At 34.2% G+C, this 72089-nt stretch overlaps 1 protein-coding gene and 1 pseudogene across 1 annotated transcript; both read right to left on the bottom strand.

Moving 5' to 3' along the window:
- Positions 1-9424: 9424 nt before the first annotated feature.
- Positions 9425-22937, bottom strand: LOC125935093 (microtubule-associated protein RP/EB family member 1-like; annotated as a pseudogene).
- Positions 22938-57485: 34548 nt separating this feature from the next.
- LOC125934785 (olfactory receptor 5A2-like) lies at positions 57486-58439 on the bottom strand. Its single transcript, XM_049648382.1, has one exon. It carries the CDS (start codon positions 58437-58439, stop codon positions 57486-57488), a length of 954 nt encoding a protein of 317 aa, XP_049504339.1.
- Positions 58440-72089: the final 13650 nt, after the last annotated feature.

Below are 72089 nucleotides of genomic sequence, written 5' to 3' on the forward strand. Positions count from 1 at the left end.
CTCCACAAACTGGTGTCCCAAATCACTCCTTTGGAGCCATCCTCACTGTGCCATTGCCGCAGATGAGACTCCTGTGTCCCGGCGCTTTGCTGGGATTTAAACTCCCATTCCGTATGCACCAGTACTGGGAAAATGTCTCTGGATGCTGCCTGATATGTGGTCCCAGCTGGTTTTGGCCTATGCTGCAGCACTTCAGGGGAGGGAACCAGTTTCTCTTGCTGCAGACTGCACACCTAAACTACCACCAAACCTGGAGGTGGCTCCTCTCCTCCCTGGGTGTGAGAACAGGGCAGCTTGCCCTAGTCCCAAGAAAACTCTGCAGTTAGAGATGGGATCCCTTTCCAGCCCAGTCCGAGGTTTTTACTCTTGTCCAGATAGTGTCCTACACTTCCCCAGCCACTCTTCCACTTCCCTTTGTCTCTCTGCAGAAGGGGATTCCTCCCCTCAGTGCCTGAGAGGCCTGTTTTGTCTCCCTCAGTTCACAATCACCAACTTATGGCCCTTTAAGTAGTCCCGGTTTGTCGCTGGTAAACTCAGTCTCTTTTCCTTCCATACTCTTGAGCTTCAATGTCCTTTGGCTTCAGCCCTTCTTTGTTTGAGAGATGCAGGAAGTATGGATCCCCCTACTTCTCTGCCATATTGGCTGCTCTATTCAAGAATAATACTTTAAAGTGTCATCAAATCACAAGGTAAGAAAGCAAAAGAGAAAGAAAGATACAGAAGAACTACAGAAAATTAACAAAATAACTATGAATTCATAAATATCTATAATTACTTTAAATGTACATAGATTAAATGCTCCAATAAAAGATATAAGGTAACTAAATGCAAAAAACAAGGCCCAACTATATGATACCTTCAAGAGACTCATTTCAGACTTGAAGACAGATTACAGACTGAAAGTGATGTGATGGGAAAAGTCATTCCATGTAAATAAAAGTGAAATAAAAGCTTTGTAGTTGTACTCATATCAAACAAAATAGACTTCCTTCCTTCCTTCCTTCCTTCCTTCCTATTCTTTTTCTTTTTTGTAAGAACTTTAATTATGATATAATGTCCTTCTTTATCTTTTGTTATAGTCTTTGATTTAAAATCTAGTTTGTCTGATATAAATATGGCTTCTCCAGTTTTCTTTTGACATCAATTAGCATAATAGACTGTTCTCCATCCTCTCACTCTCAATCTTCCCATGTCTTTAGGTCTAAAAGGAGTCTTCTTTAGAAATAAATAGGTGTGTTTTGTTTCTATGTTTAATCCATTCTGATTAATCCATTCTGATACCTTATGTCTTTTCATTGGAGCATTTAGCCCATTTACATTTGGAGTGATTATTGAAAGGTAAGAGTTTAGCGCTATTTTGTTACCTGTAAAATTGAGGTGTTTCTGGTGATATTCTCTGTTCCTTTCTAGTTTTTGTTGTCTTTTGCCTTTTGCCTTCACTTAAAGAGTGCCCCTTAATATTTCTTGCAAAGCTCAGTTAGTGGTCATTAACTACTTTAGTTTTTGTTTGGTCAAGCCTTTATCTCTTCTATTATTAGTGACAGTTTTACTGGATAGACTATATTTGCCTGCATATTTTTTTTCAATTCAGCACATTGAATATATCTTACCACTCTCTTCTGGCCTGCCAAGTTTCTATGGACAGATGTGCTGTGAACCTGATCTGTCTTCCTTTGTAGATTGATACATTTACTCCTCACTTCTGACTTTCAGGATTCTTTCTTTGTATGTGTATTTTGTGAATTTTACTATGACATGTCTGAGCAATGCTCTTCTTTTTTTTGCTTTTTTTTTTTTATTTAACTGACTGGGAATTCTCTGTTCTTCTTGAATTTTGATATCTATTCTTCCCCAAGTTGGAGATTATATATATACACACAAACACATATACACACATATATGTATACACACATATATATGTGTGTATGTGTGTATGTATATATATTATATACACATATATATTATACATACACATATATAGTATATATATAAATATATATAGATATAAATATATATAAGTATATATATAAATATATAGTATATATATAAATATTGTATATTATATATTATATACTTAATATATAATATATATGCATATTATATATACATTATATATATTGTATATAAAATACCTAAAATACATATATTATATATTATATATATACATATTATATATACATTATATATATTATATATTATATATTCAATTATATATACAAATATTATATATTGTAAATATATAATATATAATATATACATGAAGTTTCTGCCCCTTATTCTATCTCATCTTCTGAGACTCCTATGATAGAAATGTTAATTTAGTTTTTAAAAATTTTTAAGTATTTATTTTTGAGAGAGAGAGAGAGAGACAGAGAAAGTGAGAGACAGAAAGAGACAGTGCAAGCAGTGCAGGGGCAGAGAGAGAGGGAGACACAGAATCTGAAGCAGGCTCCAGGCTCTGAGCTGACAGCGTAGAGCCCTACGTGGGGTTTGAACTCACACCCATGACTTCATGACCTGAGGCAAAATCAGATGCTTAACTTACTAAGCCACCCATGTTCCCAAAAATGTTAATTTGTTTTAATAAGTTGCTGAGTTCCCTAAGTCTACCTTTGTGATCCATTACCTTTGTTTCCTTTCTCTTATTTTCAACTTCATTCTTTTCCATAATTTTATCTTCTTTATCACTAATTCATTCCTCTGCTTCAACCATCCTTCCTGTCATGGTATCCACTTTAGTGTGCATCTTGGTTATAGTATTTTTAATTTTGGCCTGACTAGATTTTAGCTGTTGTATCTCTACAGTAAGGGATTCTCTAGTGTCTTCTATAATTATTTAAAGCCCAGCTAGAATCCTTATAACTGTTTTATTTTTTTCTTAAATTTTTTTTCAAAGTTTTTTATTTATTTTTGGGACAGAGAGAGACAGAGCATGAACGGGGGAGGGGCAGAGAGAGAGGAGACACAGAATCGGAAACAGGCTCCAGGCTCCGAGCCATCAGCCCAGAGCCTGACGCGGGGCTCGAACTCACGGACCGCGAGATCGTGACCTGGCTGAAGTCGGACGCTTAACCAACTACGCCACCCAGGCGCCCCAATAACTGTTTTAAATTCTATTTCAGACATCTTATTAATATCTGTGTTGATTATATCCTTGGCTGTCATTTCTTAATTTTCTTTCCACTGGCAAGAATTCCTCTGCTTTTTCATTTCAGAAAATAAAAACTAATAATGATAAAGATATTAAATTAAAATAAAAAAATAAAATCATACAAAGGGAGCTAGGCCCTAGGCTTGCTTTAATCTGCTTGTTAAGAGAAGTTTTATTGAAAAAGGAGAAAAGACTAAAACAAAATAAACATTAAAAGAAACTAAAAAATTAAAGTAAAATAAAAAGTACAAGAAAAAAAACAGCAAAAACAGAAGCAAAAATCAAACAGGAAAACAAGCAAAAAGCCCAAAGCATTTATATCCAGTTTCCCCTACAGCTGAAGGTTTGCAGCACTTTATGATCAGTAGACTGAGCAAGAGGAAGATATTTGTGCTGTTCTTCTAGGGGAAGGATCTGCTGCTCTGATTCTCAGGTCATATTTCCTTAATGGAGATTTGCCTGTAGGGTACAGCAGGTGGGGCTTGGTTTAAGGCTCTGTTCTCCACTTGGTGGCCCTCTTTAGTTCACTGGGGTAGATCAGTGCTGGTGGGCTAATGGTGAAAATTGCTTCTCCCAGCTCTCTTGTATACAGAGCAGGACATTCACACCTTCACAAATGGGTGATCAATCACCCCCTACTGTGTCTCCCGATTCCATTAGCTCCCTGCCTTCCCACTTATCTATGTCTGAGCTGTCAGCTTGCCAGGTGGTGCCTCCCTCCAGAGTTTTAACTCATGCACAGCTGTGTTTCATAACTCCCCACCTCTAAGAAACCCAAGGCTTGGACCCTCACTAATCCTCTGGGGGAGGGTCTTGCCACACTGTCTGCTGTTGGCTTCTTCAAGAAAATGTGTAGCAGCAGAGGCTCAGAGTATATGGTAAGTTGGGAGACAACAGGTAGCACCAGGGTTTGCTGCATTCACATACTAGTGAAAGGGGCAGTTGTGTGGCATCTACTGGGTTCTTTGCCCATGGAGAGGTTGTATCACATCTACCAAATGTACTCCAAGCAGGGGAACCAATTCTCCCCGGGTGACCCAGAATCCTTAGACGTTGCTGCCCACTCCCAGGGCTCCTCCTTGCTTCTTAGCCTAAACATCACCAGTCGCAGAGCTCTGAAGCTTTGGACTTTGTGCTACAGTGTTTATAAGTACAGTTGGTATTGAAACCCTCTCTTTTTTCGCTTTCAGTCATTTTGGGGAAGAATTTTCTTACACAGTACCTTGTGTTTGTTTTCACTCTTTTACTCTAGCTACTTTTAAGGGAGAGTGCTTTTCTATTGTGAACTTGATGCATTGCTCCATCTCCCCTTCTCTCTTCTCTCCATGAAAGGTCTTCCACCTTTTTGAAACACTGTAGCTCTTATATCCCATAAAATCACCTCTCCACACCTGCAACATTTTCTCCCTCAAATTATGGAGATTGTTCTATTAATCCTCAGATCAATTTTCTAGGGGTTCAAAATGGTTTGATGTTGATCTAGCTGTGTTTAAAAGACAAGCCCATGGTCCCCTTACTACTCAGCCATCTTGACTTCTAATGTTTCCTAGCATTTTATTGAGGACTTTTGAATCTATGTTTCTCAGGGATATTGACCTGTAGTTCCTTTTGTTAGTAATGTCTTCATTAAGTTTTGCCATAACAATATTTCTGGCCTCAAAGGATAAATTTGGTCTTTTCTTTCCATTTCTATTTTTTGGAGTAGTTTGAGAAGAATAGGTATTAACTTTTCTTCAAGTATTTGGTTAAAATTACCTGTGATGACATTTGGCTCCAGACTTGTGTTTTGGGGCGGATTTTGATTATTGATTTAATTTCTTTGCTGCTTATTGGTCAGTTTTTCATTTCTATTTGCTACAGTTTTGGCAGTTTATATGTTTCTCTAAATTTTTCTATTTCTTCTAGTTTGGCATATAGTTTTTCACAATAAACTCATAATGGTTTATATTTCTGTGTGTTGGTTGTTATTTCTCCTCCTGCACTTGAGATTTTATTTATTTGGGTACTTTCTCTTTTCTTTTTGATAGGTCTGACTAGAGGTTTATCAATTTATTTATTGTTTTCAAAGAAATACCTCCTATCTTCATTGATCTGTTCTTTTTGTTTGTTTTTGTTTTTGTTTGTTTGTTTCTCTATCATTTATTTCTGGTCTGAGATTTATTATTTCCTTCCTTCTGAAAGCTTTAGGCTTCATATGTTTTTCTTTTGGTAGCTCCTTAGGTTTCAAGTTAGATTGTTTATTTGAGATTTTTCTAGTTTCTTAAGTTAGGGATGTATTACTATCTAATTTCCTCTTGGGACCACTTTTATTGCCTCCAAAAGGTTATGGACTGTTGTGTTTTCATTTCAATTTTTCCATGTTTGTTTATTTCTTCTTGGATTTTCTTGACTCATTTCTTGTCTCCTAGCATGATGTTTAATCTCCATGTATTTGTGTTCTTTCCAAATTTTCCTTGTGATTGACTTCTATAGTCATAGTGTTGTGGTTAGAAAGGATGAAAGGCATGTTTTCAATCTTTTTGTACTTTTTGAGTCCTGATTTGTGACTTAATATGTGACCTATTCTGGAGAATCTCCCATTTACACTTGAAAAGAACATGTATTCTGCTGTTTTAGCATGGAATGTTCTGCATATAGGTGTTAAGTCCATCTAGTCCAGTGAGTCATTCAAAGGCATTGTTTCCTTGGTGATTTCCTTTTTAGATGGCCTGTACTTTCTGGTAAGTATGGTGTTAAAGTCCCCTACTAATATTGTATTATCAATAATTTCCTTAACGGTCATTATTAATTAGTTTATACATTGGGGTGCTTCCATGTAGAGTTTATAAACAATTTTTATATCTTCTCTTTGGGTTGTCCCTTTTATGATTATATTGTGTCCTTCTTTGTCTCTTGTTACAATCTTTGTCCAATGTAAGCATTGTGACTATTTATTTCTGTGGGGAATAAGCTTAAGAATCCCCCAGGCTTATACCAATGGATTAACAAGGCATAAAGAAGTACAAAGGCATAGGATGCTCACACCCGAGTTTGGGTAAACAAAATTAGAACCCAAGAATAGGGAGGTGCAAAGGCACCTCAGAATAGAGAGGCGGTGCAGTCCCCTGAGTAGAGAGGGAGGAGCAAAGGCCCCAGAATAGAGAAAGGTGCAAAGACACCCAATTCAAAGGTATATGAGGTAAGCAATATTAGGCATTCAGGGCAAAGACACCCCCCCCCCGACCACCACCAATTTAGTACTATAGCAGAAAGCTGATTTCACAGGAAGGACCAAGTTAGGTAAACAGGTAAACTGGAGTATAAAGTGCTGCACTGAGCTGCAGGTGAAGTTGCCCAGAGCAGAGCTGATTAACAAAAGAAAAGGTGCCTTGTTAACCCCAGGTTATTTGTTCCATTTGCTTTATCCTTTAGGCTAGCTAAGATAAACAGACATGGTGTCTCCAGTCTGCCATTAACAACCATCTGTCCTTCTGCCCGGCGCCAGGATTTTGTTTTATATTGACCCAAACCACAAACACTGTATATCTTCAAAACCCCCTTTTCCATTATGCCCATGAATTAATATTCACTGATTCATTGTCTCATTGTGCATGTCCATCACATTTGTAAGCCTTCTGATCTTAATAAATACAGGGCAAGACCCTTATTCAGGGCTTGTATCTTTTCCCAGACATTAGCCATCTCTTGCTTTTTGTCCTGCACCCCACTCTTTCGCTGGCCAAAAGAGAATTTTCAACTTAGAGTCTAGGACAGTGGTTTGACAGCCATTTGCATGATAAATATTTCTTCACCCCCTCACTTTCAATGTTTCAGTGTCTTTAGGTCTGAAATGAATCTCTTTTAGGCAGCATGCAGAAGTATCATATTTTATTTGTGCTGACATCCTATATCTTTTATTCCATTTAGTCCATTAGTACATTTACATTCAAAGTAATTATCAATACATGTGTATTTATTGCTATTCTAGTGCTTGTTTTGTCATTGTTTCTTGAAATTTTCTGTGATCCTCTCTTGGCTTTGCCACTATTGGTCTCTACTTTGCACTCAAAGAGTCCCCTTTGATATTTCTTTCATAGCTGTGCTAGTGGTCACAACTCCTTTAGTTTTTGTTTGTTTGGGAAACTATCTCTCCTTCTGCATGTAATGATAGCCTTTCTAGATCAAATATTCTTAACTGCATATTTTTCCCATTCAGCACACTCCCTTATGGTTTTCCAAGTTTCTGTTGAGATATCTCAAGCTAGCCTTATTGATTGCCCCTTGTAAGTTAAGAACTTCTTTCGCCATGCTGCTTTTCTTTTCTTTTCTTTTTTGAAATACGGAATTTGATTTAGAAACTATTTAACATAGGAAAAAAAACCTTACCAATAAAGACCAGGTGGAAAATGGGTTCCCAATAAAATGGGATTTTAGGGCAACAGAAGTCTAAAAGGCCACAAAAGAGAAATAGCACCACTGTTATTTGAACATTGGCTAGTTACTTTCACTTTTTGGCATTGTTAATCACTGTATCTGGGTTTTTCTCTTAATCCCACATAGAACATTCACTACACAATAATTTTTATCATAAAATATCTGCTTTATACACACATTTTAGGACAAGCTACCACGAGAAATAAATCAAAAGAAATACATCAGGGTCTCAACAGTCTCAGTAGTGGGTGACAAAATTATTTGGCATAATTCTTCCAAACTAAGGAACTGAATAGGCTGGGAATAGAACAAATGAGTAAGAGTTAAGGAATGAAGTATTTTAAATATTAATTATTAATTCAGACATGGTCCTGGATTTTCTGCAAAAGAAAATTAACATTTGCCAACATGCTAACGAATTTTATCTCCAAGGAGATTAGTGCACTGGCAAAGTATTTCAATAACAGTGGAAGGCTGTGGATAGCAGGTGTTGGGAACACCCAGTCTTGTAGGTCCCAGGGTAGCAATGGCATTCACTGGTCACTCCCTCTGACAGAGGTTCAGAGAAACTTTCAGTGTGACCACCTACCTGCTGAACTTACACTCTAAGCAGCGAACTTTAAGGAGTGAAAGAGGTGTCCCCAGTGGGAAAAGGGAGCAGAGAAGGAAGCGTGTTCAATGTAAATTTAAATACAGTAAAATGGGACATGACCCCCATTCAAATCCCAGAGATGTAGGCAAGTCCCCAAAAGTAGTTGTTAGATTTATAAACTGAACACAATTCATCCCCTCCGCCAAAACAAACAAACAAACAAACAAACAAAAACCAATACATTGAAATTTCAGGGATAATTGGGAAAAATGTCAGAGAAATGTTCACTGAAATTCAGTCTCTCCAACTCAAACATGTCAGGGCTGGAACACAACCTGTCTTAGTCCAGGCAACAATGCCTTTTGCTTATTATAGCAAGGATACAATTGGCCAAAGACAACAAATGGCTTTACAGAGTGACTTTTTAAACTTCTCTTCTGGGCCAATGCCTAGACCTTTTTAGATTCAAGCAGCCCTGCAAGACCTGTGAACAGCAGATTCCAAAGGTCCAGAGATCTGGCCGTTCCTTCCCAGACACAACATCAGACACATAAAACATGTCAGGTTTTTTTTTTTTTTTGTATATTTTGAAATATGGAAGCATATTTTAAATATTCTTAAGGCATTTATTTATTAAAATGTACACTGCCAAGATTTCACATTAGCTTAAAATTCAAATCAGTCTTTACATTTTTTCTACTGAGGTATCTGCCTCAGCATATTACATAAAAACACTACCTCCTGGAGCACGTGGGTGGCTCAGTTCTTTGAGCATCCATCTTCAGCTCAGGTCATTATCTCCCGGTTCACAGGTTTGAGTCCACAGTGGGCTCTGTGTAGACAACTCAGAGCCTGAAGCCTGCTTCTGATTCTCTGTCTACCTCTCTCTCTGACCTCTCCTGCTCATGCTCTCTCTCTCTCTCTCTCAAAAATAAATGAACATTAAAAAAAGTTTGAAAACAATGTCTTCCTTAATCAGTGTTACCAGCATCCACATGGGGAGCCCCATGGTCAGCCTCTGTGAGCTGCAGCCTAGGTGAAACAGCTGGATGTTAATACTGCCTTGCTATAAAATGAAAGCCCCTAACTCAAACTCATTGGGAAAAGAGTGAAACTTCTGCAGTGTTCTTTACAAGAGGTACTTTTTGCTCATGAAAAGAAATCAGTGCGTCCCCTAAGAATAATAAAAGGAAATATTTTACAGTTAAGCATATGATTTGGAGTGAAGAATTTGGATATTGCTCTGCTGGTCCAGACTGTTAACACTGTTAACACTCTTCTTCTTCCTCCTGTGGGCCCCCTTCATCAGCTATCACAAAAGTTTTGTCTGTGGCATAGAGATTGCCCATGGTACGCTGCAGTACAGGGTTGTTTTCCCCCTTGTTATTTTGGCAAATCAATTCAATGTTCCTTAGATTCCCAAAATAGAAATCTCTTTCTCCAAGTCTTCAACATTAAGTTTCAACACGTTGACCTGCTGCATCAATTAGCTGTTTCATCATCCCAGTTGCCCACACCAGATTCTTTAGCACCAAACCCAGGTCAACCTTAGGGGTTGCAGTAGTTCTGTGGGTCACAGAGGGCCTCTGTGGAGCTGCACTCCTAGAGCTGAGAAGTTTCTTCAGTTTGTTTAGAGCTGGAGCAACAAGGGAGGGAACCACTAAAGTTTTCTCATCTTGTCTGGCAGCTATAGGGTCATAGTCTTTTTCATCATAGTTTGCATCAAAAAAGTTCTTGAACCACTGAACAAATTCAAAATTGCCTTGAAAATTTCCTTTTCTAATTTGTCCACAGGAATTATTTTGTCAATACCAATTGTCTTAAAACCTGCTTGTAGTATTTTGAAGTTCTGGATGTATTCGTGTTCTAGTTTAGTGTGGAATTTCACTTTCTTCAAGGCAATGGAGCCAAGGAACAGCATGCCCATAAACTGATGATAAGCAGTTACTGAGTGCAACTGTTTGATCTTTGTCAGATTCAGCTGCAGAGACTCATTGACCCAGGCCCAGCATGTCGTGTTGTCTTAGATTATTGCTGGTGACGGACATTGAGTATACATTCAGTGCCTTCTTCGGTTCTTGGTGGGACCATATCCCCTGCCTGTGCCTGGCTTTGGTTCTGTCTTGGTCTTGCTCAAACTGTCCCACCTTACTATATTAAGATTTTTATTTGTCACATTTTCCAAATTTTATAACAATATATCTTAGTGTTGGCTTACCTTTTTTTTAATGGAATTTCTCTGTGCCTTCTGCATCTGAATGTGTGTTTCCTTCCCTAGATTGTGGATGTTTTCACCTATTATTTCCTTAACCACATTTTCTGCCCCTTTTCCTCTCTCTTTTTCTTCTTCTTAGACTCCTATAGTTAAATGTTATTATGTTTAATAGAGTCACTTTTTGCCCTAAGTCTATTCTTGTGTTGCATTATTGTTTTATTTATTTTTTTCAGTTTTTTTCCATTCCTTTGTCTTTTTTGGTCACTAATTCATTCCTCTCCTCCCCCCAGCCCACTATGCATTGCATGAAGCCTTTTTCCAATTTGTTTATTGAATTTTCAAATGATTTATTTTTTTTAACTCTTTTAACTCTGTGGTGTGTCACTGATGTCTTCTATTCTTTGCTCAAGCCCAGTGAGTATCATTATGATCAATGCTTTAAATCATCCATAATAGAATATTTATCTTATTATCTTTCTATTGTTATTTATACCTGTTTGGCCTAGCTCTCTGACTGTTACCTTATCTTGTTCTTTCATTTAAGATAAATTTCTCCTTCTTTGCATTTTGTTTATCTGTACCATTTTCTGTGTGTCAGAAATGCCAGTTTGTCTTCTGCTCCCGAAAGTAATGGCTTTATGAAGAAGAGGTCATGTAATGTCCATGCTCTTTGGTTTCATGGAGTGTCTCTGGTGTGTGCTGTGTGTATTCTGATATTTTGTTCTGGCTGCTCCATCCTTCAGTCAAGTTATCTGCAGAGGCTCTCCTTGCTTTCTATGGACAGTGTTTGGTCTCTGACCTGAATTTGGCAAGTTTTACTTGGTGTGCTCTGGTCTGTTTGTGAAATAAAACTTGTCATCATCCCTACCAGGAGGAACTGGGGCCCTGAAAAACTCTCTGGTCAGTAGATGTGGTGTGGGTAGGAGTTTAGGCTTATCTTGTGGGGAATGGCCTCACTGTGCTGGACTGATGCAAGCTTGACTGAGAATGGCAATCCTACCAGAATTAAGGGGTCTGGAGCTTGGTGTAAACTAGTTAGGCAGCCAGTATAGATGCTGCTCTGCTTTCTGCAAGTAGCTCTGTCTTTATGCTAAGGAGCATGGGAGGGAAATAGTGCCAGCCAGCTCCTTTGTTCCAGGGAAGGTGTCTCTGAATGCTGCCTCTAAGAACTGTGCTCCAAAAAGAGCAAATAATCTCTACCTGTGTGCACCAAGCATTCTTCAGATTGCTGTTTCCACACCATCTGCCACTGGGTTGTTTGCTTGCTTTCTCTCTAAGAGGAGGACAGTGCCTTTGGGATCTATCACAGCCAAGGCCACTGACAATTAGGACTCCAGATTTTAATCCTCACTGATTGCAAGAACTCTCAAAATTTAGCCCCTGTCTTTTTCCAGAACAATGTTTTGAGGAAATGTTCTCCAGGTGTGTTCCCCGATTTTCTCCTCCCTCTCTCACTCTCTCTGTCTACACAGTTCCTCTGACCATTTTGTAAGAAAATTATTTCCTTTATTTGATTTTACGAGTTGTTTATATATTTTGGATACTTACCCCTTATTTAATATTGGGTTAGTAAAACTTTTCTCATTTTGTAGGTTGCTTTTTCATTTTTTTCTTTGACTGTTTCATTTGCTGTGAAGATTTTAAGTATATTTGATTCCTATTTGTTAATTTTTACTTTTGTTTTTCCTGCTTTCAGTGTCACTTCCAAAACACCATTGCCAAGACCATTGGTGAGGTGCCATATCTTAATGTTTTCTTCTAGTTTTATGGTATCATATCTTGTGTTTAAGTCTTTGATCTTTTTGAATTATCTTTTTGTGAGTGACATGAGAGGTGGGTCTAACATCATTATTCTGCATGTATGTATCCAGTTTTCCAAACTTTTGTTAAATAAACTATTCTTTCCCTCTCTTTTTATTTTCCATATTTTCACCAGGTGTGACTGGTGACTACCTTAATAAATATTAGTTGATCATACATGTGGGTGTTTAATTATGTGCTGTCCATTTGGTTCCATTGTTGTGTGTTTATTTTTTTGTGCCAATAACATACTATTTTATTACTATAGCTTCGTAATATAGTTTGAAACCAGGAAGTGAAATATCTCTAGCTTTGTTCTTTCTTAGGTTTGCTTTGGTTATTTGCTCTTGCAATTCTTACAAATTTTAGGTCTTTTGCTATTTCTATGTCTGTGAATAATGCCATTGGAATTTGGATAAGAATTGCATTGAATCTATAGATGACTTTGTGCAGTATGGGCATTTTAACACTATGAATTCTTCCAATCATAGCACACTGGATGTATTTTCATTTGTTTGTGTCTTGTTTGATTTTCTTCAAAAAAGGCACGCATTTTTCCTTGTACATATCTTTAATTCCTTGCCTTAATTTATTCCTATATGTTGTATTCTATATATATATACACACACATATACATATGTATATACATATGCATGTATATATATATACATAAATAAATGTGTAGAAATTAAACTGATTTCTGATATTGATTTTATATTCTATAGTTTTATTGAAATCGTTCATTAGTTCCAATAGTATCTTTGTTCAGTTGTTGAGATTTTCTATATACAAAATGATATCAACTACAATTACTGACAATTTTAATTGTACTTTTCAGAATTAGTTGCCTTTTATTTCTTTGTGTTGTCTAATTTTTCTAGCTAAAACTTGGAGTATTATATAGAATAAGAGTAGTGAAAGTGAGCATCATTGTCTTGTTTCTGATCTTAGAAGATACACTTTCAATTTTTTCACCATTGTGTATAAAGCCTGTTGCAGTTGGATGTAGATGACCTTTATTAGGGTAAGGTATATTTGTTCTATACCCAGTCTGTAGAAGGTTTTTTATCATGAAAGAACATTGTATGTGTCAAATGCTTTTCTGCATCTATTGTGATGATCAAGTGATTTTTATCTTTCATTTTATTGATGTAAAAGGTTGCATTTTATTTGAGTATGTTGAACCATTACTGCATCGCAGAGATAAATCCCAAATGGCTAAAGTGAACACTTTTAAATTGTTTCTTGAATTAAGTTTGGAAATATTCTGTTGAAAATGTTTACATTAATATGTGCAGTGATATTGGTGTATAGTTTTCTACTTTGTAATGTTCTTATCTATCATTAGTATCAGTGTAATGCTGGCCTTGTAAAAAGACTTTGAAAGTGTTTCCACCTCTTCAATTTTTGGAAGAATTTGAGCAGCATAGGTATTAATTCTTTGGTAAATGTTTGGTAGAATATGCCAGTGAAGCCCTCTGATCTGGGTTGTTTTCTGTGTTGGGAGTATTTGTTTCTTCTTTACTGTTTTTAATTCTTTCCTACTAATTGATCTGGTTAGATTTTATGTTTCTTCATGATTCTGTCCTGCTAGGTTGTATGTATAAATTGTAGGTATATAATTATTCATAGTAATCTCTTATGATCTTATGAATTTCTGTCATATTAGATGTAAAGTCTTTTTCTACAGTTATAATTTTATTTATTGAGGATTCACAATTTTTTTCTTAGCCTATGTAAAGCTTTCTTAATTTTGTTTACATTCTTGAAAGATGAACTCTTAGTTGTACTAATCATTTTTCATTACTGTTTTGAGCTTATTTATTTCTGCTCATATCTTTATTATTTCCCTTTTTTTGCTTTTTTTTAGCTTATTTTTTTCTTCTTTTTCTAGTTCATTGAGACCTTAAAAGGAAGATCTAGTGGTGGTGAATTTTGTTATATTTTGTTTGCTTAAGAAACTTTATTCTTCCTACATATCTGAAGGATAATCTTTCTTGGCATGGTATTGTTGGTTGCCAATTTTTGCTTTTCAACACTTTGAATATGCCATTCTACTCTTTCCTTGTGTAATTATAGTAGAAGGGACTAAAGCAGCTTCCCCACCTCCTTTGTATCTGCAGCCCTAATTGAGATATTGTTTTTGGGGGGCTGCACAGGAAAATTAGAAATGTCTCAGGTCTCTTGGTATAAAGTGCAGAGGCGCATTTGTTTGGTAATGGATGTCAAGTTAGTTGTATAAAAAAAAGGGCTAGAAAAGAATAACTTGCCCCACCATGGTACTAAAATCATTTTCCAGAACATAATAGATTGCATTAATAAGTTTTTTTCTATCAGTAATGCCTTTTAAAGTAAATTGAAAAAATTATCCAATTAAAAGGCATAAAGTGGATGAACTTAAAAAAAGGTGGGGAGTGGGAGAAGAAAAAAAAAGGGTCCCAGCTATATGCTGTCCACAGAGCACATTAATTTTAAGGAAAACGTAGATTCATAGTGAAAGGATGGAAGAAATGTTCCATATGAATGGAAAACAAAAGGCAGCAAGGCTAGCTATTGTTGCATCAGACAAAGTACACGTTCGGTCAAAATCTTCAGTAAAATAAAAGTAAGGTTATTATGTAATGACAAAGAGATCAATAAATCAAGAGAATATAATAATTGTAAATATATACAGACCCAACATCAGAGCATCTACATATATTAAGTCAACAATAACAGATCTAAATGGAAAAATAGACCCATAAGTATAGAAAACTTAATACCCCAATTCAACAATGAATAAATCATACAGACAGAAAAGTCAATAAGGAAAAATTGGACTAGGACTGTATTTTAAACCAAACGAGTATAACATACATGTATATAACTTTTTATTCAACTGCATCAGAATATACATTCTTCCGAAGGTCACATGGTACATCCTCTAGGATAGATAACATATTAGCTCATAAAACAAGTCTTAGCAAATTTAAAAATATTAAAATAATAAAAAGTATATTCTTTCAATCACAATGATAGTAAACTAGAAAGAAATAACAAGAGGAAGCCTGAAAACTTCATAAAAAATTCATAAACTAGACAACTTACTACTGAACAACCAATTAAAGCACCATATATAAATAGGTATGAAATTCTGCTAAAGTAGTGCTAAGAGAAAAGTCTATTATGAAACACCTAAATTAAGGTAAAAAATTTCAAATAAACAACTATGTTTACTCTTTAAAGAAATAACTAAAAGAGACCAAAGCCCAAATTTATAAAAATAAACGTTTAAAGATATTATACAGATCACAAATAAAGTACTAGAAAAAAAATAAAAGTATCAATGAAACAAAGAGTTGCCTTTTAAAAATAAAAACAGAAAAAACTTAGCTGAAGGAAAGAAAAAAAGGAGACAATACAAATAAATAAAATAAAAATGATAGAGAAGACATAAAAAATGATAATTTAAAATTAAAAGAATTATAGTAGACTACCAAAATAATTTATACACCAAATGACTGGATAATCTAGATGAAATGTATAAATTCCTAGAAACATGATTTATCATCTGTGACTCATGAAGAAATAGAAAATCTGAACAAAGCAACGACAGGAATACTAAATCATTAATCAAAAACCTCCCAAGGCCGGGGTGGGGGGAGGGCATGACCAAATAGTTTCAATGGTGAATTCTAACAAACATTGAAAGGTTAATGCCAAAAATCTCAAATTATTCTGAAAAACTGAAGAGGAAGGTACACTTCCAAATTCATTTAACAAGGCCATTTTTAAGATACCAAAACTAGATAAGGACTCTAAAAGAAAATAAATTTAAGGTCAATATTCCAGATAAATGTAGATACAAATAGTCTAAACAAAACATTAACAAACACAATTCAACAACATATTTATAGAAATATATAGCTTGACCACATGGGATTTATTCCTGTTATGCAAAGATGGTTCAGCATATGCCAATTAATAAACATGATATACTATGATAAGAAACTAACGATAAAAATTATGTCATCTCAGTACATGTAGAAATAGCATTTGACAATATAAGATATCTTTCATGATACAAATCTTCAACAAATTGGGTATAGAAGCAAGATGAATCAAGAAAATAAAATCTATTGTCACAAGCCCACAACTGACATCATATGCAAAGGTAAAAGGATGAAAGATTTTCCCTAATTTCAGGAACAAAATAGTGACTTCACTCCCCACTTCTTTTCAACATAGTGCTGAATACTCTAGCCAAAGCAATTAGGCAAGCAAAACAAACAAACAAAATGCATCCCAATTGTAAAATTGTCCCTGTTTGTGGATGACATTATTTTATATGAAGAAAAACTACAAATTCCATGAAAAACTACTAGAACAAATAAAGAAATTTAATAAATTAACATGATACAAAATAAACACAGATTTAGTCATGTTTCTGTACTAACAATGAAATATATAAAAATAAAGCAATCCCATGCATAATAACATCAGACACAATAAAACACTAAGAAATAAACAAAAACAGATATCTATACACTAAAATTATAAAACATTAATTAAGGTAATTGAAGAAGACAGAAATGAAAAGATATTCCATGCTCACTGGAAAAATTAATTGCAAATTATGAACATCATTAAATTTCCAAACTATCCAGAACATCTATAGATTCCATGCAATCTTTATCAAAATTCCAATGGCATTTTTTACGGAAATGGAAAAAAAAAATCTGAAATTCATATAGAACCACAAGAAGATCCAAAGAGGCAAAGCAATTATGAGAAAGAAGAACAAACCTGGAGGCATCACACAACCTGATTTCAAATTGCATTATGAAGCTATACCAATCAAAACAATATGATATTAACATAAAAAGAAACCTATGAAGCAATAGAACCTACAATCAAGAAACTACAAATAAATCCATGCATATGCATTCAATTAAAATCTGACAAAGGAGGATCACATAGGTAGCTCAGTTGACTAAGCATCTAACTCTTGATTTCAACTCAGGTTATGAACTGATGGTTTGTGAGTTTGAGCCCCGCAGAGCTATGAGCTGACAATGTGGATACTGCTTGGGAATCTCTCTCCGTCTCTCTCTGCCCCTCCCATGCTCTTCCTCTCTCAAAATAGATAAATACACATAAAAAAATAAATAAATAGAAGTTGGCAAAGTGTCCAAGGGTATTCAATAGAAAAACGGATATCTTCTCCAACAAATGATGTTGGGAAAGTTGGGTGTTCACCTGCAAAAATAATGTTACCCCTATCTTACACCATTCATTAAAAACAACAGAAATTGTATGAAAAGTATGGACGTAAGACTGAAAGCCATAAAGCTAATAAAAAATTAGAAAAAATTCACCTTGACATTGGTCTTAGCAATGATTTTTTTGGCTATGATGCATAAGGCAAAGGCTACAAAAAAATTAAATAAGTGGGACTCTATCAAATTAAAAAGCATCTACCCAGCAAAAGAAGCAATCACCATCAAGAATTTAAATGCACCATACATAATGGGAGAAAATATGTACATTCCATCTATCTGTTGTGAGATTAATATCCATAATATATAGGACTCTTAAGCAACTTAATAGCAAAAAAAAAAAAAAAAAAAAAAAAAAAAAAAAAGAAAAAAAAGAAAAAAAAAAAGACAAATAATCCGATTGAAAAAATGGTCAGAGAAGTTAGGCATTGTTTAAAAAGAGGCATACACTGGCAAACAGGCAAATAAAAAGATGCTCAACATCACTAATCATCAGCGAAATGTAAATAAAATAAAAACAATTTATAATACCTCACAATTATTGGAATATCTCTAAATTAAGACAAGAGATAGCAAGAGATAGCAAGGTTATGAAAAGAAAAGCGTATATAACTACTAACACTATTTTGAAGATATATTTCCATGTTCATGTTCATTGTAGTGTTATTCACTATAGTCAAAATAAAACATAAACGATACCTAAAACACAAACAAAACATACCTGAACAAAAACAAAACAAAACATAAACAAACATAAAAAACAACATAAGACCCATTATGATATGTGATATACATAGACATCTATATATATCCATATAGATATATATTGTTATTCCTAAAAAGAAGGAAATCCTGCCATTTGCAAGAACATGGATAAACCTGGAGGGTATTATTCTAAGTGTAATAAGTAAGGTAAATGTGGAAGATAAATATTGAATGAACTCATACACACACGCAAGGTCCCAAATGGTATTACTTCAGCCAAGTCTCCAAACTGGGGCTCATAATGAACATAATGACAATTTCTAATACCCCTGATATATTTCAAAAAATATATATATATAAAAATTTATATACCCAGGATGATGTGAGAAAAAAAAAAAACTGATGTTCTGGTTACATTTGTTTTTTGTAGGAGGTCTCTTGACCTTTTCTATCCCCCATACAGACCTTTTCTATCCCCCATAAGAAGATCAGATAATCCACCTATTAAGACAAACTATTCCAAAATGAAGATAAGATTACCTAATAATCTTTTCTTTTTTCTTTTCTGTTTATGACTTTTTTTTTGCCAAACCTTTAGTCTTTCCCTTTTGGTAGACATTTGGAGCTGCCCTCTACTTGCTAGATGGGATGCTGCTCAATTCATGTATCATTTAATAAAACCAAATAAAATTTTAAATTTACTTGGTTGAATTGTGGATTTAACACTTATAAGTAGAATCATAAAATGCTGAGCTCATAGATACAGAATGCAAAATGCTGGTTGCCCAGAGCCGGGAGGTTGGAGTAAATGGGAGATGCTGGTCAAAAGGTACAGACTCCCAGTTATAATATAAATAAGTGCTGGGGACCTAATACATAGCACAGTGACTATAGTCAACAAAAGTCTTATATATTGGAAAGCTACTGGGAGTAAATCTAAAATGTTCTTACCACACAGACAACAAATGTAATTTTATGATGTGATGGACATAAGAACTAACTTTACTATGGTAATCATTTTGTAATATATACATATATCAGGTCAATATGTTGTACACCTTAAACTTGCTCAATGTTGTATGTTAATTATAGCTTGATAAAGCTTTCACAATACTAGTAAATATGTTAATTGCCAAATACATATATGTAAACATTAAATTATTTTACAATTCTATCTGGTTTAAGATCTATCCTCAACAATAATTTGTAAATGGTGACATGTAAAATATTGAGAAAATCACCCTCAATGTTGCCCATGGGAGAACACAAAACTATAACAATTATAAATTTATAAATTTTAAATGTTACTAACTAAAAAGGATGTTTAAAGGAAAAACATGGAAATAATGACAAAGTAGAAATATTTGAAAATAGATTGCTTGATAATGCCAGTAGTCACTAATTTCATTTAAATGAGGTAATAAGTAAGGAAGGGTGGCGCCCAAGTAATTCCAAGCTTTAAATACCATCCATTACAAAATACAGTTTTTTCCATTATATTTCCATAGTTTCAATGCAATATTTATTATTTTATTTACCAAATTTTCACACATTTTAATAGAGGATAATTTTCCACTTTTCTATGAAGTCTTGGAAGCTCTGGTATAAACAATATATGTAGTCTTTATTGCAGAGCTTTTTAGCCCAAATGTAAACAACTTCATAAGGGAAGAAATAAATGTCATAAAGGGTATAAATACTCTTAGATTAAATATGCCATGTCAAACTAGAGCATGCTAGAAAAGAGGAAAAACAATAACAGAACTCAATTTGGTTAGAGGGCATTTATTTACTCATAAGGGGACAAATTATATCTAGTAGAGTTCTGACCATCAGGTGATATTACTATCATTTTATATCTGATATTATGCATTAGAGAATATTTTAATTGAAACTCTTGGGAAATTTAACAATTTCCCAATCTCTATGGTGAAAACCTCTATAGTTGAATTACTGTGAATATAACAAAAGGAAGGGATAAAATTATAAATCTTCATTGTCCTCTAGAGAAAATGTCTCTGGGGCACACAACCGAGATTAAATATCTGCTTGGTATCCCTTTCTCATGGGGAATTGAACAGACTGTCCTGGAAGCTCCCTAAGAACATGTAAATGTTCTATGTGCTTCCTTACTTACCTCATTTAGTCCCACATTCTTCAGTTACATTATTATGTTCACTATCAATTCATCATGGGCAAGCTTTATCAGTGCCACAGAAGAGTAAACTGGTGGATCTATTCAACCCATTTGTTGATGAAATGAATCAGAAATGAAAGCAATGAAAAGCATCCAAAAATATCACATTAATTTAGGTGAGTTATTTCAGCTTTTTACAAATGTCACTGACTGCATATGATGCATATAATCTCTATGTGGGGAACTTTAGAATTTATAGAATGAGTATTCTCCTGCCACTGTAGAACTTGACTTTAGATATTTTGTGGGTTTTTTTTTTTATTCCAGATGTTTGTACACAGATGTCTACACAAATTCTAACAAGGCTTAGAGGTATTGATACTATTTAGTATCTGAAAACTATAGTTATGGGTGGCAGTTTTCATTTTTAAAGAATGTTGAAATAAAAGCTTTTCTAACAGTCTGCTTCTATAAGTGTAGACAAAGCTATTGTAAAAATATTTAAATGTATATGACTTACACATTTCTGAATTTCTTTTTTTTTGTAATATGAGATAAACTACTCATTGATTTTATGCTAATAAGACTACAAAACATGTAAACAATATCAACTTAATTTATATGGTAAATTCAACATTTCGAAAAATATTTTTATTTCATGAAACACAACTATGCAGGCAACACGTACAATATTTTGTTCTAGTATGTATTTGCTAAATATGCATATTATACACATGATCCTCTGTAATAAATATTACATATTTTGTCTATTCCAGGGATTGATCATGATATTTGAGCAAGAGCTTCTCCACCCAAGACCTGATAACTGAAACAAACAATTGATTTGAGCCATAAATATATTCAGGAATTATAGTTATTTTCATGGACTCCTTAGGTACTGATTTTACATAATATCCTTTGAAGTTTCTACGTTTGAGTTCTTTAACCTTTAATATGGGAGTTTACTCTATCTTCTTTTATGATTGATTCAATAATCAGTACTTTGTTTTTCTTCGTTTAGAGGTTACTTGTGTTTCAACAGAACCATACAATTGTCTATGTTTGGAAAATCCCTTTGTATCAATAAATATAAGACAAATTATTGTAGTTTCCAAAGACATGTTAGCTCTAAGGCCTCCAAATACCCCTGATATATTTCAAAAATATATAAATTTACACACCCAGGATGATGTGAGAAAAAACTGATGTTCTGGTTACATTTGTTTTTTGTAAGAGGTCTCTTGACAAAATTATATCTCAAAAATCCACACACTTTAATGCTTCTTGGAACTGATATATTACAAATTGCAAACTAAACTTCTATCCACTCCAAGAGCATTAAGTTGACTCAAAAAATAAACCTCTCATTCAACTGTAAGAAGTAGTCGAAACCTTCAACAAGGTAGGCACAGGTGACCTAAATAACACAAATGGCAAGATGTCTGATCTTTATACTCACTCTGCATAATTATTGCGATAATTAAAGTAGCTGTTTTATTTGATATTCTGTGAATCAGAAAACTATCAATAAGAGATTTTTATTTCAGAGCTACAGGGTTAATAATCTTTGAAGTCTTTTCTCTCCATGTTTTTTCACATGGAATTATGTAATTTTTATTGATATATTTAAGTCATTTATTTGCTAATTAATAATTCTCTGGTATGGATTTACTCCCAGAAATGGAGAGAACCAAAGTTTGTGTATTACTCCAATGTATTTTTTATGAATTACTTACTAATTCTTTTCTGAAAATGGAAAATATAGCTATAGTTTCACAAATTATTCTGTTTTAAGAATTATTCATCTAATTATTGCATTAAGTCTATGTTATTTAGTTCTATCATAAGCCAATGTCTTTTAAAACATTGACACACAAAAGTAGACATGACAGACTTTATTATCCAGTGTCTTGCAGGTTAATGAGAGAAACATACATTAAGGGGTGACTACATTGTTATGGTTTAATTGTTATGATAAAGACAATAGACTCTGAGACCAGATGTAAAAAATAATCTAGAATGAGTCTTCTGGAGATAGTAAAGTAAAAAGAAAATTGAATAGAGATCATAACTCTTACTTTTGATATAAGTACAAAAGCAACCAGGTTTAAATACTTTTATGTTTCACATTTTCATGGTGAAATTTAAGCCCCTTGTGAATTGAAAAAGAACATTTAGTCAGGAAAACTGTGTTGAAATATCATTTCCACTTATTTATATCTTTATGATCATGAACAAGTCTTAAACTCTATGTCTCCATTTCTTCTTCAGTACAATTGGGTAATATTTCCAAGTGACATAAATTAAAATAAATTAGATAATGTATTTAAGAGCTCAGTTTGAATGTGATAAAATGTTAATAGAAAATAAAATTAATTTTGCACCAACTTGATGATGAGAAACCATGACCACACCATACCCTCAAATAAAACTTTCTTATGATATTTTCAGAGTGAACACCTCCCATGGGTTGATGACCTGATTAATTCTGTTTGATGAACTTCATACTACTATATTTATCACAAGAGTTACATACAGATGATAGAATTTATGAAGATGCTAAACCAAAGCACCTTTTTTGAGTTCATCCTCATGGGGTTTTCTGATGATCCAGCCAAACAGCCACTCCTGTTTTTCCTGCTTCTCTACATTTACCTGACCACCATGGTTGGAAACCTTCTCATAATCCTAACAAGTATATCAAATGTTTGCTTTCACTCCCCTATGTATTATTTCCTTAGCAATTTATCCTTGATTGACCTTTGTTTGTCTTCCACTACTGTTCCCAAAATGCTTGTAGACATCCAGACAGGAAATTCTACTATCTCATTTAATAACTGCATGATGCAAATGTACCTATTTATCTGTTTTTCAGGGATGGAAACATTACTTCTCCCTATTATGTCTTATGACCGTTTTGTGGCCATCTGCCTTCCTTTGTCCTACTTATCCATTATGACTCCCAAATTCTGTGCTCGTCTGGTGGCCACCTCCTGGATCTTTGCAATCTTGAGTGCACAGATACACACCATCTTATTGGTTCAATTATCCTTCTGTAAGGATAACAAAATTCCTCAGTTCTTCTGTGATATTGGACCACTGCTAAAATTGTCCTGTTCAGATACCCATAGCAATGAGTTATTTATTTTTATTGAGGGGGGACTGGTGGTGGTGGTAAGCTTTATCTGTATTTTAGTTTCTTACATACTCATTGGTTATTCTATAGTCAGAATGCCATCAACCATAGGGAAATTTAAAGCATTCTCCACATGCTCTTCTCATATCTGCGTGGTCCTCTTGTTTTTTGGCACAATAATTGGCGTTTATTTATGTCCCTCCAACTCCCATATAGCTGAAAAAGACCAAGCAGCAGCTGTCATGTACACTGTGATTACTCCCTTGTTAAATCCTTTCATCTATAGCCTAAGGAATAGTCATCTGACAGGGGCTCTTAGGAAAACTATTCAAAAGAAATTGTTTCTATAACACATTTCAAGGTGTGGAGACTTTTCAGGTAAACACATAGAGGAGTCAATGATTTTATTAATTCTTGTTCATTTACCTTTGCATTTTGTGATTGAAATGCCTACTGATAGTTTCTTCAGTAAATTACCATTTTGTGTGTAGCAAGAAAATCCATGAACTATAAACTAGTAAAATTGTTATCATTTTTGACTGTATTATTCTGAGTTGCAGGAATATTGTAGATGGTATAGAAAAAACTATATATTGTGAAATTTCTGCAAATTCTACCAATCCTAATGTGTCAAACAAACCTCAAATATGATTGACAAAATTTGTTTCATTGGACATGACTAAAAATATTTTACAAAAGGAATGACTATTTTTTGATATCACTTTTGATATTGTGTTTTGATTGAATCTTTTGGATATACTAAGTGTATACTCATACCAAAGCAAATAAAAATATATTTCCTAATATATTTCCAATTTGTATTATTTGCATGTCTAGTTGGACTACATTGGTTAATAATTACAATACATGTCAAAAAATAGACATAGTGAACTTCTGTCTTGTTTATGATGAAACGTAAAATTTTCAATGTTACTTAGTTTTTAATATACTAGAATTTGGATATATATGGAGATTTATTTTTATTTTATTTTATATTAGGGTATGACTCTGTGTGTATGTGTAATCTATCATCATTTATTGAAAAGTTTATTGTTTCTTCTCGGTGCACTGTCAACATTCTCTTAGAATTTATGTATATATATGTGTGGTCTCTGAACAATCCATTGTATTGCATTTTTTAAATTCCTGAATCTTTCAGCAGTGCCTTACTACTTTATTTCAATTGTATAATAAAACTTACAGGCTTTGAGTTTGAGCTACAATATGTAAAGAGCTTACAAGTTGTTACCTTACAGTAAGAATAAGTTGGCATACTAAAAGTCAAGGATCGCTTTGACCTAAAAGAAAACTGTGATTTCAGGACTAAAAATCACACCAAAATCTCAAAATGCAGGACAATCCAGAGCCAAGATCTCATCTATTTTTGGCTTCTGTTGAGACTGCTGAGATACAAGTTCTTAAACTTCCAAGAGGAAGGATCTTGATTGAGAAGCTCCATAAGAAATATCCTCACTCCTGTGTGAATAGCCTGACCTTTTGATTTTGAGAAGGTTTTAACAAAAGCTAGTACAACCATTCACTCAGCTATTTCCCAATATCATCCTTACAGTGGATATTTCTGAATATTGGCATATTTTACTGTGTGCATAAACTGACAATTTCCTTTAGTAGGGTCTGTTTTGTGGTTGTTTTTTAGCATTGCAATCCTTGATTCATCTCTTTTATTTCACATTGTACTATAAGCAGCAAGGGTAAACTTGACTGTAACTTAGAAACTTTGCTTGAAAAGGTCCTTAAATATTCGAGTTGACTATGTCTGAGTTCTGCCTTCTGTGTAACTGACAAAAACACATTCTGGACTATATATCAATAATTCATCTGAAGACAGATTCCAATGGTACACTCCCCATTTCCTTCTAAATTCCACTAGAAGTATTTTTAAGTCCAGATTTCCAATGTCAATTTGTTCAGGGTGATTTAAGCTTTCTCCAAAGCAACTTAAATCTTTTCTATAATTCTCCTATTTTTTGTGTTATGAATCTTATCACTGGCAGTATCTTTAATATCCAGATCTCAACTAATATTCATTTCAAGGAAATCTAGTCATTTTCTGTTATGCTCCTCAAAGTTCTTTCAGTATATATCCACTTCCTAAGCATGTATTATATTTAAATACATGAAATGGCCAATTTTGGGGGGAAAAATCAGAAAATATTCTCACATATATTGTTTAACAATACATAACTTTAGCAATATGACTTGACATCTTGTAAACACAGCTTACATTAATACACTGGCTCTTTTCATAAAATGTTTTGGCCAGTTCATGATTTTATCTTTCCCATCTGCAATAGGAAATTTAGAATAATTTCTCTGTTTTAAATTTTAAAATGTCTTCTTGTGTTGAATGTGATTAAAATGTCTTTCCTTTGTTAAATTTTCTTTTGTTTCATTTATTTATTTTATAGACAACTTTATAAAGCAAGTGTTTGCTACTTGCTTATTCTATTATTATGAAAACAAAGTGACATGCTGTTGACTTGAACTATTTCTGGTTGGGGTTTACATAATACAGTTTTTGTTTCTTAAAGGGAAAGTGACACCAGTTAAATTCACAATATTTTACTGTATTTACAGTGGCTAAAACACATCAGAGAGTACTGGAAGTTTTATTTATTTATTTATTTATTTATTTAGTATTTGTTTATTTATTTATTTATTTTAATAATCAAGAAATTCTCCAGAATGCAAAACAGTGTCCTGTTTATCATTTTTATCATACTACAAGCTTATTCTTTTTCTCTTCAACAGAAACAAATTTTAAAGTCTTACCATAATGCTCTTATAAGAGAAACCAGCTATATCAAGAGTAAGTTTTGTTTTGTTTTGTTTTTCATATTATAGAGACACCTGTCTGACACATTTGGTAGAGCATGTGACTATTGATCTCAGGGTAGTGATTTCAAGCCCTTCAGTGGGTGTAGATGTTACTTAAAAAAATAAAATATATTATAAATTCTTAATCATTTGATGTAGCTATTTTTATTATAAGGTCATTAGCATTTGTATAGGCTCTGATGAATAGGTAAAAACCTTGGGCAGATAAGAAATTTTTCTCCCTGGCTTTTCTTTGAAATTGGTCAATATTTTGTTTCAATTGTTTGTTTGTTTTCTCGATTGTTAATGGTTCAGAGTAGCATAAATCATCACATAATGTATTTATAAAATATTCAATAATCCTTTATTTCTTTCTTAATGAAAACTGGCATCTTAAACAAATTCCTTTACTTGTTCCTCAAAATTTCACTGTAGTTTCAGGTCCCTGGTTAGATGGATTTCTCTCTTTGAGGTAAATATGAGCCTCATCATCTTGTATATATATGTATATACGCATATATACAAGATATTCATATATACATATACATCATCATCTTGTATATATATATTTTTTTCTGTAGACTAATGGCTGAAATGAGAATGTTTGCACAAAATATAAGAAAAAAAGTAAAGTATGTAAGGTTTATTGTATTATTAGATATTAGAACTTTAAAATTTTAGATTATTTCACTCCAAATCTGTGAATGTCCACTTTAGTAGTCAACTTCCATGTGTGACTACTTAAATTTATGTTAGTTGAAAATAAATTGAACTAAAATGTTATGTCTGCCATTACACTAGCCACATTTTCATCACTGAAGAACATCTCCTGAATGGTGCTGCTCTACATGATTCAGTGTCATCAGAAGATTCTACTTAAGTACTTAAGCTATCTCACAGTCTACATCATTTTTTGGTATAAGGTTACAAGGCCCACATGATAGTCTCTTTAGTAATCACATAGGGTCAGATGATTCCTATAAATAATTTAAATAGTGAACTCATAAGTATCTGTTCTGAGAAAATAACCTGGAGTTTTATTGTTTTCCATTCTATGCTTTCCAGATAACTGGTTGAAAATACTCAATACTTTCATGAACATATACTGACTGACCCATTCCTGTCTCTCTTGCAAAATTCTATACCATTTCAAAGGTTATCCTGAAGGTTAGATCTGAAGTAGTTAATGGACTCAAAGTCCAAGTTGAATGAACAGATTTAGAGAGCACAGTAAGAGGACAATACCAGACATTTGAGTTGTTACAGAAAGATGCCTTCAAAGCATATGACTGAAATAAATTAGCCCACAGTTTATTAGATTGCTTGCCATTCTGGACAAAGTTATCTTTCCAGGGAGAAAAAAACAACAAAGCAAAACAAACAAACAACAACAAAAACAACAAAAACAGAAACAAAACAAACAAAAAACACTAACTGAAATACATACTATGAATAAAGTAAAAGAAAAAGAAGAAACAAAAGGTAATTAGCAGTCTCCAAAATTAAACCCAAAGAACAATGGAGACATTGAGATCAGGTAACAAAATTCATCACTGATTCAGACAACAGATAAATTTCAATGTGAAGTCACACACAGACATCATTCAACACTTATGACTGAACTAGATGAATCCAAAATGATGTATCATCTCTATTTGAAATTTAGTTAAGGGGCACCTGGGTGGCTCAGTCAGTTAAGCTTCGAAGTCTTGGTTTCAGATTAGGTCGTGATCTCAGTTTGTGAGTTCAAGCCCTATGTTGGGCTCTGAACTGTCATATCCATAAAATATGTAGGACTCCTCAAATCAGTATAAAAATATGAATACAGGCAAAGTGCATGTGAAGAATTCCAAGAATAAACATAAAGAATTAATAAATGTATGTCAAGTTATTTAATTTCACTAGAAAATCAAATTTAAATAACTATGGAATATTATTTTGTCAAATAGTTCAGAAAATATTAGAAAATTTTAAATAGTTACAGCAAAGATTCAAAGAGAAGCAAATATTCTGAAGCATTGGTGAAAGTGGATTATAAAAAAAAGTTTTTTGAAGTTTTTAAAGATTTGGAATTTTAAATATCCACATATCTGATGGTGAATTCAAGTTTCGAGTTGTTGAACTGGCAATATACATGTTTACATAGATTTTTGCTAAATAAACTTAATAGCAGTGTTTTTTGTGAGCAAGGAAAAAATCAGAAAAATGCTGATATCTATCATCTATCTATCTATCTATCTATCATCTATCTATGTCAATTAAGGCATAGAAGATAATGTTTAGTTGACATTGTGTAACACATATATTTAGTAAGCTGGAAAATATATTTAAAATACACTTACATAAGAATAAATGCAAAGTGATTTCTCTTCCCAACAAAAGAGCCTGCTTGGGATTCTCTCTACCTCTCACTGCCCTTTCCCTACTTGTGCTGTCAGTACCTCTCAAATAAATAAATAAACCTAAAAAATCTGGTTAAATATCAATAGTAAATATTGTACATGAGAAAGACCAGATAATAGAGTTACAACATGACAGGATTTTGCCCAAATTTACCTTTCTTAGAGCATCTTTGATGTCTGTATTTCTCAAGCTGTAGATCATGGGATTTAGAGTTGGAAGTGTACCAAAGGGAAAAGATAGACAAAGGTCCAGAAGAGATGGAATACCTGACTTGGGCCTCAAATAGTGTTCACTGGCAGTTGAGAAAAAATAAGGTTATGGTTAAGAGATGAGGCAGACAGGTGGAGAAGACTTTCAATATTCCCTGTGCTAGCAGGATTGTCAGGAAGGTCAGAAATACACAAGTGTAGGACATTATGAAAGTAATAAAATATCTAAGAGCTAGAAAATATGACAGTTGTGACAGGTTTTACAGTATGTGCGGCAAAGCATGAAATCTTCATTGAGGAAGAGACATCACAAAATTTTTTTTTAAGAGGAAGCTGGAAAAGGTTAATAAGAAGGTGTACATGACCCCACTTATGCACCAGCTGAGCCAAAAGCTGCTGCAAGAAGTTCTGCACACAGAACTTCCTGTTTATGATGACCTCATAATGTAAGCAATAACAAAAGGCTAGTTGGTGGTCATAGAGCATCACTGAAAGTAGGACCAGTTCTGAACATGCCATTTAAAGCAACAAAAACTTCTTTGTGACACAGCACAGAAAAGAGATAGTCCTTGTGTGTTTTATTGAATGAAAAATAGATTTGGGTACAATGTCAGATTTAGAAGGGAATCTAAAAGTGGGAGGTGTTTCAGGAAAAAATACAAGGAGAAAAAGATTGTGGTCATGAGCAGTTATGGTGATGATGTGGGTATTTCTCATTAGAGATGTCATCTAGTTCAATAAGAACAGAGTAGCATGTAACATTTGAAGGTCATGAATCTCTGAGAATCCAATGAGGATGAAATCTGTCATACTAGTGGTGTTGGCCATCTCCAATGTGGAGGTTCCTTCAGCTGAAGAAGGTAAGGGTAAAATTAAGAAAGATAAATTTGGTACTATCAAGGTGAAGCAACATCTCAATTAAGTTTCAGTTTAAATATTTTTTTCTAAACACAAATATCCCATTCCCTTGACAGATGTGCATAATTGTTTGATAACTAGAGACATCAAATTTATTTTGAGACATTTTATATTTTCATATAAACATACTGTCCATACTGAGGAATTTAAGAAACCCCTTATGAAAAGTCACTTGTTTTTTTATACGGCTTAACTTTTTAAATTTTTCTCCATTACTCACCGTCAACGACTCAACAAATACATAAAGACATGCAGAAAGGACATGAAAGAAGGCGGTTTTATGTTTAAGCTCAATTGAAGAACCTTATGTATGACTTGGAATTCCCTTCAAACTCTCATTTGTATGTGTTTACACTGCTACCAGTCTGTTGTTGTGAACAAAAATATGGATATAAAACCTTTGTCTACTATGAAAACAACCATATGAATCTCTAGGTCTATCCTTTATGGGGGTACTTAAAATTCTTGAAAACTTTAAATTATGGAAAAAGCCTAAATGTCCATCAACTGATAAATGGACAAAGAAACTCTGGTTTATATACACAATGGAATACTACTTGACAATGAGAAACAATGAAATATGGCCTTTTGTAGCAACGTGAATGGAACTGGAGAGTGTTATGCTAAGTGAAATGAGTCATACAGAGAAAGACAGATATGATATGTTTTCACTCTTATGTGGATCCTGAGAAACTTAACAGAAGACCATGGAGGAGGGTAAGGAAAAAAAAAGGTAGGAGAGGGAGTGAGCCAAACCATAAGAGACTCTTAAAAACTGAGAATAAATTAAGGGTTGATGGGGGGTGGGAGGTAAGGGAGGGTGGGTAATGGGCATTGAGGAAGGCACCTTTGGGATGAGCACTGGGTGTTGTATGGAAACGAATTTGAAAATAAATTCCATATTTAAAAAAATCTTGAAAACTTAAATTCATGTATTTTATCAAATGTAGAAAATTTTGTCTATTATTTTCTCAAATATTCTTTCTGCCACTTTCCCTCTCTCCATCTCTTTTTCTTTTCCCTTAGGCTCTTATAATGTGTATACTTGTCTACTAGATGGAATTCAATAGGTTCCTATGTCTCTGATTATTTCTATCTTAATTCTGATACCCAGATTTAGTAATTTCAGTTGTCTTATCTTCAAATTTTCTGATTGTTTCCTCTGTCTATTCAAATCAACTGCTGAATTTACTACTGAATGACTGATATCAATTTGTATTCTTTCCACCTCTACTATTTCATTTGAGTCAATATCATAGTTACATCATCTCGTTTGTATAATTTTATGCATATATTTTTCTGATTTATTTTTCCATGTTTTTATTTGTTTGTTTTACAATTTTGTCATATTTTGTGTTTGTTGCTTTAAAGTCTATGTCTGGTCACTTTAAATTCTATGCTCTTTCTTGAATAATTTATGACAATTAATTTGTTCCTTTCAGCCATATTTTCTTATTTATTTTCTTGTGTGTCATGATCTATTTGTTTGTGAATATTAGACGTTTGGCTATTATAATGTGCAACTGGAAGTTATATGGACAACGACATATAGAAAAAGGAACCTGGGCCACTTTCCTTCACCATACACAAAAAGAAACACCAAATGGGTGAAAAACCTAAACATAAGACAGGAAGACATCAAAATCCCCGATGAAAAAGCAGGAAAAGCCTCTTTGACGTCGGCCACAGCAACTTCTTACTCAACACATCTCTGGAGGCAAGGGAAACAAAAGCTAAAGTGAACTATTGGGACCTCATCAAAATAAAAACCTTCTGCACACCAAAGGAAACAATCAGCAAAACTAAAAGGCAACGGACAGAATGGGAGAAGACATTTGCAAATGACATATCAGAGAAAGGGTTAGTATTCAAAAATCTATAAAGAACTTATCAAACTCAACACCTAAAAAACAAGTAATTCAGTGAAGAAAAGGGCAAATGACATGAACAGACACCTTTTCAAAGAAGGCAAGCAGATGACAACCAACACACGAAAAATTTCTCAACATCACTCATCATCAGGGAAATACAGATCAAAACCTTGATGAGATACAACCTCACACCTGTCAGAATGGCTAACATTAACAACTCACACAACAACAGAGGATGTGGAGAAAGAGGATCTCTTTTGCACTGCTGGTGGGAATGCAAAAAGGTACAGCCACTCTGGAAAAAAGCATAAAGGTAACTCAAAAAATTAAAAATAGAACTTACCCTATGATCCAGCAGTTGCATTACTAGCTATTTATTCAAGGAATACAGGTATGCTGTTTCAAAGGGGCATGTGCATCGCAATGTTTATAGCAATAATATCAACACTAGCCAAAGTATGGGAGAGCCCAAATGCACATCGGTGTAAAAATGGATAAAGGTGTGGTATATATATATATATATCCAATGGAGTATTACTCAGTGATCAAAAAGAATGAAATCTTGCCATTTGCAACTACATGGATGGAACTAGAGGGTATTAAGCTAAGCGAAATTAGTCAGAGAAAGACAAATATCATAACTTCACTCATCTGAGTGAAGAAATACTTTCCCTGCACTTCAAAGATTTTCGATCATTTTGTTTTCATTGTTATTTTCCCACATATTTTTAAGTTCTCTGTGATTTTTTTGGTGATCCCTTCATTGTTGAGTTTAGTATCATGTTATTTAGTATCCATGTACTTCTGTTTTGTTTTTTTTTCCAGGTTTTGTCTTGTAATTGATTTCTAGTTTTTACCTTTTTGGTCAAAATGATGCTGGGTATCATTTCAATCTTCTTAAATTCATTGAGACTTATTTTGTTGTCTAATATGTGATCTATTTCAAAGAATTTTGCATGTACCCTTGAAAAGAATGTGTATTTTGCTGTTTTGGGATCAAATGTTCTGTACATATGTTTTAGGTCCATTTGCTCTAATGTGATGTTCAGAAACACTGTTTCATTACTTTTGTTTGGATTATCTATCCACTTATGGAAGTGGGACATTAATATTCCAACATATTTTATACTACTGTTAATTTATCTCTTCATGTCTGTTTTATTTGATTTATGTATTAGGTGTTCTGATGTGTTGCCTAGATTTTTACAATTGTTATATCCTCTGGTTGGATTGATCCCTTTTTCATTATGTAGTGCCCAGATTTTTCTTTGGCTACACTCTTTGTTTTAAAGTCCATTTTTTTCTGATACAACTATGGCTACTACATCTTTCTTTGTTAATCTGTTCAGTCACCTTAAACCTACTGAATGAAGAATTTTTTCCATTTACATAAAAAGTAATTATTTATAGATATGTGCTTATTCTCATTTTGTTGTTGTCTTGTTGTTTTTGTCGTTCTTCTCTATTCCTTGTTTTCTCTCATTCTCTTCCCCTGTGGTTTATATAGTTTTCTGTCTTTAATATAATGCTTGGATTCCTTTCCATTCATTTATTTGGTGTGTGTGTGTGTGTGTGTGTGTGTGTGTGTGTGTGTGTATCTATTATAGACTTTTGCTGTGTAGTTATCATTTGGTTCAAATATAACATTTTATGGGTATGGAAGTCTTTATTAAATTTATAGTTGCTTAAGTTGAAACACATTGTAAATGCAGCAAATTTGTAATGCCCTCTTCATGTATTAGGCATGTGATGTCATATTTGACATACTTTTATTTTGTGTATCTCTACTAATTTTTATAAACATAATTTATCTTCTTTGTATTTTAACCTTCACATTAGCTTTATAAATTACTGATTTATTATCTTAATTGTGCATTTTGTCCTGTGATTTTTTTTTACCTTTTATAATTTTCTAAATTCTACTTATGGCCTCTTATTCCCAAAGACTTTCCTTTAATATCTCTCACAAGAATGGTTTAGCAGTGATGAACTTCTTTAACATATATTTCCCTAGGTAATGCTTTACTTCTCTTTCCATTCTGATGATAATTTTGCTGGATAGAGTATTTTTATTTCCAGTATTTTTCCCCAGTACCTTGAGTATATCCTGTTACTCTCTCTTGGCTTACAGATTTCTGCTGGTTAATAAGATGATATAGCCTTATTGAATTTCCCCAATATATAACTTTTTTTTTTCTTGGTGGTTTTATAAATATCTGTTTTTATTACTATTTCCCATTTTAATGATGATGTCTCTTCTGTATACCTCTGTGGGTTCATCTTGTAGTAGCTCTCTGTGTTTCTTTGATCTGGATGTCTGTTTCCTTCTCCAGGTTAGAGATGTTTTCAGCTATTGTTTCTTCAACTGAAAGTTTTCTGCCCCCTTCTTTCTCACTTATTCAGGGATTCCTATAATAAAATATTATTACACTTGATAATGTTGATGAATAATCTTAAATTATTCTCATTTTATATCATTATTTTTTTTAAGTTTTTAGTTAAATTCCAGTTAGTTAACATAGAGTGTAATATTGGTTTCAAATGTACAATTTAGTGATTCATCACTTAGAAAAACATATGATGCTCATGACAAAAAATGCTCTCCTTAATCCTCATCACCTATTGAAACCATACCCCAATATCTCCCCTTTAGTCACCCTCACTTTGTTCTCTATAGTTAAGAGTCTGTTTCATGGTTTTCTTCTCTTTCTTCCCCCTATAATTTCTTGTATCATTTCTTAAATTTCACCTATGAGTGAAATCATATGGTATTTGTCTTTCTCTGACTGACCTATTTCACTCAGCACAATACTTTGTAGCCCCATGCACATCCTTGCAAATATCGAGATTACATTATTTTCTATGGCTGAGTAGTATTCCACTGAAGTATATATACCACATCTTCTTTACCCATTCATCAGTCAATGGACGGTTGGGCTGTTTCCATGATTTGGTTATTGTTGATAATGTTGCTATAAACATCAGGGGGTAGGTATTCCTTCAAATCAATATCATTGTATTCTTTGGATAAATACCTAGTTGTGAAATTGCTGGATGATAGGATAGTTCTATTTTTAACTTTTCGAGGAAACTCCATACTATTTTCCAGAATGCCTGCACCAGTTTGCATTACCAACAAAGTATAAGAGGTTTACTCTTTTTTTCACATCCTCACCATACTTATTGTTTCCTGTGTTGTTAATTTTAGCCATTCTGACAGGTGTGAAGTGATATCTCATTGTAGTTTTGATTTCAGTATTTCGCTGATGATCAGTGATGTTGAACATCTTTTAATGAGTCTGTTAGCCATTTTAGGACTTTTTTGCCAATATGTCTACTCATGACTTCTGCCCTTTTATTAATTGGATTATTTGTTTTTTGGGGTGTTGACTTTTACAAGTTTTTATATATTTTGGATACTAACCATTTACCAGAAACATCATTTGAAAATACCTTCTCTCACTTCTTAGATGGCTTTTTTTTTTAATTTCTTACCCTGTGCAGAAGCTTTTTGCATTGATGAAGTCTCAATTGCTCACTCTTGCTTTTGTTTACCTTGCCTCAGGAGACATATCTAATCAGCAGTTGTTATGGCCAATATCCATGATGCTACTGCCTGTGTTCTCCTCTAGGATTTTGAAGGTTTCCTGACTCACATTAAGAACTTTAATCTGGGGCGCCTGGGTGGTTTGGTTGGTGGAACGTCCGACTTCAGCTCAGGGCATGATCTTGTGGTTCACGGCTTTGAGCCCTGCATGGGGGCTCTGTGCAGACAGCTCAGAGCCTGGAGCCTGCTTAGGATTCTATGTCTCCTTCCTTCTCTACACCACCCCCATCCCCTGCCTCACTCCTGTTCTCTCTCTCTCTCTCTCTCAAAAATAAACATTAAAAAATTAAAAAAACAACTTTAATTCATTTTCAATTCATTTTTGTATATGGTGTAAGAAAGTGGTCCAGGTTCATTCTTTTTCATGTTGCTATCTAGTTTTCCCAACACCATTTGTTGAAGAGATCTTTTTTTCCATTGGATTTTCTTTCCTGCTTTGTCAAAGACGAGTTGACCAAATAATTGTGGGTTCACTTCTGGGTTTTCTGTTCTGTTCAGTTGCTCTATGTGTCTATTTTGTGATGATACCATACCGTTTTGATGACAACAGTTTTCTAATATAACTTGAAATCTGGAATTGTGATGTCTCTGGGTTTGCTTTTCCTTTTCAAGGCTGCTTTGGATACTTGGGGTCTCTTGTGGCTCCCTGAAAATTTCAGGATAGTTTGTTCTAGGTTTGTGAAAAATGCTCCATGTATTTTGATTGTGGTTACATTAAATGTGTAGATTGCTTTTAAAGATCAACATTTTAACAATATTTGTTCTTCTAATACATGAGCATTAAAGTTCTTTTAATTTTTTGTGTGTCCTCTTGAATTGCTTTCATCAGGGTAATGTAGTTTTCACAGCACAGGTCTTTCATGTCTTTGGTTAGCTATATGTCTAAATGCCTTATTGTGCTTGCTACAGTTGTAAATGGGATTGATTCTTCAATTTCTCTTATTACTGCTTCATTATAAGTGTATAGAAATGCAAAAGAATTCTGTACATTTAGTTTATATCCTATAACTTTACTGAATTTGTGTACCAATTCTAGCAATCTTTTTTTTTTTTTTTTGGAGTTGTTCAGATTTTCTATATAGGGTATGATGTCTTCTGCACATAGTGGAAGTTCTACTTCTTCCTTGCTGATTTGGATGACATTTATCTGTATATATTCTCTGATTTCTGTGGCTATGACTTCCAATGCTATGTAAAATAACAGTAGTGAGAGTGGCATCCTTGTTTTGTCCTGACCATAAAGGAAAAGCTCTGAAATTTTCCTATTAAGGATGATATTAACTGTGGATTTTTAAGAAATGACCTTTATTTTGTTGTGGTATGCTCCCTCTAAACCTACCTGTTGAGGATTTTTATCATGAATGATGTTGTACTTCGTGAAGTGCTTTTCCTGCATCTATTCAGATAATCATATGGTTCTTATCTCTTCTTTTATTAATGTGGTGTAATATGTTAATTGATTTCCAAATATTGAAACACACTTGCAGCTTAGGCATAATTCCCACCTGAACATGGTAAATGAGGTTTTTTTTTTTTTAATTCTATTGTTTGTTTTGTTCATTTTTCATTGAGAATGCTTGTATCCATGTTCATCAGGTATATTGGCCTCTATTTCTCTTTTCTAGTGGAATCTTACTGGGTTTTGGTATCAGGGTAATGCTGGCTTCATAAAATTAGTTCAGAAGTTTTTCTTCCTTTCCTATTTTTTGGAATAGTTTGAAGAGAATAGGTATTAACACTCCTTTAAATGTTTGGTAGAATTCACCTGTTAAATGATCTGGCCCTGAGCTTTTGTTAGTTTGAGGGGGTTTTTTTTGTGTTTTTTGTTTGTTTGTTTGTTTTATTACTACTGACTCAATTTCCTTTTTGGTTATCATTCACTTCAAATTTTCTAGTTTTTCCCTCTCATTTTAGTAATTTGTGTGTTTCTACGAATTTACCTTTTGTTCTTGGATGTGAAATTTTTGACATATGGTTTTTCATAATATGTACTTATAATTGTTCATATTTTTATAGTGTTTCCTCTTTCATTTGTGATCTTGTTTATGGGTATTCTTTCTCTTTTCCCCTTGTAAGGTCTAACTAGAGGTTTATTAATTTTATTACCGGTTTTTTTCCCCAAAGAATCAGCTTTCAGTTCCATTGATCTGTTTTATTTATTTATTTATTTATTTATTTATTTATGTTTCTCTATCATTTTTTTCTGCTCTCATATTTATTATTTTCTTCTTTTGCTGGCTTCAGGCCTTATTATTATTATGATTTTTTGGTAAGTTCTTTTAGGTGTTAGTTTAGGTTATTAATTTTACAATTTGCTTACTTCTTAAGGCAGACCTGTACTGCTCTATACTTCCATCTAAGGACTGATTTTGCTGCATACCAAAGTTTGTGAATCATTGTGTTTTCATTTTTTATACATGCATTTTATTATTATTATTATTATTATTATTATTATTATTTCTTAGATTTTTTTGGTTGACCCATTCATTATTTAGTAGCATGGTGTTTAACATTCTCGTGTTTGTGGTCTTTCCTATTTTTTCTTGTGGTTGACTTCTATTTTCATATTTTTCTGGTCAGAAAATCAACCTGGTATGACCTCATTATGCTTTAATTTGTGGAGGCTTTTTTTGTGACTGAATACATGATCTAATCTGAGTATGTGCCATGTGGCATTGAAAATAATGTGTATTCTGCTGTTTTAGGATGCAATGTTTTGAACATATCTCCAAAATCCATCTGGTCCAGTGTGTCATTCAAAGTATTTTCCTGGTTGATTTTCCTTTTAGATGATGTGTCCATGGATGTAAGTGGGTTATTAAAGTCCCTCTACTTTTATTGCATTGTTACTGATTATTTCCTTTATGTTTTTTATTATCTGTTTTATATGTTTAGATACATCCATGTTAGGGGCATAAATATTTATGATAGTTAAATCTTCTTCTTGTGCTGTCCCCTTTGTTGTGACATGTGACCTCTTTTATCTTTTTTTGCAGTCTGTTTCCATGTCTAGTTTTCTGAAATAAGTATTGATACTCTGGTTTTCTTTTGACATCTATTTGCATGATAAATATTTCTCCATCCCCTCCCTTTCAATATGCAGGTGTCTTTAGGTCTAAAACGAATCTCATATAGACACCATAGAGATGAGTTTTTTTTTTTTTTTTAATCCATTCTGGCACCCTGCCTTTTGATTGGAGCATTTAGTCGATTTAATTTTAGAGTAATTACTGATAGATATGCATACTGCCATTTTTTAACTTGTTTTGTCTTTGTTTTTTGAGATATTAACTGTTCTTTATTTTCTTTGTCACTTTTATTCTCTTCCTTTCCGTCCAGGAATCGCTTTTCATATTTTTTGCACACCTGTTTTAGTGGTCATAAACCCCATACATTTTTGTTTGTCTGGGGAATTCTTTATTTCTCCTTCTATTCTAAATGATAGCCTTTCTGGATAGAATATTTTTGGCTGCATATTTTCCACAATTTGCACTTTGTATAACCCGTGCTACTCCTTTCTGGCTTGACAAGTTTCTGTTAAGAAATATCTATTTTGCTTTATGGATCTTCCCTTGTATGTTAAGGACTTCTTGTGTCTTGCTGCTTTAAAGATTTTTTCTTTATCAGCACATTTTGCAAATGTTACTATAACATGTCTGTGTTTTGGCATATTTTTGTTGTTGTTTTTATTTATTTATTTATTTATTTATTTATTTATTTATTACTTATTTTATTTTATTTTTACTGGAGTTCTCTGTGCCTCATGCATCTGGATATTTGTTTACTTCCCCAGATTAAGGAAGTTTTCTTCTTGAAATATATTTTCTTCCCTTTGTTTCTCTCTTTTCTTCTGGAACTTTTATAATAAGAATGTTACTAAATTTGATTTAGTCAGTGAGTTCACTGAGTCTATTCTTGTGCTGCATAATTCTTCTCTGTCTTTTCAGCTTCATTATTTTCCATTATTTTGTCTTCCAGTTCTCTAATTTGTTTCTCTGCTTCTTCAAACCTGGAGTTCATTGCGTCAAACTTATTTCTAATGTTGTTTATTGCTTTATTCACCTCTTATTGGTTTATTTTTTAAATATTTAGTCTCAGTGTTAAGGGTCCATTGATGTCTCTTATACTTTTGTCAAGTCCACTTTGCATCCTTATGATTTTTGCTTTAAGTCCTCTGTCAGGCATGTTACTTACATCTGTGTTGCTTAGATCTCTGGCTGTGGTTTTATCTTGTTCAATCATTTGTGATAAATTCCTACATCCTTGAACTTTGTCTACGGCTCTACCTTCTTCTCTTTGTTAGAAAAGATAGTTATGTCTCCTGCTCCTGAATGTAATGGGCTCATGAAAAAGATGTTGTGTATGCCCAGGGCTTGGTGCTTCAAGAGGTGTCTTCTTTGTGTGCTATGTGTGCTATGGTCTTGTGTTTCGTCTACTTTATTCTTCAGGCCAGTTGTATTCAGATGCTCTTTTGCCTGTTGTGGGTAGTGTTTCATCTTTGGCCTGAATATCATAGTTTTACCTAGGTGTGCTCTGATTTGTTTGTGAAATGAGACCCGACAACAACTCCACCAGAAATGAGGCACTTCAGAACTCTCTGGTCTGGACACATGGTATGGGCAGAGGTTTATGCTAGTCTTTTGGGGTAGGAACCCATGATAATGGAACTATAGCAAGCTTGGCTGTGGGGAGTATTCCTGCTAGAGTGCAGGGGTGTGGGGCTTGGGGTAAGCAAGTTAGGTAGCCAATATTGGTGCTTTGTTGCTTCCTACAGTTGGCTCTGTGCTCATGCTGATTGCCAGGGCGGGGTAAAGGCACAAGTCAGCTCCTATGTTCATTACAACTGTCTCTGTGAATGCTGCCTCTCAGATACCCACTCTGAAAGAGTGAATAATCCCCCTGTTCCATATGTCACAGCATTTCTTTAATTTGCTGTTTCCAGGCTGCCTGCTTCCCAGTTGTTTGCCTGCCTTCTCTCCAAGAGCGGGACTTTGCCTTCCAGGCTCTGTACAAGCCAAGCCCAATGACTTTTAAGACTCCTTGCTTTTAGCATTGTTGCTTGCAAGAACTCAGGAAATTCCACCCTTCTAATTTTCTAAGCCAATGACTTTGGGAAAATCTTCTCTTAGTGTATTCCCCTGTATACTCATCTCTCTCTCTCTCTCTCTCTCTCTTTTCCTTCTCTGTGAACACAGCTCCCCTTTGCATCACCCATGATTTTTTTTCTCCGCTAAACCATATCTCTGCACTCCCTACCATTTTAGCGTGGTGTCTTCTCTCCTTTCAGTTGTGGAGTCATTATCTCAGTGTTCAGGTGGATTTCTGTGGTATTTAGGCAGATTTAATAGTTATCTACTTGTATTAATGGGACAAGTCTAGTATACAGTCTTCTTACACTGCTGCTATTTTCCATTTCCCCTATTTGTTTCTTTGAATGATCTGTTTTCCTGTTTCTTGAAATGCCTTTTGATGGTTGGTTAAATAATTGGCATTTACAAAAACAGCCTCCTCTTCCAAAAATTCCTTACTGTCAAAGAAGCGTATGTTCTGAGCCTTGGTATCAGGCTAGGCAATAGGTTTAAGATATCCTCAGATTTTCTTCTCAGCACATTTCCTCCCCGGTAATGTGATTTCCATCCCCCTCCCCTAATTGTCCCCACGTACGCAGTTATTTTAAAATAGTGTTTAGAGATTCATACCCCAGTATCTTCTTGGGTGTCAGATATTTTATTGTATTCCTCTCTCCATAATTTCTTGATCCTACTATCTTCAAATGTATAACACCATGCATATCTCATGCATATCATGGTAGCAGCGTTTGTTTTCTTCAGATTTTGCCAGACCGAAATCATAGCTATGTCATGTTTGCTTGTCTGGTCTCTGACTCAGCGGAGACAGAAAAGAGTACCTAAGACATCCTTCAGACTGCCTATAATGTTTCCAATAAGTTATGCTCTGCTCCATCTAGCCATAGGGTAAGATTAAGGATTTTTGACATTCCTCCCCACTATATTATTCCTAGCAGCACTAGGGAAGTGATGAGACAAATATGAATAAAAACCCTACAAACTTTCTTGCCATTTCAATGTACTTTTTCCAGACTGGGTGGGTATTCAGTTTTTTGGAGGAGATCTTTGACTGCTTATAAAATTGTTTTAGTATGTTACTACTACTTTAAAAATATTTATGGGAGAATTAAAGACTAGAGCCTGAAGAGGTTGATTTAGGTAGAAAACCTAAGACAGATTTGGTTTGAAGGTTTGTGTGTCATGATTTATTTGTGTGTGTGGATATTAGACGTTTTGCTATTATAATGTGTAACTGGAAGTTATATGTTTACTCTTCTGCAAATATAGCTATTTTTACATTTCTAAAGGCTCTAGAAATTTGTTTAGTACCAACCTAATGCATTTTGGAAATACAGTTCCTTGTTATGTTTAGTGACTTTTCCTTTAGTTCACTTTAGTTTGTGTTAAGCTAGTACCCTGAAAAAGATTTACTTGATTTATAGGAACTAAAAGATTCAAACACTGAAAGAAAAAAAAAAAGAAACGTACAAACAGCTCACTCAGTTTTTACATGTTGGCTTTATGCTTGGGGTACTCTTCTACACTTTGACAACATTGCACTGGGGATCAACCTTTGGAAAAGACTTGAGTATTTTTCAGTGTTTCCTGAATTTACCTTACTGTGAGTATGCATGTGGATTTCTAAATTCTTCTGTATGCATCTCTACTTCTGAAAGTCTTAAATTACCATTGAATCTCTTTCATCTTTTTCTTATGGGCCTCTGATAATCTTTGTATACATTGACTAGCAATTTTTTTTTCCTCAGGGATCTGTGGTTTATCAGTTCTTATTGTAGCATTTTTTAGCAACAACCTCCATACTCTCTGTCAGTGTTCTGAGTTATGTATATAAAACATCCTCCTTGCATCATTGTCTTTCAGGTGGGCCCAAGACTGGTTAGAAGTGTCACAAATGCAATAATATGTGTTAGGTCTACTCCGTTCCCTCTATAACCAGGAACATAAGTTTCATAATAGGAATATGGCATGTCACTACATTTAGACTGTTGCTGCTTTAAGATTTTATTGCCATAACACTTCCAAACCTATCGAGAGGCAGATAAAAAATGTTGAAAACATGGTCTTACTGTTTCCAGGTCACTATTTTTTGTTTGTTTGTTTCAACACTCTTTATTCTTTTGTAAAATTCTGTTTTCCAGATTCTGGTAACATTGGATCTGAACGTTTTTGCTTAATTTTAATATTATGTGGGAAATGAACACTTGACAATGTTTACTCTTTCTATGTCTCAGATCACTTCCTATTCTAATAGGGATTTCTTTGTCACCTTAAAAAATGATTCTAAACTTCCCTTTCTTTGTTTCTCTCTTTCTTTCTTTCTTTCTTTCTTTCTTTCTTTCTTTCTTTCCTCATTCTTTTTAGAGAAAGAGAGTGTGTGACTGGGGAAGTTCAAGGGGAGAGAGAGTAGGAGAATCTTGAGCAGACTGCATGCACAACACAGATCCTGACACAAAGCTCAATATCATGACCATGAGATTGTGATCCGAGCCAAAAATCAAAAGTCAGGTACCTAACCCACTTTACCACCCAGGAACCCCTACATTTTCTTTTTATAACTTACTAATGATTACTCACCCTAAAAATGGATTTTGTAGATTCTAAATTCTTTACAATGATAATACTTTTAGTTTTTCTTATGTTAATATAGTGAATAGAAAGGCTTTCTAAAACTAAACATTGCATTTTGAATTTAACAAATGTATGTTTTTTTAATTTATATTTCTTTGGTAGATTTGTGTCTGTGTAATGAATATGCTGGCCTGTAACTTTACCTTTCCTATTTCTATTGATCTTGTTAAAATGTGCTAATCCGTGAATTTGTTTCAAAGGCTAAATTTTTGTTCTATAATTCAGAATGACTTGTGTAAGGATACAGGAATTTTCCATTCACATATTTAGTAAAATATACTGAAGAAATTATATGTGCGCACAAATATTATAAAAACATACACAAAGAGGGAATTTTATTTTATCTCTCATACTTCCATTGAACTTTTATTTTTTTGCTTTCTAAGTTTTTATTTTAATTCCATTAGTTAACATACAATGTTATATTAGTTGCAGGTGTAAAATATAGTGATTCAGCAAATCTATACATTACTGAGTCTTCATTACAATAAGTGTATTCTTACACCCCTTCACATATTTCACCACTCCCATACCCACCTGCCCCGGTAACATTCAATTTGGTATCTATATTTATGTTTCCTTTTCTTTGTTTTGCCTCTATTTTGTCTTTGTCCATTTGTTTAGTTTCTTATATTCCATATAGAAGAGAAATCTTATGATATTTGCCTTTCTCTGACTCACTTTACTTACATAATGCACTATAGACCCATCCATGTTTTTGAAATGGCAAGATTTTATTATTTTCATGGTTGAATTGTGTGACTACACAACATCTACTTTAGCCATCCATCTATCAATGGACCCAAGTTGCTTCCATAACTTAGCTACTGTAAAGAATGATGAAATAAACATAAAGAATACATAGGTCTTTTCAAATTGTGTTTGCATATTCTTTAGGTAAATGCCCAGTGGAACTATCGGATCATATGGTAATTCTATTTTTAACCTTTTGAAGGCACTCCATACTTTTGTCCATAGTGCCTGCACCAATTTGCATTCACACCAAAAGTGCACGAGTGTTCTTTTTTCTCCACATCCTTGCCAACACTTGTTCATTCTTGTGCTTTTCAGGTTAGACATTCTGACCTCTGTAAGGTGAACTCTTTGTGCTATTGATTTCATTTCCCTGATAATGAGGGATCTTGAGCATCTTTTCATGTATCAGTTGACCATTTCTAAATCTTCCTTGGAGGAATTGCTATTCATGTGTTCTGCCCATGTGTTCTGTTTCTAATTGGATTATTTGTCTTTCTGGTCTTGATTTGTATTAGTTCTTCACACATTTTGGATACTCACACTTTATCAGATATATCACTTACAAATATCTTCTCCCAATCAGTAGGTTGTTTTTACTTTTGTTGATCGTGTCAAATTCTGTGCTAAAGTTGTTGTTCTTGTCGTTGTTGTTGTTATCACAATACTTTTCTTTTTTCTTTCCCTTGACTCAGGAGACAAATCAGGAAAGATATTGCTATGACTGATGTCAGGGAAATTACTACCTTTGCCATTGTTTAGAATTTTAAGGTTTCAGGTTTCACATTTAGTTATTTAATTCACCTTGAATTTACTTTTTAGTATGATGTAAGGAAGTGGTCAAGTTTTCTTTGTTTGTTTTGTTTTGTTTTGTTTTTCTGGCATATGTCCAGTTTCTTTAAACACTATTTCCTGAAGATACTATATTTTTCTATTGGATATTCATTTCTCTTTATTGAAGATTAATGGACCATACAATCTTGGGTGTACTTGTGGGTTCTATTTTGTTCTATTGATTTTTGTATCTATTTTACTACCAGAATCATACTATTTTCATTACTATAGCTTTGTAGTATATCCTGAAATCTGAGGTTGTGATATCTCCAATTCTGTTATTTTTTTTTCAAGATTGTTTTGGCTATTTAAGATACTTTGTGGATCCATACACGTTTCAGGGTTATTTGTTCTAGGACTGTGGAAAATATTGCTTGTATTTTGATAGGAAACACAATAAATCCGTTGTTTGCATTAAGTAGTACAGATATTTTAATAATGTGTCTCCCTCCAACCCATGAGCATGGAATATCTTACTATTCCTTTGTGTCATCTTCAATTTATCCATCAATGTTTTATTGTTATCACATACAATCATTTCACCTCCTTGGATATGTTTCACTCCTAGGTATTACAATATTTTTGTTGCAATTGTAAATGGGATTGTTATCTTTCTACTACTACAATATTAGCTTATAGAAATACAACATATTTCTGTATATTGATTTTATATCTGGTGATTTTACTAACTTTATTTATCAATTCTAGCAGTCTTCTAGTGGAGTCTTACCATCATACCTTTTAGTATGATGCTACCTCTCAGTTTTTCATACGTTACCTTTACTCTACTGATGTATGTTCCCTCTAAACCTCCTCTGTTGAGAGTTTTCATCATGAATAGATGCTTTACTTTGTTAAATGATTTTTCTGCATCTACTGAACTAATCATATGGTTTCTACCCTTAAATTTTGACATCATGTTGTGTGTTGATGGATGTGTGAATATTGAAATACACTTGCATCTCAGGGGAAAAAATGCCAATTGACTATCGTGAATGATTTTTTGATATATTATTGGATTCAGTTTCATAATATTTTATTTTTTTCCTTCAAATTTTATCTGAATTCCAGTTAGTTAGCAGAGTGTAATATTAGTTTCAGGTGTAGAATTTAGTAATTCAATACCTGGTGCTCATCACTAGTGCCCTCCTTAATCCCCATCACCTATGTAACCTATCTTCCACCTGCCTCCCATCTGGTAAGAGTTTGTTCAATATAGTTAAGAGTCTATTTCTTGGTTTTCTATTCTTTCCCTCTCCCACTATGTTCACTTGTTTCTTTAATTCCACATATGAGTGAAATCATAGGGTATTTGTCTTCTTGTGCCTGGCTTATTTCACTTAGAATAATCTTCTCTAGCTCCATCCACATCATTGAAAATGGCAAAATTTCATTCTTTTTCATGGCTGGGTATATACCACATCTTTATCCCTTCATCAGGCAATGGACAGTTGGTCTGTTTCCATAATTTGGGTATTGTTGGTAATGCTTCTATAAGCAATCAGGGTGCATGTGTCCCTCTGAGTTATTGTTTTTGTATCTTTTAGGTAAATACTTAGTACTAAAATTGCTGGATTATAGGGTAGTTCTAGTATTAACTCTGTTTTCCAGAGTGGCTGCACCAATTTGTAATCCCATCAGCAGTGTGAGAGTGTTCATTTTACCCTCACCCTCAGAAACACCTGTTGTTTTTGTGCTGTTAATTTTACCATTCTGACAAGTGTAAGGTGGAATTTAATTGAAGTTTTGATTTGTATCCCCTGATGATGAGTGATGTTGAGCATCTTTCCATTTTTCTGTTGGCCATCTGTAAATCTCCTTTGGAAAAATGTCTATTTAAGTCTTCTGCCCATTTCTTTTTCTTTTTTCTTTTTCTTTTTTCTAAAATGTAGTTAGGTAACATACAGTGCGATACTGGTTTCAGAAGAATACAGTGATTCATCAATTACATATAACACCCAGTTCTCATCACAATTGCCATCCTTAATACCCATCACCAATCTAGCCAATCTCCAACTCACCTCTCTCCAATAACATTCAGTTTGTTTTCTTCCTCTCTTTTTTAAGTAATCTAATTATTATTATTTTTTAATTTACATCCAAGTTAGTGTATAGTGCAACAATGATTTCAGGAGTAGATTCCTTAATGTCCCTTACCCATTTAGCCCATCCCCCCTCCCTCAAACCACCAGCAAACTCTGTTTGTTGTCTCTATTTAAAAGTCTCTTATGTTTGTCCCCTTCCTGTTTTTATAGTATTTTTGTGTTGCTTCATTTATGTTCATCTGTTTTGTATCTTAAAGTCTTCATATGAGTGAATTCATATGATATTTGTCTTTCTCTGACTAATTTTGCTTAGCTTAATACCCTCTATTTCCATCCACATAGTTGCAAATTGCAAGATATCATACTTTTTGATTACTGAGTAATATTCCATTGGATATATATACCACATCTTTATCCATTTATCCACCTATGTATATTTGGGCTCTCCCATACTTTGGCTATTGTTGATATTACTGGTGTAAGCATTGTGATGCACATGTCCCTTTGAGACAGCATACCTGTATTCCATGAATAAATACCTAGTAATGCAACTGCTGGATCATAGGGTAAGTTCTATTTTTAATTTTTTGAGGAACCTCTGTGCTGTGTTCCAGGGTGGCTGCACCAGGTTGCACTGCCACCAACAATGCAAAAGAGATCCTCTTTCTCCACAGCTTCACCAACATCTGTTGTTGCCTGAGTTGTTAATGTTAGCCATTCTGACAGGTGTCAGGTGGTATCTCATTCTGCTTTTGATTTGTATTTCCCTGATGATGAGTGATGTTGAGCAATTTTTCATGTGTTGGTTGTCCATCTGCATGTCTTCTTTGAAAAAGTGTCTATTCATGTCTTTTGCCCTTTTCTTCACTGAATTATTTGTTTTTTAAGTGTTGAGTTTGATAAGTTCTTTATAGATATTTGGATACTAACCCTTTCTTTGATATTCATTTGCAAATATCTTCTCCCATTCTCTTGGTTGCCTTTTAGTTTTGCTGATTGTTTCCTTTGGCATGCAGGTTTTTATTTTGATGAGGTCCCAATAGTTCTCTTTAACTTTTGTTTCCCTTGCCTCCAAGTTTTGAGTAAGAAGTTGCTGCAGTCGAGGTCGAAGAGGTTTTGCCTGCTTTTTCCTCAGGGATTTTGATCTCTTCCTGTCTTAATGTTTAGGTTTTTCATCCATTTTGAGTTTCATTGTGTGTGTGGTGAAGGAAAGTGTCCAAGGTTCATTTTTCTGTATGTCTTTGTCTAGTTTTCCCAGCATTATTTGCTGAAGATACTGTCTTAATTGCATTGGATATTCCTTCCTGCCTTGTCAAAGATTAGTTAGCCACACATCTGAGGGTTAATTTCTGGGTTCTCTCTTCTGTTTGATTACCTGTGTGTCTGTTTTTCTGCTAGTACCATACTGTCTTGATGACTACAGCTTTGTAATACAGCTTGACATCTGGGATTGTGATGCCTCAGCTTTGGTTTGCTTTGTCAAGATTGCTTTGGCTATTCAGGGTCTTTTCTGGTTCCATACAAATTTTAGGATTGTTTGTTCTAGCTCTGTAGATGAATGCTGGTGTTACTTTGATAGGGATCGCATTGCATATGTAGATTCCTTTAGGTAATGGCATTTTAACAATATTTGTTCTTCCTATTCAGGAGCATGGAATATGTTTTCTGGGTTTTTTTTGTTTTTGTTTTTTTGGTTTTTTTTTTTGTTTTGTTTTCTTTTTTTGGTTTCTTCAATTTCTTTCACAAGCTTTGTATACTTTTCAGTTCATAGATTTTTCACCACTTCGGTTTTGTTTATTCCTAGATATTTTAAGGTTTTTGGTGCAATTGTAAATGGGATCAATTCCTTGATTTCTCTTTCTGTTGCTTTGTTATTGGTGTATAGGGATGCAACTGATTTTTGCTCATTGATTTCATATCCTGCAACTTTGCTGAAATCATGGATCAGTTCCAGCAGTTTTTTTTTGGTTGGATCTTTTGGGTTTTCCATATAGAGTATCATGTCATCGAAAAAGGGTGAAAGTCTCACCTCCTCCTGGCCGATTTTGATGCCTTTTATTTCTTTGTGTTGCCTGATTGTGATTCTTTGTGTTGTCTTCCAATATTATGTTGAATAAGAGTGGCGAGAGTGGACATCCCTGTCTTGTTCCTGACCTTAGGGGGAAAACTCTCAGTGTTTCCCCATTGAGGATGATATTAGCTTTGGGTCGTTCATATATGGCTTTTGTGATGTCGAGTTTGATCCTTCTATACCCACTTTCTTTCTTTAGAGTTTTTGTCAATAAAGGATGCTTTATTTTGTCAAATGCTTTCTCTGCATCTATTGAGAGGATCATATGGTTCTTTTCCTTTCTTTTATTGATGTGATGAATCACATTGATTGTTTTGCTGACATTCAAAGATTCCTGCATCCCAGGCATGCATCCCAGTTTGTCGTGGTGAATAGTTCTTTTAAGGTATTGTTGGATCAGGTTGGCTAGTATCTTGTTGAGGATTTTTGCACTCATGTTCATCAGGGAAATTGGTCTATTGTTCTCCTTTTTAGTGGTGTCTCTGTTTTTTGGAACTAAGGTAATGCTGGCTTCACAGAAACCATTTTTTGGAATAGCTTCAAGAGAATAGGTGTTAACCCTTCTTTAAATGTTTGGTAGATGTCCCCTGGAAAGCCATCCAGCCCTGGACTCTTGTTATTTTGAGATTTTTTTTATTACTAACTTGATTTCTTTACTGGTTATGGATCTGTTCAAATTTTTTATTTCTTTCTGTTTCATTTTTGATAGTCTATATGTTTATAGGAACTCATCCATTTACCCCAGAGTGCCCATTTTGTTAGTATATAATTGCTCGTAACATTTTCTTATTATTGTTTGTATTGCTGCTGTGTTGGTTGTGATCTCTCCTCTTTAATACTTGATTTTAATTATTTGAGTCCTTTCCTTCTTCTTTTTGATCAAACTGGCTACTGGTTTATCAATTTTGTTAATTCTTTCAAAGAACCAGCTTCTGGTTTCATTGATCCGTTCTACTGTTTTTGTTTGTTTGTTTGTTTGTTTGTTTGATAGCATTGATTTCTGCTCTAATCTTTATTCTTTCCTGTCTTCTCCTGGTCTGGGGTTTTGTTTGCTGATTATTTCCAGCTCTTTCAGGTGTAGGATTAAGTTGTGTATCTGAGACCTTTCTTTCTTCTTCAGGAAGGCTTGAATTACTACATATTTCCCTGTTATGACCACATTTGCTGCATCTCAGAGCTTTTGGGCTGTTGTGTTACCATTTTCTGTAGCTTCCATGTACTGTTTAATTTTCTCTTTAACTTCACGGTTAGCCCATTCATTGTTTAGTAAGATATTCTTTAGTCTCCAATTATTCGTTATCTTTCCACATTTTTTTCTTGTCCTTGATTTCAAGTTTCAGAATGTTGTGGTCTGAAAATTTGCACAGCATGATCTTGACATTTTTGTACTTCTTGAGGGCTAATATGTGTCCCAGTATGTGATCTATTCTAGAGAACGTTCCATGTGCACTGGAGAAGAAAGTATATTCTGTTGTTTTGGGATGAAATGTTCTGAATATATCTGTTAAGTCCAACAGGTCCAGTGTATCATTTGAAGAAATTTTTTCCTTGTTGGTTTGCTCTTTAGATGATCTATCCATTGTTGTAAGTGTTGAAGTGTGCTGTAAGTGTGCTATAAGTGTGGGGTTTTGAAGTTCCTTACTATTATAGTATTATTACCAATGAGTTTCTTTATGTTTGTGATTAAGTGAGTTATATAGTTGGATACTTCCACATTTGGAGCATAAATGTTTACAATTTTTAGTTCTTCTTGGTGAACAGATCCCTTAATAATATAATGCCCTTCTTCATCACTTGTTACAGTCTTGATTTTAAAGTCTAAATATTCTGATACAAGTATGGCTACTCTGGCTCTCTTTTGGTGACTATTAGCATGATAGAGGGTTCTGCATACCTTACTTTCAATGTGAAGACGTTTTTAAGTCTAAAGTGGGTCTCTTGTAAACAGCATAATGAGGGATCTTATTTTCTTATCCATTCTGTTACTCTATGTGTTTTGATTGGAACATTTAGTCCATTGATGTTTAAAGTGAGTACTGAAATATATGAATTTATTGCCATTATGTTGCCTGTAGAGTTGGAGCTTCTGGTGTCATTCTCTTGTCATTTCTATTCTTTGTTGATTTTTTTTTCCCTCCCCTCAGAGAATGCCGTTTAAAATTTCTTACAGGACTGATTTAGTGGTCACAAACTCCTTTAATTTTTGTTTGTCTTGGAAACCTTTTATTTATCCTTCTATTTTGAATGACAGCCTTGCTGGATAAAGAATTCTTGGCTGCATATTTTTCTGATTCATGGATCTGCTTCATCCATCCTTGTCGCCGTGGCGTCTATTCGAGATTGCCGCTCAGTTATAAGCATATTTTATTTCATCCTGACTAGAGTTTACTTCTTTTATCTCCTCAGGAAGGGATTCTAATCTATTTTCAACACAAGCTAGTATTCTTATTATCATGATTCTAAATTCAGGTTCAGAGATCTTTCTTGTATCTATGTTGTTTCAGTCCCTGGCTGTTGTTTTTTTCCTGTTCTCTCTTTTGGGGTAAAATCCTTTTTTTTTTCCTTTTGAAGGAAAGAAAGGAATTAACAAGGTAAAAAAAAAGTTAAATTCAAAAATTAAAAACAACACACACACACTCACACACATACACACACACAAATCATATAAATGATGCTAGATCTTAGATGCATTTTTGTCTGGTTGTTGTAAAGAGCTTGAGAGAGAGAGACAGAGCATGAATGAGGGAGGGTCAGAGAGAGAGAGGGAGACACAGAATCTGAAACAGGCTCCAGGGTCTAAGCTGTCAGCACAGAGCCCGATGCGGGGCTCGAACTCACGGACCACTAGATCATGACCTGAGCCGAAGTCAGACGCTTAACCAACTGAGCCACCCAGGCGCTCTGCATTTTTTCATTTTTGACAGACTTTTTAATCCCTTTCCTGACTGTGGGAAAGGCCTCCCTGAAGTCTTCCTTTCTTTTATTAAGCCTAGTCAGTATCCTTATGATTGTTTCGTTAAATTCTCCATCAGGCATGTTACTTATATCTGTGTCATTCAGATCTCTGGCCATGATCTTATCTTGTTCTTTCATTTGGGTATATTCCTCCATCTTAGCATTTTGTCTAAGTCTCTGCATGCTTCTGTGTTTTAAAAAAAAGCCAGGCATGTTTCTTGCTCCTAAGAGTAATATTTTTATAAAGAAGAGGTCATATAGTATCTAGGCCTGGTGCTACCAGGGATGTCTGTTGTGTGCCTTGTATGTGATCTGATGTTAGCATTTGCCTGCTCTATCCTTCAGGAAATTCATCTGCAGAGGCTCTCTTTGCCTGAAGTGGACAGTGTTTGGTCCTTGGTCAGAGTGTGGTGAATTCTAAATAGGTGTGCTCTGGTTGACTTGTTAGGTGATCTCCAATAATACTCCTAGTACAACTGAAGACCTGCAGAACTCTATGATTGAGAAATGTGCTTAGGACAAAGGCTTGGGTTGGTCATCTGGGGAAAGGGTCCACCACACTGGGACTGAGACAAGCTTGACTGAGAAGGGCAGTACTTCCAGAGTGCAGGGATGTGGGATTGGTATAAGCAAGCTAGGCATCAAGTGTTGGCATTGTGCTGTTTACTGGAATCAGCTCTGCATTTATGCTGAGTCTTTGGAGAGGGAAAACTCACCAGCTGACCCCTTTGTCCCTGGACAGGTGCCTCTGTGCACATTGCTTCTCCAGGAGGCACACTGAGAAGTGCAAATAATCTCCCCATTGTGGTCCAGGCGTTTTGAAGATTGCTATTTCCATAATTTTTATCTTCCAATTGTTTGCCTGCCTTTTCTCCAGGGAGCAGAGTGTCTTCCAGTCTTTAGAACAGCCAATCTTGCTGACTTTTAAAACTCTAGGCTTAGGATGCCTGGGTGGCTTAGTAGGTTAAGTATCCAACTTTGGCCTAGGTCATGATCATTGTGTTCAAGTTCAAGTCCCACATCAGGGTATGTGCTGACATCTCAGTACCTGGAGCCTGGAGCCTGGAGCCTGTTTCAGATTCTGTGTCTCCCACTCTCTTTCTCTGCCTCTCCCTCCCTCACACTCTGTTACCCTTTCTCAAAAACAAATAAACATTAAAAAACTAAAAGTCCAACCTCCCATTCCTTTTTCTTTGGAGAGGCATCTCTGTGATTGCTACACCTCAGAGACACACTCCAAGAAGAGTGAATACTTTATCCCCTTTATATCTCAGAGGCTCTTCGGATTGGTGTTTCTACATGTTCTGCTCCCATGTAGTGTGTATTGTAGTTTGCCCACCCTCTCTCCAGGAGTAGGGCAATGCTCTCAGGGCTCTATCCCAACCAAGCCTTCAGACCTTTAAGACTCCAGTCTTTCAGTCTTCCTGGTTGCAAGAACTGACAAAAAAATCAACTCTTCTCATTTTCCCAACCAATGCCCTTGGGAAAGCATTCTCCCATTGCATTCCCCTGTGTGCTTCTCTCTCTCTGGCCTTTTTCTGCAAACAAGATATCTCTGTTTCTCTGTAGCACCCAAGATCTGTTTCTCCCCAAAACCACATCTCCATATTTCCTACCTGCTTCAATGTGGCTTCTTCCCTCCTTTTAGCTGTAGTTTTGTTCTCTCAGTCTTCAGGTGAATTTATGGGGTATCTGAAATGATTTCAGATCCTTGCAGAGGGATGGAACGCGTTAAAGTTGCAGAGCCTCAGAAGTGGGGGACCGGGGAAGGTAGCCACATCTGAGTCAAAACTCGGGGGAGAGGTACTACCTGGGGCTTGGTCATGGACAGTGTAAAAGCAGGAAGTGGACAAAAGCTGAAGACAAAGGATGGGTGTGCGTTTGCTGATTGGGGAGAACAGAGTTCTGACAATAGAGACTGAGGAAGGGTCTGACGCCTTCTCAAAGCTCCCCAGCATACACATATGCACCTAAGAGCAGCACAACAATCCCCCCCCAGTAGGATAGCAGCGCCATCTAGTGGAAACGGAGCCCTTACACTAAGCCCCGCCCAACTGGGCCAATCTTGCTCTTCACAAACAGAAGTCTCATGGCCTGATTAGTTTATGGACAATAAAGCTCTTCATAGTCTGACTTCTAGGGTAAAACAAAATAATTTCAGTCGTATTTAGTCTGTTAGCAGGTCCGTCTATTCAATTTTCATTTTTTTTAACTTTTTTTTTCTATTTTCATTTATTTTCTTTTTCTTGAATACAGAAAGAGGAAAAAAACATTATTTTTAATTTTTATTAAAATATTTTTCTTTATATTTTACTATATTCTTTATTGTTGTGTAATTTTTTTTTCAAATTCTATTTTATTTCCATCATTTCACTTTAGTCTACTTCAGTGTATTCATTTTTACAAATTTTCAAATGATTTCCTTTTTTTCTCCCCCCCTTTTTTTCTCTAATCTTTCAAGATATATATGTATGTGTGTGTGTGTGTGTGTGTATGCACATATAGTGGAATATTACTCAGCAATCAAAAAGAATAAAATCTTGCCATTTGCAACTTCATTGATGGAAGTGGAGGGTATTAGGTAAAGTGAAATTCTTCAGTCAGAGAAAGACAAATATCATTTGACTTCACTCAAATGAGGACTTTAAGAGACAAAACAGATGAAGATAAAGGAAGGGAAACAAAAATAGTATAAAAACAGGAAAGGGGACAAAACATAATAGACCCATAAATATGGAGAACAAACAGGGCAGTGGAGGGGGTATGGGAAGGGGAAAGGACTAAATGGGTAAGGGTCACTAAGGAATCTACTCCTGAAATCATTGTTGCACTATATGCTAACTAATTTGGGTGGACATTTAAAAATAAATAAATAAATAATATTTTTAAAAAGGTGGTTTTATTAATGCATGGGCACAGTATCCATGGGCAGAAAATGCTGCCCTAGAAATGTGAGGATTGACTGATGTTATACTTGGAAGTTTGGATAGGTAAACAGGAGGGAAAGTTTCCGAGAGGATTTTCACATGCTAAAGACGACTTACAGGATTGGCGGCCTGGCTTTTGTCAAGATAAGGTTGTTTTTCCCTCTATCAAAGCATTAACATTGAGAGGGAACATTAACTGTAGGGAGTTCTTGGAGAAATCTTTGACTCTGCCTGTAGTATTTATCAATGGGCTGCAGGGTGCAAGGAGGTTTAATTTTATAAACATTTCTTTCTGCCTTTGTTTCTCAAAAGAAATTTAGTTTTATCTACTTTTTTTTTTGCCTCTTGTTTCCCACATCACCACTACATATGATGTGTGTGTGTGTTGTTTTGTTAATAATAATAGAATACAACTGAGTTAAGTTTTTTTACATAAAAACTTCCATAATTTAAGCTTGTTTTACAAGAAAATAATCAGTTACACAGAAACTTTCAAAATTTACAGGAAATATTTATTTTAGTTAATTTATACAAGAAACATTAGAGCCAAACAAGAAAAACGTTTACAGTTTCCTAATCAAGAAATCGCTTACTTATAAAAGATACCTTTATATACATTGTTATTTTATTTTGTGAAACCTGTATTCATAAATAAACTGTCAAGATTCATCAAAGAAATTCTAAGTAACTCTTCTCTATATAAAATATTTCTTGTCTCCTTTATATTCTGTGAAATTTCTTAAAATTCTGTTCTGGTTTTATATACAAAATGAAATATTTTTAACTTCTGTATTGACATTGTCTTGTTAGAAATAATTGTACACTGACTCACATTTGCCTTTTTTTATGATCTGACTCTTTAATCTCCAGCAGCACAGATTTTGAGACTTCATGATAATCTGCTTTAATGAGAATTACCTACTGGAATGTGATGCTTATTTTTATAACCAAATGTTCCCTTTTCCTATGAAAACATATTTGCTGTTGTTTTTTAAAGGAAGCTCTAAAAGTTTATAAAAATAATGCATATAATTAAAATAAATGAATGGACCAAGCAAGCTTCTTTTGTGTGTCTTTAATTTTTTTTTTTAACATTTATTTATTTTTGAGACAGAGAGAGACAGAGCATGAACGGGGGAGGGTCAGAGAGAGAGGGAGACACAGAATCTGAAACGGGCTCCAGGCTCTGAGCAGTCAGCACAGAGCCCGTCTGAGCAGTCAGCACAGAGCCCGTCTGAGCAGTCAGCACAGAGCCCGACGCGGGGCTCGAACTCACTGACCGGGAGATCGTGACCTGAGCCGAAGTCGGACGCTTAACCGACTGAGCCACCCAGGCGCCCCTCTTTTGTGTGTCTTTAAATTGCAGTTGAATTAAATGACTCACATTTTTCTTTACGAAATACACAAAACCACACCCAGATTCTGGCTTCCTTAACAAAAATAAATAAAATAATAAAATAAAAGAAAAGAAAAGAAAAGAAAAGAAAAATAAAGAAAAAAGAAAAGAAAGGAAAAGAAAAAAAATAAAAGAAAATAAAATAAGTAACGTAGTTAGAGCCATTGGATGAATAAAGTCATAAATGGAATACTTAGATATACACTTTTCCAAGAAATTTTACTTCGGGATGATTACTACCATTAATGGGATAAGGAAGTATCTCCAGGTTTGAGGGGTTCAAATATGCTACCCCCAAAATGCCATTTGGTCATTTTGATTATTTTGAGCTGAAAGTACTTGAGAAATAGAAGATGCTGGAAGGATTCTCTGACCTTCCATTTCTTTCTAAAAGCAAATCATAATATTTCCAATAAGAAAAATGCCCTCCCTGTCCCAAGAACACTTATTGCAGTTTAGCTATTGAGGTCGGAATAACCTACTAAAATGGCACTAATCATTCTTTAGTCCCTCCCATAGGTTTGGTGGGCACTCACCCACAATTTACTAATACTAGTCAAAGCCCTTGTTCTTGGCATATCCCAACAAGTTATAGTTGTTCGTTTAAAATGATATATAAGCTTTTGGGCCCAACAGCTTCTTTGGGTCTTCATTTTCCTTTTAAACACTCCTATATATGCACATAAAAAATATTTAATAAGTCCATATATTTTTATCCTTTTATTTATTTTTTTAATATATTTTTTAAATATTTTATTTTATTTTTGAGAGAGAGACAGAGCATGAGCAGGGAAGGGTCAGAGAGAGAGGGGGGACAGAATCTGAAGTAGGCTCCAGGCTCTAAATTGTCAACGCAGAGCCTGATGCAGAGCTCAACCTCAGGAGCTGAGATCATTACCTGAATTGAAAGTTGGCCACTTAACTGACTGAGCCACCCAAGTGCCCACAACCTCTGCTAATATCTTAAGATCCAGTTGTATTATCAAGAAAAAAATTAATATAATATATTTCTACTATTTCTATCATCCAGAAAAAGTTAATTACCCAAAGTCTTCTAAATATCTATTTCAGTTTATATCCACAATTATATAAACACCAATTAAATGTAGTCCCTAGCTCATCATATGTTTTTAACAACATTTATTGATTGAGTTATTTTGAGGTAAAAACTGACACATTTATAATAGCCCATCTATCAGATGGTATAACACTGGATCATTTAATTAAAACAACTATTTACCTACTATTAAGGTGTAAAGTAGGAAAACATTCAATTAAATATCACATGGAATTAAGTCAGGCTATTTTCTGGTTGTGAATCTCTCGTGAATAGAAAGTTTGAGTTACCTCTATCACTGTGGCATTGCACTGACATTAAAGCAGAGCAGTTATACAATTCTATTTTAGTAGAATTCAACCCAAAATGTCCATATTAAATGATATTAATTTTATATGTAATTTTTAATTCTTCCTGTTTGCAAGTGTGACTTGGGAACCCATTCTAAACTGATTATTTAAAAATATCTCTCAAATTTATTGCATCTTTCTGGTCAAAAGCAATCTCTTTCTTGTTAGAATTTTTCTGAAAGCTTTCTTCACATCTTTGTTTCTCAGGGTGTATATGAGAGGGTTTACCAATGGAGTGACCACACAGTAGAACACTGAGATCACTTTACCAATAGTGAAGTTGTACTTGGCTGGAGGGCGAACATAAGCAAAGATAATGGTGCCATAATAAATGGTGACCACAGTGAGGTGGGAGGCACATGTGGAAAAAGCTTTCCTCTGAGCTTTTTGGGAAGACAGCTTGATTATTGTGACCACAATGTATCCATAGGAAAACATAGTGAGAAGGAAAGAACTTAGAATCACAACAGATGTACATGTGTAGCCCAAGGCCTCCACCAAAAATGTATCAGAGCAAGACAGTTTAAAAATGGGGTCTGAGTCACAAAAGAAATGGTTGATCTTCTGGGGGCCACAGAAGCTTAGATGGGAGATGAGTATAGTAGGTAGCAGAGGGGCAATGAAGCCCCCAATCCATGATCCAGCTGAAAACTGCAGGCACACCCGAAGACTCATGAGAAGTGAATACCTTAAAGGGCTGCAGATGGCCAGGTACCGGTCATAGGCCATCACTGCGAGCAGGATGCACTCTGTAGCTCCCATGGAGAAAAAGAAGTAGTACTGGGTTATACAACCAAAAACAGAGATGGTAACAACCTGTGCGAGGCAGGTGGCCAGCAACTTAGGCACCGTGGCTGTGGTGTACCAGATCTCCAGGAATGACAGATTTCCTAAAAAAATGTACATGGGTGTTTGGAGTGCGACATCCATGAGAACAATGAAAATAATAAGAGTGTTTCCCATGAGGGAGAGCAGATACACAGTGAGAAATATCACAAACAAGGTGAGCCGCAGATAGAGAACACTAGAAAACCCAAGAAAAATGAACTCTGTCACTGCTGTTTGGTTTGTTCCATCCATATCTCATTGTCTCTGATCTGAAATAAGCCAAGAAGTCCAGAATATGGCATATGAGCAAGAATGGAATATTTATTTATTTATTTATTCACTATTTCATTATAAACCTAGACTCAATAATAATAAAAATTAATTGCTAAAAGAAACATTTTGAATTTTTATAAAAATTTTCCCTGAATTAGTTCACTTGATTTACAAAATAATTTTCCGTAGTAAATAGTATAATAATTCACTTTTAAAGGAAAGAAATTGAGCTAGAAAATATATTTCTCACAGTTATATCCCTTTAAGTGATGTAACTTAAAACAACAAGGTAGGTTGTTTTAAAAGACCATAGTACCAGCTAATACATCAAATGTGGCTGCTGGAAGAACATGGCTTTATTCCACCACTATTTCACATACTTGCATTAGAAAATGGTGAAGGTTAGATCTGCAACATGTAGATCAGGAGCTAGTGGATGGGGTGGAACTCTTATAATGGAACTTGTAGGCATAGCTGTTGTCTTATGACAATAAATGCATTAACTTTGTGACCCCTGTTATACACCGTCATTTAGGGTTTGGTTGGAGATTGATAGACAAGTAACTTCTATCTCCAGAAAATAAGAGAGTAAGGTTCTACAATTGTGTGGAAATAATTTTTTGTAAGTATTCCTTTAAACTTTCTAATTTTGGCTTTTTTTATTTTTAGAGTCATTCTATTCACTAATTTTCCTGCATAAGTTAGGAACAGTGAAGAAAATAACTTTGAAGTCAGAAATTCTTTCATTCTTCAAGGAACATAGAATTTGTTTCCATTGAATCATTAATGTGAAATAACATTTAATATAAGATATTACTAAGTGTACAATATAGTATTCAGGATTGTAGTTTTTTAACTTTTTCTGCCAAAATATAAAAAAAAAATAGGCTTAGAATTTATAATTTAAGAAAACAGTTGGAGGAAAGAAGTGGGACTATTTCAAAAACATTTTTCCTGAGTTGATTCTTTATTTCCATAAGAAAAATATTAACATTTAGATGATAAGTGTAAGATCAAAAGTCCAAAGTATTTTTATTGCTTTTATAAAATAATTATTTAATGGACATTTTTCTTCTAGTATTAATATAAAATGAATAAATAACTGTTTGAAAAAGAATATCAATAGAGCTGTGGCAAAAGAATCAGGTCTACATCATCCCAAAGAGAAAAAATTCCTTTTCTCTTTTTAAAAGTTATCATGGTTATTTAATTCTGCCTTTATCAAAAATAGGGTTACACATGTTATATATAACTGTTGGAGGAAACTTGGTGGTAGAAAAAATTAATTTTAAATCATTTAATGCTTTTATACAAATAAAATATTTAAATACAAAGATAAACTTACACGTTTTTAAGATTAGTTTATATATTTAGTTTATATTATTTCATATGTCTATAAGTTTATATATGTTTATATAATTTATATTATATATATTTATATATTTAATAGTTTAAAATTCTTCAAAATTTAAAATTTAATGTATAAATTGTTGAAATTTACTTATAATTTTTTTTAAGCTTATTTTTTGAGAAAGAGAATGAGAATGAATGCCGGAGGGGCAGAAGGAGAGAGTGAGAATCCCAATCAGGATTTGTGCTGGCAGTGCAGAACCTGACATGGGGATTGATCCCATAAACTCATGACCTAAGCCAAGATCAAGAGTCAGGAGGCTTAACAGACTGAGCCACCTAGGCATCCCTATAGTGGTTTTGATTTATAAGCTATGCTTGCCTATTCTACATGCCAAATCAATGTCTGAGAAAGAATATTGTCCCATACTGCAGAAATATCCAAAATTATAAAAGTACTATTAAGTAACTCCACTACTATCTAGGCAAGTGAAACATAGTACAGAGCGTATCCCAGGTGTACTCACAGCCTTTATTCTGTTCAGTTATTTTTCAGGAATTGAATTTTGTTAGTTAAATGTTCTTTAAATGTTTCTTTTCAGCAAGCTGTATATTAGAGCACTCTACATTCAGTTTGTCCATAAGGGAAATAAGCTAAGTAATCGCCCTGCTATTTTATTGGCCCTTTTATACCATCTATGCAATAAACAACATATTCCCTGTGTGTATTTTTTTTCTCAAATTTTGTATACCCAATAGCCAGAGTGCAGAAAAAAGCATGGTCTGAAATTGCCCTTGTGAGAAGTGTTAGAATTTAATTAACATTGAGGTCTGGAAATTTGCCTTGTGGCTTCCATGTAGATTCCCTGAGGACTTCCCTTTGGATAGTATCAGAGCCTCTCCAGTTAAGACCAAAGAATAAACAAAGCAACTATGAGAAACATTAAAAAGGTCTTTATAGAAACTGAAAGAATAGCCTTCTGAGTGGCTTCATTAGTTGCTACTGCCTGTGGTATTCACCATTCATTTATGAGTATAGAATTGTATCTTTCAACATTTCAGCCACCATAGGCATGCCCAGAATATAGTATTCCCTGGCTGCAAAGTACATACTAGATCAGCATCGAAAAGTTTTTTTTTTTGGTTTTTGTTTGTTTTTTTAATAACAGAGTACAAAAAAAAAAGACAAAAGTAAACACTGACTTGGAATCATTTTATAACAAATAACTAAGAAAGCATTACCTAAGTATGTAAAACACAATGCTGCCTATTATGTAGATTCCAAGGTTAAGCTGTTTCACAGAAGTTTTAACTACAGGACCATAGAGAATATATGCAAAGTGTATGAAAATCTGACAAACTTTGCATCAGAAGGTAAGAAAATTATAATCTAAATAACTAAATAAAATAAGTCTGGGTGGTATCCTCATATATGTTATAATAAGGGAATTTACTGTATAAGTTTGAGCTTGTTCAAATTATTCAAGAAAAAGTATGTTTTGTTCATCATGTTGCTTTGTGAACATTGGTAATCCCACATATATGCATATAAATAAATATATATATATATATATTAAAAACTCACATTGTATGCAAAAATCCCAAGAAAATCACTTATTTAATAAAGAATGAAACTGTTAACAGTGGTTATCAACGTGTAAATGGAAATCACCAAGGAGATACTTGAAAAATGCTAATTATCTAAGGATGCCAAATACTGTACCAAGGTATTAGTTATGTTCTCACTGAGAATAATTTTCCAAAAGGTGATGAGAGGTAAACTTAAAATAAATTTTGGAACTATATTTGGTATATGATGGAATACACCTATTATAAGTGTAGATTTCAATATTCTGGCAAATATATAAATGTATGTAACTACAACCACATTCAAGGTATATAGTCTTCAGAAAGTTTTCTCATGCCTCATGCACTCAATTATTATTTTTTTTTTTTTCATTTAGAACCAAGCAATCACTGTTTTCCTTTTTGCTATCATAGCTTAGCTATTTTTTTCTGGGTTTTCATATATGCACAATCGTAAAGCATATATTTCTGGTGCTGGACTTACTTCATACAGTATAATAAATTATAGATTGAATTTATGCTGCTTATGTATTTCATAAGCCTATTTCTTTTTAGTGCTGAGTTGTATTCCCTTGAATAAATATAGCAAAATTTAATCATCCATTAACTTTTATAGATTTTGATGTCCATTCCTATTTTGGTTTAAGAAGAATAAAGCTGCTTTGAACTCTCATGTACAAATCCTTGGCACAAATGTGTTTCCTTTTATTTGAATAAATAGCAATGAGTATAATTGCAAGATTATATGTAAGTGCCATTTAACATTCCCCAGTAGTGATAGCTCTGTTCTGCACATTCTCACCAATGCTTATTATTGTCCCTATGTAATTTTAGATGTTCTGATGAGTGTGTAGGGTATCTTATGTCTCACTTTGAAATTTTCTGATAATTAATGATAGATTTTTTTTCATGTGTTCACTGACCATTACAATGAAACTTAAGTGTTCATATGTGGTATACATTTGTAATTGGGTTATTTTCTCACATATTATTACATTGTTGTAGTTCCATTTAAAATGTGTATATGTATGTTTTGGATATGTGCATGTGAGTATATTTTCTTCAAATTTTGACTTCCTTACTTATTTATTTAACAAAGTCTCCTAAGGAGCAAAAGGTTTTTAATTGTCATGAAGTCAATGTTATCATTTTTATCTTTCAGGGTTTATGCTTTTTGGTATGTGATTTATATCAGGATTAGTCTACTCTAAATTATGATGATTTCTTCTATTATTTTCTTCTAGAAAAATTACGGTTTTATATTTTAAATTTAGGTCAATAACTCTTTTCTAGTGAATTTTCTGCTTGGCAACTGTTGGGACTTCATCAAGATAAAAAGCTTCTCAACAGCAAAGGAAACAGTCAACGAAACAAAGAATGGAATGGTAGAAGGAAATTGCAAATGACATATCTGATAATGGGTTAGTATCCAAAATCTATAAAAAAAATTTCCCAAAAGCAACACCACAAAAACAAATAATCCAGGGAAGAAAATAAAACAGAAATAGATATTTTTCCAAAGAAAACAACCAGATGTCCCAGAGACACATGAAAAGGTTCTCAACATCACTCATCAGCAGGGATATATATACAAATCAAAACCACAATGAGACACCACCTCGCACCTTTCAGAATGGCTAAAACTAACAACTCAGGCAACAACAGATGTTGGTGAAGATACAGAGAAAGAGGAATCCTTCTGCATGGCTGTTGGGAATGCAAACTGGTGCAGCCACTCTGGAAAACAATATGGAGCTTGCTCAAAAAGTTAAAAATAGAACTACCCTACAAACCATCAATTGCGCTATTAGGTATTTACCCAAAGGATACAAAAATACTGATTTGAAAGGCACATGCACCCCAATGTTTATAGCAGCATTATAAACAATAGCCCAATTATGGAAAGATCCCAAATGTCCATCCACTGATCAGTCAATAAAAAGTTATATGTGTATTTGTATATATATGTATGTATGTATATATATACACATATGTATGTATGTATGTATATATATATACCTATATATGTATGTATATATATGTGTGTGTGTATATATATGTGTATATACACATATATATAGTGTAATATTACTCTGATTTCAAAAAGAATGGAATCTTAGCATTTTTAACAATGCAGATGGAGCTAGAGGGTATTATATTAATGAAAGGAAGAGAGGGAAGCAAACCATAAGAGACTCTTAACTGTACAGAACAAATTGAGGATTGCTCTATAAAGAACTTATCAAACTCGACACTCAAAACACAAACAACGTAGTTAAGAAATGGGCATAGGACAGAAATGGACACTTTTCCACAGAAGACATCCAGATGGCTAACAGACACATGAAAAGATGCTCAACATGGCTCATCATCTGGGGATACAAATCAAAACCACACTGAGATACTACCTCACACCAGAGTGGCTAAAATTAACAACTCAGGAATTAATAGATGTTGGTGAGGATGTGGAGAAATGAGAACCCTTTTGCACTGTTGGTGGGAATGCAAAGTGAAGCCACTTTGGAAAACAGTGTAGAGATTCCTCAAAAAGTTAAAAATAGAATTATCCTATGACACAGCAATAGCACTACTAAGAAATTATCCAAAGGATACAGTAGTTCTGGTTCATAGGGGGACATGTACCACAATGTTTATAGCAGCACTATCGACAAGTCAAATGATAGAAAGAGCCCAAATGCCCATCAACTGATGAATGGATAAAGAAGATATGGTTTATATACACAATGGAATACTACTTGACAGTGAGAAAGAATGAAATCTGGCCATTTGCAACAACATGGATGGAACTGGAGGACATTATGCTAAGTGAAATAAGTCAGTCAGAGAAAGTCAGATATCATATGTTTCCATTCTTATGCGGAATTTCGGAAATTAAACAGAAGACCATGGGAAGGGAAGGAGAAAAATAGTTTCAAAAAGAGAGGGAGGAAAACCATCAGAGACTCTTAAATATAGAGAACAAACTGAGGTTTGATGGGGGTGGGCAGGGGAGAGGGGGAAATGGGTGATGGGCATTGAGGAGGGCACTTGTTCAGATGAGACTTGAGTGTTGAATGTAAGCAGTGAATCATGGGAATCTACTCCCAAAGCCAAGAGAACACTGCATACATTGTATGTTAGCTAACTTGACAATTAATTATATTTAAAAAATAAAAATAAAAAAATAAGAAAGCCACTTTTCTAAACAAACAAACAAACAAAACAACAACAACATTAAGAAATGGGCAGAAGACACAAATAGACACATTTCCAAAGAAGACCTATAGATGACTTACAGACACATGAAAAGATGCTCGACATCAGGCAAATACAAATCTAACCCATGAACCACAATGAGATGCCACCTCGCATCTTCCACAATGGCTAACATTCACAACACATGAAACAAGAAACAACAGGTGTTGGCAAGGATATGAAGAAAGGGGAAATCTTTTGCCCTGTTGATGATAATGCAAATGGGTGCAGCACTCTGAAGAACAACTAGTTTAGTTTTCCTCAAAAACTAAAAATAGAACTACCCAAAATGGAGCTAGAATGTAGTATGATAAATGACATAAGTCAATAGAAGAAAGATAAATAACATATGATTTCACTCCTATGTGAGATTTAAGAAACAAAACAGATGAACATATTGGAAAGAGGAGGAAGAGAAGATAGAGAAACAAACTATGAGATTCTTAGAAATAGAGAACAAGCTGAGGGTTGATGGAGGGAGGTGGAGGGGATGGGCTAGATGAGTGATGGGCATTAAGAGGGGCACATGTTGTGATGAGCACTAGGTATTATATGTAAGTGATGAATCACTTACATATTATATTGAATATGTATATTGAATCACTTACTTATTATATGTAAGTGATGAATTCTACTCCTGAAACTGATATTGCACTGTATGTTAATTAAGTAAAATTTAAATTAAAAAAGGAAAAAAAGATAAAAATAAAAAAATTAATTTTAAAAAAGGAACCATAAATTGATGAGTTAGAAAATTATCAGATTATACAGACATCAAAAGATGTTACAATTCAGATATGCTTGCACAAAGCATGGCATAGAAATTAAAATGAGTGCATGTCTGTAATATATTTTGTTGAAACCTTGACAATATCAAAAGGTGCAAGTATTTAGTTATAAGAATGAAGGGATATTTCTTAGAGATCTTTTAATCAAACTATAAGTCCACTGATACATCTAAATGTTTGTACCTCAGCCATGTCAACCTAGATCAAAAAGGAAGAAGGAAATATATTAAAAAGTTTTGAATTTGGCTATTGTGCAATGGAGCACCTATGAAATCTATGCCATATCAACAGCATTTTTGAGAATTTTAATAAGGGGGAAACACTGTCAGCTTGAGACTGAGAAACAGAGAGGACATAAAATGATGAAAGTATGGCAGTTATGAAAATTATCCTGGCTGAAAGCAGGGTGATAACAAATACTTTCAATTGTGTGCTAACTTTTGAGAAAAAAAAAAGTAAGGTATCAGATGGTGGAACTCAGAGTCAGAAGGCAGAACCAAGAGTGTAGAATGTAAGACAAAGAACACAGAAGACTAAACTAAGAGCATAGGGAAGCTTAGGGAGGATTTTTCATAGTCATAGAAAATTTTAATTTTTAAAGAAAAAGAGACCATGTATAATAAACATAACTTACCTCCGTGGTAAGTTTTTTTAATAGTTTATAGCTAATCAAAAAATTTCAAATAAAACTGAATAGTTTATACTCTAACAATTTTAAAACATGGTTAATAGCCATTTCAATAAATGCTTGTTAAATAAAGATAACCTCATACATAAAATTGATGGATTTCTAAAGTGATAGTAATTTTTTGAAGAATTTCATTTTATTTTTCATTATTTATTTATTTTTTGAACATATTTGTTTATTTTTATTGTTTAATATGTAAGTTATATCCCTCTATTATAATACAATCATTTCTTTTTTTTAAAATAACATTTTTTTTAATAGAAATGCTGGATAAATCAAGGCACCTAGTTTTTTTTTTATATTTAACTTTTTTGGTGTTTGTAGATTCACATATAGTTGTAGATTCACATAAAGAAATGCTTACCCTTTTGGGGTACCTGGGTGGCTCAGTCAGTTAAGTGTCCAACTCTGATTTTGGGTCAGGTCATGATCTCAGGATTCCTGAGATCAGGCTGCAGTTTGGGCTCTGTGCTGACAGCCAAGAACCTGCTTCGATCTCTCCCTCTGACCTTCCCTCACTCATGTTCTCTCTTTCTCTTTCTTAAAAATAAACATTAAAAAGTTTTAAAAAAAGAAATACTTTCCACATTGATAGCATTTAACAAAACTCTAGTAAAATTACACAACCAGAATAGTGACATTGATATAGTCATTTCCAACACCACAAAAACTTGTCATTATGCCCTTCAATAGCAACATTCACTTGTATTCACCTACCCATCCTAAACTCTGGCATGTACTAATATATTCACCATTTCTATAATATTTTTAAGGTTAAGAACATTATATAAATAGGATCATAGAGTACATAATCTTTTGATATTGACCTTTGCATCAATTAGCATGAAGCCCTTGATAAATCAAAGTTTTTGTATGTATCAAGAGATTGTTAAAAAAAAAAGTTAAACAAAAAAAAAAAGAAGGGGCGCCTGGGTGGCTTGGTCGGTTAAGCCTCCGACTTCGGCTCAGGTCATGATCTCACAGTGTGTTAGTTCAAGCCCCACGCTGGGCTCTGTGCTGACAGCTCAGAGCCTGGAGCCTGTTTCAGATTCTGTGTCTCCCTCTCTCTCTGCCCCTCCCCTGTTCATGCTCTGTCTTTCTCTGTCTCAAAAATAAATAAACGTTTAAAAAAAATTAAAAAAAAAGAGATTGTTGCTTTACATTGATGAGTATTTCATAATATAAATGTAATACTGTTTTATTAACAATTTGTCTATGGAAGGGTATATAGGTTGTTTCCAGTTTGGGGCTGTTATGAGTTAACTTCTGTAAGTATTCTTGCACAGACTTTTCTCTGAACAAATTAATCAATTCCCTGGTTAAAATGCCCAGAAGGTAATTACCAAAATGTTGTGATAGACATTTGTTCACTATTTTAAGGAAACTACCTTATCATTGCCCAACGTGATTGTCTCATTTTACTTTCACATCAGCAGTATGAGAGTATTCTAGTTACTCTGCACCATTCTCAGTATTTTTTATAGCAACTCTTTATTTTAAACATCCTGATAGATGTTTAATGATATCACATTCTGGTACAATTTTTTTTATTTATTTATTTATTTATTTTTAAAATTTTTTATACATTTATTTATTTTTGATAGCTAGAGAGAGACAGAGCACAAGTGGGGGAGGGGCAGAGAGAGGAGACACAGAATCCAAAGCAGGCTCCAGGCTCTGAGCTGTCAGCACAGAGCCCGACACGGGACTCGAACTCACAAAATGCAAGATCATAACCTGAGCTGAAGTCCGATGCTTAACCGACTGAGCCATCCATGTGCCCCAGTTTTATTTATTTTTTATTGTTTTCTTTCTTTTTATTTTTTTTTTCAGACTCTATAACTCTTTAAGTTTGACTTATTAGGGTTGAACTTTGTGAATTTCAGGGTAAGAGCAGGCATTCCCCTGTGGTAAGTGAGCAAACAAGCATGATAAAAGTCAATCAATCCAGGATTACAATATGGAGTCTATTAGTTTATTTTCATGGTACATTTAGTTACTTTTATTGTACTTTATTTTTATATAGTTTGTTTTTATTTTAATCCCAGCATATTAAACATACAATGGTCTACAAGTTTCAGGTGTGCAGTATAGTGATTCAGCAATTTCACGCATCACCCAGAGATCATCATGACAAGTGCATTCTTTAATACCCATCATCTATATCATTTATCCCCCCACCCACCTCCCCTCTGGGAACGGTCAGTTTGTTCTCCAGAGTTAAGAGTCTTTTTTTTGATTTCACTTTCTCTCTCTTCTTTTTTTTCCTTTGCTCATTTGTTTTCCTTAATAAATTCCACATAAAAGTGAAATCATATGGTGCATTCCTCTCTGATTTATTTCTCTGTATGTGTGTGTGTGTATTCATCTACTGGTGGAGAGTAGGATGGCTTCCATTATTTGGCTATTGTAAATAATCCTGCTATAAAGATAGGGGCGCATATATCCCTTTGAACTAGTGATTTTTATTTTTTGAGTAAATACCCAGTACTGTGATTACTGGATCATAGGGTAATTTTTAACATTTTGAGGAAACTAATGGTTTTCACAGTGACTGCACCAGGTTGCATTACAACCAATAGTTCAAGAAGGTTTCTTTTCTCCACATCCTCACCAACCCTTGCTGTTTCTTGTTTTTTGTTTGTTTGTTTTTGTTTTGTTTTTGTTTTTTTTTAGCTCCTCTGACAAGTGTGAGGTGCTATCTCAATATAGCTTTGATTTTTATTTCCCTGGTGCTGAGTGTTGTTGAGCATCTTTTTATGTGTTTGTTAGCCATCTGGATGTCTTCTTTGGAGCAATATATGTTCGTGTCTTTGAACATTATTTAACTGAAGTTTTTTGGTGTTGAGTTGTATAAGCACTTAATAGATTTTGGATACTCTTTTTATCAGATATATCTCTTGCAAATATATTCTTTCATTCAGTAGGTTGCCTTTTGTTTCTGTTGATTGTTTCCTTTGCTACACAGAAGCCTTTTTATTTTGATGTAGTCCCAATAATTTAGTTTTACTTTCCCCCCCCTTTCCTCATGAGACATATGTAGAAAATTGTTTACATGGCTGATGTTAGAGAAATTAATGCCTTTGCTCTCTTCTATGATTTTTTTTTTATGATTTCAAGTCTCACATTTAGATCTTTAATCCATTTTGGATTTGTTTTTGTGTACGGTAAGAAAATGGTCCACTTTTTTTTCTTTTTATTAAAGCTGTCCAGTTTTCCAAACATCATTCATTGAAGACACTATATTTTTCCCATTGAATATTCATTCCTCCTTTGTCAAAGATTAATTGACATATAAGCATTCATTTAGTTCTGGGGTTTTACCCTATTCCACTGATCTATGTGTCTACATCTTATGTCGGTACCATGCTGCTTTAATGACTACAACTTTGTAATATAATTTGAGGTCTAGAATTGTGATAGTCCCAATTGTGTTTTTCATTTTGAAGATTGATTTTGCTATCCAAGGCCTCTTTTTTGGTTCCTTACAGATTATAGATTTTCTGCTCTTCTTCTGTGAAAAATGTTATTGGTATTTTCACAGGGACTTCAATAAAACTGTAGATTCCTTTAGGTAGTATAGACATTTTAACAGCATTTGTTTTTCCAATCTATGGACATGGGATGTTTTTCCATTTCTTTTATTTCCCTTGAGTTTCTTTGATCTTTGTTTTATAATTTTCAAAATATTGTTCTCCCATCTGCTAGGTTAAGTTTGTTCTTAGATATTTTATTTCTTTTAGTCCAATTGAAAGTGATTTTTTTAATTTCACTTTCTGCTGCTTCATTATTAGTGTGTAGAAATGCAACATATTTCTGACCATTGTTTCCTACAACTTGACTGAATAGGTTTATTAGTTCCAGTAATTTTTTGTGAAGTCTTTGGCTCTTCTCTATATAGTGTTATGTCATTTGAAAACAGTGAATATTTTATTTTTTCTTACCAATTTGGATTTTTTGTTGTTGTTCTTTTATTGTCTATTTATTGTGGCTAGGACTCTCAGTACTATCTTGAATAAACGTGTTGGGAGTGGACATCCTTGTCTTGTTCCTGACCTTAGCAGAAAAGCTCAGTCTTCCCTATGGAGTATGATTGTCACTGTGGATTTTCCATATATGGCCTTTATTATGTTGAGATATGTTCTTGCTAGCCCTTTTTTGTTAAGGTATTTATCATGAATGGGTGTTCAATACTTCTTCTGCATCTACTGAAATGATCATGTTTTAATCCTTTCTCTTTTTGATAAGATGTGTCACGTTGGTTGTTTTGAAAATGTTGAAACACTACTGCATCCTGGGAATAAATCCCACTTGGTCATAGTGTATGATTTTTTTTAATGTATTGTTGGATTTGGTTTGCTGGTATTTTTTTGAAAATTTTTGCATTCATGTTCATCAGAGCTATTGGTATCACAATAAAGCTGGTCTTAGAGAACGATTTGAAAGTATTACTTTCTCTTCTTTTTTTTTTTTTTTGGAATAGTTTGAGGAGGATGAGGTATTACCTCTTCCTTAAATGTTAGGTTGATTCCACTGTGATGCCATCTGATCCTGGAGGTGTCTTTGTTTGGGAGTTTTTTGATTAGTGATTCAATTTCATTGCTGCTAATAAATCTGTTCAAATTTTTCTATCTCTTTCTGCTTCAGTTTTTGATACATTTTATTTTTCTGGAATCCATGTCTTGTAGGTTGTCCAGTTTGTAGGCATATATTTTTAATTAATATTCCCTTATAATGAATTTTCTTGGTGATACTTGTTCTTTCTCTTCTTTCATTTGTGATTTTGTGCTTAATTTTTTTGAGTCCTCTCTCTTTTTTGTCAAATGTAATTTATTGACAATTTGGCTAAATTACAGTGAATACAGTGTGCTCTTCATTTTGGGAGCATATTGCCATGATTCATAGCTCACATACAACACCCAGTGCTTATCCCAACAAGTGCACTCCTCAATGCTCATCACCCATTTTCCCCTCTCTCCTAACCACCCATCAAGCCTCAGTCTGTTCTCTGTATTAAAGAGTCTCTTATGGTTTGACTTACTCCCTCTCTGTTTGCATTTTCTCCTTCCCTTCCCCCATGGTCTTAAGTTTCTCAAGTCCCACATATCAGTGAAAACATTATATCTCTTTTTTTCTGACTGACTTATTTCACTTAGTATAATACTGTCCAGTAGCATCCACGTTGCTGCAAATGGCAAAATTTCATTCTTTCTCATTGCCAAGTAGTATTATTTTGTATATATAAACCATATCTTCTTTATCCATTCATCAGTTGATGGGCATTTATGCTCTTTCCGTAATTTGGCTATTGTTGAAAGTGCTGCTATAAACATTGGGGTACATGTGACCCTGTGAATCAGCACTCTTTTATGCTTTGGATAGTGCAATTGTTGGGTCTTAGGGTAGTTATATCTTTAATTTTTTTGAGGAACCTCCATACTATTTTCCCGAATGCCTGCACCATTTTGCATCCCCACCAACTGTGCAAGAGGTTTACTGTTTTTCCACATCCTCACCAGCATATGTTGTTGCCTGAGTTGTTAATTTTAGCCACTCTGCCTGGTGTGAGGTGGTATCTGGTTATGGTTTTGATTTCTATTTCTCTGATAATGAGTCATGCTGAGCATATTTTCATGTGTCTGGTGACCATCTGGATGTCTTCTGTGAAAAAGTGTCTATTCACTTCTGCCCATTTTTTTCACTGTATTATTTGTTTTTCAGGTGCTGTATTTGGCAAGTTCTTTATAGTTTTTGGATACAAACCCTTTAACCAATATGTCATTTGCATATATCTTCTCCTATTCTGTGGGATGATTTTTAGTTTGGTTGAGTGTTTCCTTTGCATTGCAGAGGATTTTTATCTTCCCAATAGTTAATTCTTACTTTTAATTCCCTTGTCTTTGGAGTCGTGTCAAGCAAGAAATTACTGTGGCTGGGATCAAAGAGGTTGTTGCTTGTTTT

Source organism: Panthera uncia, assembly GCF_023721935.1.
Source record: "Panthera uncia isolate 11264 chromosome A1 unlocalized genomic scaffold, Puncia_PCG_1.0 HiC_scaffold_17, whole genome shotgun sequence".
Taxonomy (NCBI): domain Eukaryota; kingdom Metazoa; phylum Chordata; class Mammalia; order Carnivora; family Felidae; genus Panthera; species Panthera uncia.

Bases quoted from the DNA above. Each gene is read 5' to 3' on its own strand.
- LOC125934785 (XM_049648382.1), bottom strand. From the start codon at position 58,439: ATGGATGGAACAAACCAAACAGCAGTGACAGAGTTCATTTTTCTTGGG.